Source organism: Schistocerca nitens, chromosome 2 (assembly GCF_023898315.1).
Source record: "Schistocerca nitens isolate TAMUIC-IGC-003100 chromosome 2, iqSchNite1.1, whole genome shotgun sequence".
NCBI classification, from domain to species: domain Eukaryota; kingdom Metazoa; phylum Arthropoda; class Insecta; order Orthoptera; family Acrididae; genus Schistocerca; species Schistocerca nitens.
This window is the reverse complement of record NC_064615.1, coordinates 1,131,934,244-1,132,006,332: the sequence shown is the minus strand read 5'-3', so window position 1 is coordinate 1,132,006,332 and position 72,089 is coordinate 1,131,934,244.

Sequence of the window (72,089 nt, the reverse complement as noted above, 5' to 3'; positions counted from 1 at the left end):
GTAGAAACGTATCTCGATTTAGAAGGACAATGCAGGGAATCCAGAGTATTTCATATGGACGCAAATTGTGTGTTAATTCGTCAATGTGAGGGAGCGAGGGATGCAGTAAAGGAGGAATAATGCATCGGAAAAGAGATACTCGGAACCCCAAAGAAAATCCTATCGTTTCCGTAGAAACGTATCTCGATTTAGAAGGACAATGCAGGGAATCCAGAGTATTTCATATGGACGCAAATTGTGTGTTAATTCGTCAATGTGAGGGAGCGAGGGATGCAGTAAAGGAGGAATAATTAATCGGAAAAGAGATACTCGGAACCCCAAAGAAAATCCTATCGTTTCCATAGAAACGTATCTCGATTTAGAAGGACAATGCAGGGAATCCAGAGTATTTCATATGGACGCAAATTGTGTGTTAATTCGTCAATGTGAGGGAGCGAGGGATGCAGTAAAGGAGGAATAATGCATCGGAAAAGAGATACTCGGAACCCCAAAGAAAATCCTATCGTTTCCGTAGAAACGTATCTCGATTTAGAAGGACAATGCAGGGAATCCAGAGTATTCCATATGGACGCAAATTGTGTGTTAATTCGTCAATGTGAGGGAGCGAGGGATGCAGTAAAGGGGGAATAATGCATCGGAAAAGAGATATTTGGAACCCCAAAGAAAATCCTATCGTTTCCTTAGAAACGTATCTCGATTTACAAGGACAATGCAGGGAATCCAGAGTATTCCATATGGACGCAAATTGTGTGTTAATTCGTCAATGTGAGGGAGCGAGGGATGCAGTAAAGGAGGAATAATGCATCGGATAAGCGATACACGGAACCCCAAAGAAAATCCTATCGTTTCCGTAGAAACGTATCTCGATTTAGAAGGACAATGCAGGGAATCCAGAGTATTCCATATGGACGCAAATTGTGTGTTAATTCGTCAATGTGAGTGAGCGAGGGATGCAGTAAAGGGGGAATAATGCATCGGAAAAGAGATACTCGGAACCCAAAAGAAAATCCTATCGTTTCCGTAGAAACGTATCTCGATTTAGAAGGACAATGCAAGGAATCCAGAGTATTTCATATGGACGCCAATTGTGTGTTAATTCGTCAATGTGAGGGAGCGAGGGATGCAGTAAAGGAGGAATAATGCATCGGAAAAGAGATACTCGGAACCCCAAAGAAAATCCTATCGTTTCCGTAGAAACGTATCTCGATTTAGAAGGACAATGCACGGAATCCAGAGTATTTCATATGGACGCAAATTGTGTGTTAATTCGTCAATGTGAGGGAGCGAGGGATGCAGTAAAGGAGGAATAATGCATCGGAAAAGAGATACTCGGAACCCCAAAGAAAATCCTATCGTTTCCGTAGAAACGTATCTCGATTTAGAAGGACAATGCAGGGAATCCAGAGTATTTCATATGGACGCAAATTGTGTGTTAATTCGTCAATGTGAGGGAGCGAGGGATGCAGTAAAGGAGGAATAATGCATCGGAAAAGAGATACTCGGAACCCCAAAGAAAATCCTATCGTTTCCGTAGAAACGTATCTCGATTTAGAAGGACAATGCAGGGAATCCAGATTATTTCATATGGGCGCAAATTGTGTGTTAATTCGTCAATGTGAGGGAGCGAGGGATGCAGTAAAGGAGGAATAATGCATCGGAAAAGGGATACGCGGAACCCCAAAGAAAATCCTATCGTTTCCGTAAAAACGTATCTCGATTTAGAAGGACAATGCAGGGAATCCAGAGTATTTCATATGGGCGCAATTTGTGTGTTAATTCGGCAATGTGAGGGAGCGAGGGATGCAGTAAAGGAGGAATAATGCATCGGAAAAGAGATACTCGGAACCCCAAAGAAAATCCTATCGTTTCCGTAGAAACGTATCTCGATTTAGAAGGACAATGCGGGGAATCCAGAGTATTTCACATGGACGCAAATTGTGTGTTAATTCGTCAATGTGAGGGAGCGAGGGATGCAGTAAAGGAGGAATAATGCATCGGAAAAGAGATACTCGGAACCCCAAAGAAAATCCTATCGTTTCCGTAGAAACGTATCTCGATTTAGAAGGACAATGCAGGGAGTCCAGAGTATTTCATATGGACGCAAATTGTGTGTTAATTCGTCAATGTGAGGGAGCGAGGGATGCAGTAAAGGAGGAATAATGCATCGGAAAAGAGATACTCGGAACCCCAAAGAAAATCCTATCGTTTCCGTAGAAACGTATCTCGATTTAGAAGGACAATGCAGGGAATGCCGAGTATTTCATATGGACGCAAATTGTGTGTTAATTCGTCAATGTGAGGGAGCGAGGGATGGAGTAAAGGAGGAATAATGCATCGGAAAAGAGATACTCGGAACCCCAAAGAAAATCCTATCGTTTCCGTAGAAACGTATCTCGATTTAGAAGGACAATGCAGGGAATCCAGAGTATTCCATATGGACGCAAATTGTGTGTTAATTCGTCAATGTGAGGGAGCGAGGGATGCAGTAAAGGGGGAATAATGCATCGGAAAAGAGATACTCGGAACCCCAAAGAAAATCTTATCGTTTCCGTAGAAACGTATCTCGATTTAGAAGGACAATGCAGGGAATCCAGAGTATATCATATGGACGCTAATTGTGTGTTAATTCGTCAATGTGAGGGAGCGAGGGATGCAGTAAAGGAGGAATAATGCATCGGAAAAGAGATAGTCGACTCCCAAAAGAAAATCCTATCGTTTCCGTAGAAACGTATCTCGTTTTAGAAAGATAATGCAGGGAACCCAGAGTATTTCATATGGACGCAAAGTGTGTGTTAATTCGGCAATGTGAGGGTGCGAGGGATGCAGTAAAGGAGGAATAATGCATCGGAAAGGAGATACTCGGAACCCCAAAGAAAATCCTATCGTTTCCGTGGAAACGTATCTCGATTTAGAAGGACAATGCAAGGAATCCAGAGTATTTCATATGGACGCAAATTGTGTTTTAATTCGTCAATGTGAGGGAGCGAGGGATGCAGTAAAGGAGGAATAATGCATCGGAAAAGAGATACTCGAAACCCCAAAGAAAATCCTATCGTTTCCGTAGAAACGTATCTCGATTTAGAAGGACAATGTAGGGAATCCAGAATATTCCATATGGACGCAAATTGTGTGTTAATTCGTCAATGTTAGGGAGCGAGGGTTGCAGTAAAGGGGGCATAATGCATCGGAAAAGAGATACTCGGAACCCCAAAGAAAATCCTATCGTTTCCGTAGAAACGTATCTCGATTTAGAAGGACAATGCAGGGAATCCAGAGTATTTCATATGGACGCAAATTGTGTGTTAATTCGTCAATGTGAGGGAGCGAGGGATGCAGTAAAGGAGGAATAATGCATCGGAAAAGAGATACTCGGAACCCCAAAGAAAATCCTATCGTTTCCGTAGAAACGTATCTCGATTTAGAAGGACAATGCAGGGAATCCAGAGTATTTCATATGGACGCAAATTGTGTGTTAATTCGTCAATGTGAGGGAGCGAGGGATGCAGTAAAGGAGGAATAATTAATCGGAAAAGAGATACTCGGAACCCCAAAGAAAATCCTATCGTTTCCATAGAAACGTATCTCGATTTAGAAGGACAATGCAGGGAATCCAGAGTATTTCATATGGACGCAAATTGTGTGTTAATTCGTCAATGTGAGGGAGCGAGGGATGCAGTAAAGGAGGAATAATGCATCGGAAAAGAGATACTCGGAACCCCAAAGAAAATCCTATCGTTTCCGTAGAAACGTATCTCGATTTAGAAGGACAATGCAGGGAATCCAGAGTATTCCATATGGACGCAAATTGTGTGTCAATTCGTCAATGTGAGGGAGCGAGGGATGCAGTAAAGGGGGAATAATGCATCGGAAAAGAGATATTTGGAACCCCAAAGAAAATCCTATCGTTTCCTTAGAAACGTATCTCGATTTACAAGGACAATGCAGGGAATCCAGAGAATTCCATATGGACGCAAATTGTGTGTTAATTCGTCAATGTGAGGGAGCGAGGGATGCAGTAAAGGAGGAATAATGCATCGGATAAGCGATACACGGAACCCCAAAGAAAATCCTATCGTTTCCGTAGAAACGTATCTCGATTTAGAAGGACAATGCAGGGAATCCAGAGTATTCCATATGGACGCAAATTGTGTGTTAATTCGTCAATGTGAGTGAGCGAGGGATGCAGTAAAGGGGGAATAATGCATCGGAAAAGAGATACTCGGAACCCAAAAGAAAATCCTATCGTTTCCGTAGAAACGTATCTCGATTTAGAAGGACAATGCAAGGAATCCAGAGTATTTCATATGGACGCCAATTGTGTGTTAATTCGTCAATGTGAGGGAGCGAGGGATGCAGTAAAGGAGGAATAATGCATCGGAAAAGAGATACTCGGAACCCCAAAGAAAATCCTATCGTTTCCGTAGAAACGTATCTCGATTTATAAGGACAATGCACGGAATCCAGAGTATTTCATATGGACGCAAATTGTGTGTTAATTCGTCAATGTGAGGGAGCGAGGGATGCAGTAAAGGAGGAATAATGCATCGGAAAGAGATACTCGGAACCCCAAAGAAAATCCTATCGTTTCCGTAGAAACGTATCTCGATTTAGAAGGACAATGCAGGGAATCCAGAGTATTTCATATGGACGCAAATTGTGTGTTAATTCGTCAATGTGAGGGAGCGAGGGATGCAGTAAAGGAGGAATAATGCATCGGAAAAGAGATACTCGGAACCCCAAAGAAAATCCTATCGTTTCCGTAGAAACGTATCTCGATTTAGAAGGACAATGCAGGGAATCCAGAGTATTTCATATGGGCGCAAATTGTGTGTTAATTCGTCAATGTGAGGGAGCGAGGGATGCAGTAAAGGAGGAATAATGCATCGGAAAAGGGATACGCGGAACCCCAAAGAAAATCCTATCGTTTCCGTAAAAACGTATCTCGATTTAGAAGGACAATGCAGGGAATCCAGAGTATTTCATATGGGCGCAATTTGTGTGTTAATTCGGCAATGTGAGGGAGCGAGGGATGCAGTAAAGGAGGAATAATGCATCGGAAAAGAGATACTCGGAACCCCAAAGAAAATCCTATCGTTTCCGTAGAAACGAATCCCGATTTAGAAGGACAATGCAGGGAATCCAGAGTATTTCATATGGACGCAAATTGTGTGTTAATTCGTCAATGTGAGGGAACGAGGGATGCAGTAAAGGAGGAATAATGCATCGGAAAAGAGATACTCGGAACCCCAAAGAAAATCCTATCGTTTCCGTAGAAACATATCTCGATTTAGAAGGACAATGCAGGGAATCCAGAGTATTTCACATGGACGCAAATTGTGTGGTAATTCGTCAATGTGAGTTAGCGAGGAATACAGTAAAGGAGGAATAATGCATCGGAAAAGAGATACACGGAATCCCAAAGAAAATCCAGGCGTTTCCGTAGAAACGTATCTCGATTTAGAACGACAATGCAGGGAATCCAGAGTATTTCATATGGACGCAAATTGTGTGCTAATTCGTCAATGTGAGGGAGCGAGGGATGCAGTAAAGGAGGAATAATGCATCGGAAAAGAGATACTCCGAACCCCAATGAAAATCCTATCGTTTCCGTAGAAACGTATCTCGATTTAGAAGGACAATGCAGGGAATGCAGAGTATTTCATATGGACGTAAATTGTGTGTTAATTCGTCAATGTGAGGGAGCGAGGGATGCAGTAAAGGAGGAATAATGCATCGGAAAAGAGATACTCGGAACCCCAAAGAAAATCCTATCGTTTCCGTAGAAACGTATCTCGATTTAGAAGGACAATGCAGGGAATCCAGAGTATTTCATATGGACGCAAATTGTGTGTTAATTCGTCAATGTGAGGGAGCGAGGGATGCACTAAAGGAGGAATAATGCATCGGAAAAGAGATACTCGGAACCCCAAAGAAAATCCTATCGTTTCCGTAGAAACGTATCTCGATTTAGAAGGACTATGCAGGGAATCCAGAGTATATCATATGGACGCAAATTGTGTGTTAATTCGTCAATGTGAGGGAGCGAGGGATGCAGTAAAGGAGGAATAATGCATCGGAAAACAGATACTCGACTCCCAAAAGAAAATCCTATCGTTTCCGTAGAAACGTATCTCGTTTTAGAAAGATAATGTAGGGAACCCAGAGTATTTCATATGGACGAAAATTGTGTGTTAATTCGGCAATGTGAGGGAGCGAGGGATGCAGTAAAGGAGGAATAATGCATCGGAAAAGAGATACTCGGAACCCCAAAGAAAAATCCTATCGTTTCCGTAGAAACGTATCTCGATTTAGAAGGACAATGCATGGAATCCAGAGTATTTCATATGGACGCAAATTGTGTGTTAATTCGTCAATGTGAGGGAGCGAGGGATGCAGTATAGGAGGCATAATGCATCGGAAAAGAGATACTCGGAACCCCAAAGAAAATCCTATCGTTTCCGTAGAAACGTATCTCGATTTAGAAGGACAATGCAGGGAATCCAGAGTATTTCATATGGACGCAAATTGTGTGTTAATTCGTCAATGTGAGGGAGCGAGGGATGCAGTAAAGGGGGAATAATGCATCGGAAAAGAGATACTCGGAACCCCAAAGAAAATCCTATCGTTTCCGTAGAAACGTATCTCGATCTAGAAGGACAATGCAGGGAATCCAGAGTATTTCATATGGACGCAAATTGTGTGTTAATTCGTCAATGTGAGGGAGCGAGGGATGCAGTAAAGGAGGAATAATGCATCGGAAAAGAGATACTCGGAACCCCAAAGAAAATCCTATCGTTTCCGTAGAAACGTATCTCGATTTAGAAGGACAATGCAGGGAATACAGAGTATTTCATATGGACGCCAATTGTGTGTTAATTCGTCAATGTGAGGGAGCGAGGGATGCAGTAAAGGAGGAATAATGCATCGGAAAAGGGATACGCGGAACCCCAAAGAAAATCCTATCGTTTCCGTAGAAACGTATCTCGATTTAGAAGGACATTGCAGGGAATCCAGAGTATTTCATATGGTCGAAAATTGTGTGTTAATTCGCCAATGTGAGGGAACGAGGGATGCAGTAAAGGAGGAATAATGCATCGGAAAAGAGATACTCGGAACCGCAAAGAAAATCCTATCGTTTCCGTAGAAACGTATCTCGATTTAGAAGGACAATGCAGGGAATCCAGAGTATTTCATATGGTCGCAAATTGTGTGTTAATTCGTCAATGTGAGGGAACGAGGGATGCAGTAAAGGAGGAATAATGCATCGGAAAAGAGATACTCGGAACCCCAAAAAAATTCCTATCGTTTCCGTAGAAACGTATCTCGATCTAGAAGGACAATGCAAGGAATCCAGAGTATTTCATATGGACGCAAATTGTGTGTTAATTCGTCAATGTGAGGGAGCGAGGTATGCAGTAAAGGAGGAATAATGCATCGGAAAAGAGATACTCGGAACCCCAAAGAAAATCCTATCGTTTCCGTAGGAACGTATCTCGATTTAGAAGGACAATGCAGGGAATCCAGAGTATTTCATATGGACGCAAATTGTGTGTTAGTTCGTCAATGTGAGGGAGCGAGGGATGCAGTAAAGGAGGAATAATGCATCGGAAAAGAGATACGCGGAAACCCAAAGAAAATCCTATCGTTTCCGTAGAAACGTATCTCGATTTAGAATGACAATGCAGGGAATCCAGAGTATTTCATATGGACGCAAATTGTGTGTTAATTCGTCAATGTGAGGGAGCGAGGGATGCAGTTAAGGAGGAATAGATGCAGTAAAGGAGGAATAATGCATCGGAAAAGAGATACTCGACTCCCAAAAGAAAATCCTATCTATTCCGTAGAAACATATCTCGTTTTAGAAAGATAATGCAGGGAACCCAGAGTATTTCATATGGACGCAAATTGTGTGTTAATTCGGCAACGTGAGGGAGCGAGAGATGCAGTAAAGGAGGAATAATGCATCGGAAAAGAGATACTCGGAACCCCAAAGAAAATCCTATCGTTTCCGTAGAAACTTATCTCGATCTAGAAGGACAATGCAAGGAATCCAGAGTATTTCATATGGACGCAAATTGTGTGTTAATTCGTCAATGTGCGGGAGCGAGGTATGCAGTAAAGGAGGAATAATGCATCGGAAAAGAGATACTCGGAACCCCAAAGAAAATCCTATAGTTTCCGTAGGAACGTATCTCGATTTAGATGGACAATGCAGGGAATCCAGAGTATTTCATATGGACGCAAATTGTGTGTTAATTCGTCAATGTGAGGGAGCGAGGGATGCAGTAATGGAGGAATAATGCATCGGAAAAGAGATACGCGGAAACCCAAAGAAAATCCCATCGTTTCCGTAGAAACGTATCTCGATTTAGAATGACAATGCAGGGAATCCAGAGTATTTCATATGGACGCAAATTGTGTGTTAATTCGTCAATGTGAGGGAGCGAGTGATGCAGTAAAGGAGGAATAATGCATCGGAAAAGAGATACTCGGATCCCCAAAGAAAATCCTATCGTTTCCGTAGAAACGTATCTTGATTTAGAAGGACAATGCAGGGAATCCAGAGTATTTCATATGGACGCAAATTGTGTGTTAATTCGTCAATGTGAGGGAGCGAGAGATGCAGTAAAGGAGGAATAATGCATCGGAAAGTGATACTCGGAACCCCAAAGAAAATCCTATCGTTTCTGTAGAAACGTATCTCGATTTAGAAGGACAATGCAGGGAATCCAGAGTATTTCACATGGACGCAAATTGTGTGTTAATTCGTCAATGTGAGTTATCGAGGGATGCAATAAAGGAGGAATAATGCAGCGGAAAGGAGATACTCGGAATCCCAAAGAAAATCCAGGCGTTTCCGTAGAAACGTAATTCGATTTAGAACGACAATGCAGGGAATCCAGAGTATTTCATATGGACGCAAAATGTGTGTTAATTCGTCAATGTGAGGGAGCGAGGGATGCAGTAAAGGAGGAATAATGCATCGGAAAAGAGATACTCGGAACCCCAAAGAAAATCCTATCGTTTCCTTAGAAACGTATCTCGATTTAGAAGGACAATGCAGGGAATCCAGAGTATTTCATATGGACGCAAATTGTGTGTTAATTCGTCAATGTGAGGGAGCGAGGGATGCAGTAAAGGGGGAATAATGCATCGGAAAAGAGATACTCGGAACCCCAAAGAAAATCCTATCGTTTCCGTAGAAACGTATCTCGATCTAGAAGGACAATGCAGGGAATCCAGAGTATTTCATATGGACGCAAATTGTGTGTTAATTCGTCAATGTGAGGGAGCAAGGGATGCAGTAAAGGAGGAATAATGCATCGGAAAAGAGATACTCGGAACCCCAAAGAAAATCCTATCGTTTCCGTAGAAACGTATCTCGATTTAGAAGGACAATGCAGGGAATACAGAGTATTTCATATGGACGCCAATTGTGTGTTAATTCGTCAATGTGAGGGAGCGAGGGATGCAGTAAAGGAGGAATAATGCATCAGAAAAGGGATACGCGGAACCCCAAAGAAAATCCTATCGTTTCCGTAGAAACGTATCTCGATTTAGAAGGACATTGCAGGGAATCCAGAGTATTTCATATGGTCGAAAATTGTGTGTTAATTCGCCAATGTGAGGGAACGAGGGATGCAGTAAAGGAGGAATAATGCATCGGAAAAGAGATACACGGAACCGCAAAGAAAATCCTATCGTTTCCGTAGAAACGTATCTCGATTTAGAAGGACAATGCAGGGAATCCAGAGTATTTCATATGGTCGCAAATTGTGTGTTAATTCGTCAATGTGAGGGAACGAGGGATGCAGTAAAGGAGGAATAATGCATCGGAAAAGAGATACTCGGAACCCCAAAGAAAATCCTATCGTTTCCGTAGGAACGTATCTCGATTTAGAAGGACAATGCAGGGAATCCAGAGTATTTCACAAGGACGCAAATTGTGTGTTAATTCGTCAATGTGAGGGAGCGAGGGATGCAGAAAAGGAGGAAAAATGCATCGGAAAAGAGATACTCGGAATCCCAAAGAAAATCCAGTCGTTTCCGTAGAAACGTATCTCGATTTAGAAGGACAATGCAGGGAATCCAGAGTATTTCATATGGACGCAAATTGTGTGTTAATTCGTCAATGTGAGGGAGCGAGGGATGCCGTAAAGGAGGAATAATGCATCGGAAAAGAGATACTCGGAACCCCAAACAAAATCCTATCGTTTCCGTAGAAACGTATCTCGATTTAGAAGGACAATGCAGGGAATCCAGTGTATTTCATAAGTGCGCAAATTGTGTGTTAATTCGTCAATGTGAGGGAGCGAGGGATGCAGTAAAGGAGGAATAGATGCCGTAAAGGAGGAATAATGCATCGGAAAAGAGATACTCGACTCCCAAAAGAAAATCCTATCTATTCCGTAGAAACATATCTCGTTTTAGAAAGTTAATGCAGGGAACCCAGAGTATTTCATATGGACGCAAATTGTGTGTTAATTCGGCAACGTGAGGGAGCGACGGATGCAGTAAAGGAGGAATAATGCATCGGAAAAGAGATACTCGGAACCCCAAAGAAAATCCTATCGTTTCCGTAGAAACGTATCTCGATCTAGAAGGACAATGCAAGGAATCCAGAGTATTTCGTATGGACGCAAATTGTGTGTTAATTCGTCAATGTGAGGGAGCGAGGTATGCAGTAAAGGAGGAATAATGCATCGGAAAAGAGATACTCGGAACCCCAAAGAAAATCCTATCGTTTCCGTAGGAACGTATCTCGATTTAGAAGGACAATGCAGGGAATCCAGAGTATTTCATATGGACGCAAATTGTGTGTTAATTCGTCAATGTGAGGGAGCGAGGGATGCAGTAAAGGAGGAATAATGCATCGGAAAAGAGATACGCGGAAACCCAAAGAAAATCCTATCGTTTCCGTAGAAACGTATCTCGATTTAGAATGACAATGCAGGGAATCCAGAGTATTTCATATGGACGCAAATTGAGTGTTAATTTGTCAATGTGAGGGAGCGAGGGATGCAGTAAAGGAGGAATAATGCATCGGAAAAGAGATACTCGGATCCCCAAAGAAAATCCTATCGTTTCCGTAGAAACGTATCTTGATTTTGAAGGACAATGCAGGGAACCCAGAGTATTTCATATGGACGCAAATTGTGTGTTAATTCGGCAACGTGAGGGAGCGAGGGATGCAGTAAAGGAGGAATAATGCATCGGAAAAGAGATACCCGGAACCCCAAAGAAAATCCTATCGTTTCCGTAGAAACGTATCTCGATTTAGAAGGACAATGCAGGGAATCCAGAGTATTTCACATGGACGCAAATTGTGTGTTAATTCGTCAATGTGAGTTAGCGAGGGATGCAGTAAAGGAGGAATAATGCAGCGGAAAAGAGATACTCGGAATCCCAAAGAAAATCCAGGCGTTTCCGTAGAAACGTATCTCGATTTAGATCGACAATGCAGGGAATCCAGAGTATTTCATATGGACGCAAATTGTGTGTTAATTCGTCAATGTGAGGGAGCGAGGGATGCAGTAAAGGAGGAATAATGCATCGGAAAAGAGATACTCGGAACGCCAAAGAAAATCCTATCGTTTCCGTAGAAACGTATCTCGATTTAGAAGGACAATGCAGGGAATCCAGAGTATTTCATATGGACGCAAATTGTGTGTTAATTCGTCAATGTGAGGGAGCGAGGGATGCAGTAAAGGTGGAATAATGCATCGGAAAAGAGATACTCGGAACCCCAAAGAAAATCCTATCGTTTCCGTAGAAACGTATCTCGATTTAGAAGGACAATGCAGGGAATCCAGAGTATTCCATATGGACGCAAATAGTGTGTTAATTCGTCAATGTGCGGCAGCGAGGGATGCAGTAAAGGAGGAATAATGCATCGGATAAGCGATACACGGGACCCCAAAGAAAATCCTATCGTTTCCGTAGAAACGTAGCTCGATTTAGAAGGACAATGCAGGGAATCCAGAGTATTTCATATGGACGCAAATTGTGTGTTAATTCGTCAATGTGATGGAGCGAGAATTGCAGTAAAGGAGGAATAATGCATTGGAAAAGTGATACTCGGAACCCCAAAGAAAATCCTATCGTTTCCGTAGAAACGTATCTCGATTTAGAAGGACTATGCAGGGAATCCAGAGTATATCATATGGACGCAAATTGTGTGTTAATTCGTCAATGTGAGGGAGCGAGGGATGCAGTAAAGGAGGAATAATGCATCGGAGAAGAGATACTCGACTCCCAAAAGAAAATCCTATCGTTTTCGTAGAAACGTATCTCGTTTTAGAAAGATAATGCAGGGAACCCAGAGTATTTCATAAGGACGCAAATTGTGTGTTAATTCGGCAATGTGAGGGAGCGAGGGATGCAGTAAAGGAGGAATAATGCATCGGAAAAGAGATACTCGGAACCCCAAAGAAAATCCTATCGTTTCCGTAGAAACGTATCTCGATTTAGAAGGACAATGCAAGGAATCCAGAGTATTTCATATGGACGCAAATTGTGTGTTAATTCGTCAATGTGAGGGAGCGAGGGATGCAGTAAAGGAGGAATAATGTATCGGAAAAGAGATACTCGGAACCCCAAAGAAAATCCTATCGTTTCCGTAGAAACGTATCTCGATTTAGAAGGACAATGCAGGGAATACAGGGTATTTCATATGGACGCCAATTGTGTGTTAATTCGTCAATGTGAGGGAGCGAGGGATGCAGTAAAGGAGGAATAATGCATCGGAAAAGAGATACGCGGAACCCCAAAGAAAATCCTATCGTTTCCGTAGAAACGTATCTCGATTTAGAAGGACATTGCAGGGAATCCAGAGTATTTCATATGGTCGAAATTTGTGTGTTAATTCGTCAATGTGAGGGAACGAGGGATGCAGTAAAGGAGGAATAATGCATCGGAAAAGAGATACTCGGAACCCCAAAGAAAATCCTATCGTTTCCGTAGAAACGTATCTCGATTTGGAAGGACAATGCAGGGAATCCAGAGTATTTCATATGGTCGCAAATTGTGTGTTAATTCGTCAATGTGAGGGAGCGAGGGATGCAGTAAAGGAGGAATAATGCATCGGAAAATAGATACTCGGAATCCCAAAGAAATTCCAGTCGTTTCCGTAGAAACGTATCTCGATTTAGAAGGACAATGCAGGGAATCCAGAGTATTTCATATGGACGCAAATTGTGTGTTAATTCGTCAATGTGAGGGAGCGAGGGATGCCGTAAAGGAGGAATAATGCATCGGAAAAGAGATACTCGGAACCCCAAAGAAAATCCTATCGTTTCCGTAGAAACGTATCTCGATATAGAAGGACAATGCAGGGAATCCGGAGTATATCATATGGACGCAAATTGTGTGTTAATTCGTCAATGTGAGGGAGCGAGGGATGCAGTAAAGGAGGAATAGATGCAGTAAAGGAGGAATAATGCATCGGAAAAGAGATACTCGGAATCCCAAAGAAATTCCAGTCGTTTCCGTAGAAACGTATCTCGATTTAGAAGGACAATGCAGGGAATCCAGAGTATTTCATATGGACGCAAATTGTTTGTTAGTTCGTCAATGTGAGGGAGCGAGGGATGCAGTAAAGGAGGAATAATGCATCGGAAAAGAGATACGCGGAAACCCAAAGAAAATCCTATCGTTTCCGTAGAAACGTATCTCGATTTAGAATGACAATGCAGGGAATCCAGAGTATTTCATATGGACGCAAATTGTGTGTTAATTCGTCAATGTGAGGGAGCGAGGGATGCAGTAAGGGAGGAATAATGCAGCGGAAAAGAGATACTCGGATCCCCAAAGGAAATCCTATCGTTTCCGTAGAAAGGTATCTTGATTTAGAAGGACAATGCAGGGAATCCAGAGTATTTCATATGGACGCAAATTGTGTGTTAATTCGTCAATGTGAGTTAGCGAGGGATGCAGTAAAGGAGGAATAATGCAGCGGAAAAGAGATACTCGGAATCCCAAAGAAAATCCAGGCGTTTCCGTAGAAACGTATCTCGATTTAGATCGACAATGCAGGGAATCCAGAGTATTTCATATGGACGCAAATTGTGTGTTAATTCGTCAATGTGAGGGAGCGAGGGATGCAGTAAAGGAGGAATAATGCATCGGAAAAGAGATACTCGGAACGCCAAAGAAAATCCTATCGTTTCCGTAGAAACGTATCTCGATTTAGAAGGACAATGCAGGGAATCCAGAGTATTTCATATGGACGCAAATTGTGTGTTAATTCGTCAATGTGAGGGAGCGAGGGATGCAGTAAAGGTGGAATAATGCATCGGAAAAGAGATACTCGGAACCCCAAAGAAAATCCTATCGTTTCCGTAGAAACGTATCTCGATTTAGAAGGACAATGCAGGGAATCCAGAGTATTCCATATGGACGCAAATAGTGTGTTAATTCGTCAATGTGCGGCAGCGAGGGATGCAGTAAAGGAGGAATAATGCATCGGATAAGCGATACACGGGACCCCAAAGAAAATCCTATCGTTTCCGTAGAAACGTAGCTCGATTTAGAAGGACAATGCAGGGAATCCAGAGTATTTCATATGGACGCAAATTGTGTGTTAATTCGTCAATGTGATGGAGCGAGAATTGCAGTAAAGGAGGAATAATGCATTGGAAAAGTGATACTCGGAACCCCAAAGAAAATCCAATCGTTTCCGTAGAAACGTATCTCGATTTAGAAGGACTATGCAGGGAATCCAGAGTATATCATATGGACGCAAATTGTGTGTTAATTCGTCAATGTGAGGGAGCGAGGGATGCAGTAAAGGAGGAATAATGCATCGGAGAAGAGATACTCGACTCCCAAAAGAAAATCCTATCGTTTTCGTAGAAACGTATCTCGTTTTAGAAAGATAATGCAGGGAACCCAGAGTATTTCATAAGGACGCAAATTGTGTGTTAATTCGGCAATGTGAGGGAGCGAGGGATGCAGTAAAGGAGGAATAATGCATCGGAAAAGAGATACTCGGAACCCCAAAGAAAATCCTATCGTTTCCGTAGAAACGTATCTCGATTTAGAAGGACAATGCAAGGAATCCAGAGTATTTCATATGGACGCAAATTGTGTGTTAATTCGTCAATGTGAGGGAGCGAGGGATGCAGTAAAGGAGGAATAATGTATCGGAAAAGAGATACTCGGAACCCCAAAGAAAATCCTATCGTTTCCGTAGAAACGTATCTCGATTTAGAAGGACAATGCAGGGAATACAGAGTATTTCATATGGACGCCAATTGTGTGTTAATTCGTCAATGTGAGGGAGCGAGGGATGCAGTAAAGGAGGAATAATGCATCGGAAAAGAGATACGCGGAACCCCAAAGAAAATCCTATCGTTTCCGTAGAAACGTATCTCGATTTAGAAGGACATTGCAGGGAATCCAGAGTATTTCATATGGTCGAAATTTGTGTGTTAATTCGTCAATGTGAGGGAACGAGGGATGCAGTAAAGGAGGAATAATGCATCGGAAAAGAGATACTCGGAACCCCAAAGAAAATCCTATCGTTTCCGTAGAAACGTATCTCGATTTGGAAGGACAATGCAGGGAATCCAGAGTATTTCATATGGTCGCAAATTGTGTGTTAATTCGTCAATGTGAGGGAGCGAGGGATGCAGTAAAGGAGGAATAATGCATCGGAAAATAGATACTCGGAATCCCAAAGAAATTCCAGTCGTTTCCGTAGAAACGTATCTCGATTTAGAAGGACAATGCAGGGAATCCAGAGTATTTCATATGGACGCAAATTGTGTGTTAATTCGTCAATGTGAGGGAGCGAGGGATGCCGTAAAGGAGGAATAATGCATCGGAAAAGAGATACTCGGAACCCCAAAGAAAATCCTATCGTTTCCGTAGAAACGTATCTCGATATAGAAGGACAATGCAGGGAATCCGGAGTATATCATATGGACGCAAATTGTGTGTTAATTCGTCAATGTGAGGGAGCGAGGGATGCAGTAAAGGAGGAATAGATGCAGTAAAGGAGGAATAATGCATCGGAAAAGAGATACTCGGAATCCCAAAGAAATTCCAGTCGTTTCCGTAGAAACGTATCTCGATTTAGAAGGACAATGCAGGGAATCCAGAGTATTTCATATGGACGCAAATTGTGTGTTAGTTCGTCAATGTGAGGGAGCGAGGGATGCAGTAAAGGAGGAATAATGCATCGGAAAAGAGATACGCGGAAACCCAAAGAAAATCCTATCGTTTCCGTAGAAACGTATCTCGATTTAGAATGACAATGCAGGGAATCCAGAGTATTTCATATGGACGCAAATTGTGTGTTAATTCGTCAATGTGAGGGAGCGAGGGATGCAGTAAGGGAGGAATAATGCAGCGGAAAAGAGATACTCGGATCCCCAAAGGAAATCCTATCGTTTCCGTAGAAAGGTATCTTGATTTAGAAGGACAATGCAGGGAATCCAGAGTATTTCATATGGACGCAAATTGTGTGTTAATTCGTCAATGTGATGGAGCGAGGGATGCAGTAAAGGAGGAATAATGCATCGGAAGGAGACACTCGGAACCCCAAAGAAAATCCTATCGTTTCCGTAGAAACGTATCTCGATTTAGAAGGACAATGCAGGGAATCCAGAGTATTTCACATGGACGCAAATTGTGTGTTAATTCGTCAATGTGAGTTAGCGAGGGATGCAGTAAGGAGGAATAATGCAGCGGAATAGAGATACTCGGAATCCCAAAGAAAATCCAGGCGTTTCCGTAGAAACGTATCTCGATTTAGATCGACAATGCAGGGAATCCAGAGTATTTCATATGGACGCAAATTGTGTGTTAATTCGTCAATGTGAGGGAGCGAGGGATGCAGTAAAGGAGGAATAATGCATCGGAAAAGAGATACTCGGAACGCCAAAGAAAATCCTATCGTTTCCGTAGAAACGTATCTCGATTTAGAAGGACAATGCAGGGAATCCAGAGTATTTCATATGGACGCAAATTGTGTGTTAATTCGTCAATATGAGGGAGCGAGGGATGCAGTAAAGGGGGAATAATGCATCGGAAAAGAGATACTCGGAACCCCAAAGAAAATCCTATCGTTTCCGTAGAAACGTATCTCGATTTAGAAGGACAATGCAGGGAATCCAGAGTATTCCATATGGACGCAAATAGTGTGTTAATTCGTCAATGTGAGGCAGCGAGGGATGCAGTAAAGGAGGAATAATGCATCGGATAAGCGATACACGGGACCCCAAAGAAAATCCTATCGTTTCCGTAGAAACGTAGCTCGATTTAGAAGGACAATGCAGGGAATCCAGAGTATTTCATATGGACGCAAATTGTGTGTTAATTCGTCAAAGTGATGGAGCGAGAATTGCAGTAAAGGAGGAATAATGCATCGGAAAAGTGATACTCGGAACCCCAAAGAAAATCCTATCGTTTCCGTAGAAACGTATCTCGATTTAGAAGGACTATGCAGGGAATCCAGAGTATATCATATGGACGCAAATTGTGTGTTCATTCGTCAATGTGAGGGAGCGAGGGATGCAGTAAAGGAGGAATAATGCATCAGAGAAGAGATACTCGACTCCCAAAAGAAAATCCTATCGTTTCCGTGGAAACGTATCTCGTTTTAGAAAGATAATGCAGGGAACCAAGAGTATTTCATATGGACGCAAATTGTGTGTTAATTCGGCAATGTGAGGGAGCGAGGGATGCAGTAAAGGAGGAATAATGCATCGGAAAAGAGATACTCGGAACCCCAAAGAAAATCCTATCGTTTCCGTAGAAACGTATCTCGATTTAGAAGGACAATGCAAGGAATCCAGAGTATTTCTTATGGACGCAAATTGTGTGTTAATTCGTCAATGTGAGGGAGCGAGGGATGCAGTAAAGGAGGCATAATGCATCGGAAAAGAGATACTCGGAACCCCAAAGAAAATCCTATCGTTTCCGTAGTAACGTATCTCGATTTAGAAGGACAATGCAGGGAATCCAGACTATTTCATATGGACGCAAAATGTGTGTTAATTCGTCAATGTGAGGGAGCGAGGGATGCAGTAAAGGAGGAATAATGTATCGGAAAAGAGATACTCGGAACCCCAAAGAAAATCCTATCGTTTCCGTAGAAACGTATCTCGATTTAGAAGGACAATGCAGGGAATACAGAGTATTTCATATGGACGCCAATTGTGTGTTAATTCGTCAATGTGAGGGAGCGAGGGATGCAGTAAAGGAGTAATAATGCATCGGAAAAGAGATACGCGGAACCCCAAAGAAAATCCTATCGTTTCCGTAGAAACGTATCTCGATTTAGAAGGACCTTGCAGGGAATCCAGAGTATTTCATATGGTCGAAAATTATGTGTTAATTCGTCAATGTGAGGGAACGAGGGATGCAGTAAAGGAGGAATAATGCATCGGAAAAGAGATACTCGGAACCCCAAAGAAAATCCTATCGTTTCCGTAGAAACGTATCTCGATTTAGAAGGACAATGCAGGGAATCCAGAGTATTTCATATGGTCGCAAATTGTGTGTTAATTCGTCAATGTGAGGGAGCGAGGGATGCAGTAAAGGAGGAATAATGCATCGGAAAAGAGATACTCGGAATCCCAAAGAAATTCCAGTCGTTTCCGTAGAAACGTATCTCGATTTAGAAGGACAATGCAGGGAATCCAGAGTATTTCATATGGACGCAAATTGTGTGTTAATTCGTGAATGTGAGGGAGCGAGGGATGCCGTAAAGGAGGAATAATGCATCGGAAAAGAGATACTCGGAACCCCAAAGAAAATCCTATCGTTTCCGTAGAAACGTATCTCGATATAGAAGGACAATGCAGGGAATCCGGAGTATATCATATGGACGCAAATTGTGTGTTAATTCGTCAATGTGAGGGAGCGAGGTATGCAGAAAAGGAGGAATAGATGCAGTAAAGGAGGAATAATGCATCGGAAAAGAGATACTCGACTCCCAAAAGAAAATCCTATCGTTTCTGTAGAAACGTATCTCGTTTTAGAAAGATAATGCAGGGAACCCAGAGTATTTCATATGGACGCAAATTGTGTGTTAATTCGGCAACGTGAGGGAGCGAGGGATGCAGTAAAGGAGGAATAATGCATCGGAAAAGAGATACTCGGAACCCCAAAGAAAATCCTATCGTTTCCGTAGAAACGTATCTCGATCTAGAAGGACAATGCAAGGAATCCAGAGTATTTCATATGGACGCAAATTGTGTGTTAATTCGTCAATGTGAGGGAGCGAGGTATGCATTAAAGGAGGAATAATGCATCGGAAAAGAGATACTCGGAACCCCAATGAAAATCCTGTCGTTTCCGTAGGAACGTATCTCGATTTAGAAGGACAATGCAGGGAATCCAGAGTATTTCATATGGACGCAAATTGTGTGTTAATTCGTCAATGTGAGGGAGCGAGGGATGCAGTAAAGGAGGAATAATGCATCGGAAAAGAGATACGCGGAAACCCAAAGAAAATCCTCTCGTTTCCGTAGAAACGTATCTCGATTTAGAATGACAATGCAGGGAATCCAGAGTATTTCATATGGACGCAAATTGTGTGTTAATTCGTCAATGTGAGGGAGCGAGGGATGCAGTAAAGGAGGAATAATGCATCGGAAAAGAGATACTCGGATCCCCAAAGAAAATCCTATTGTTTCCGTAGAAACTTATCTTGATTTAGAAGGACAATGCAGGGAATCCAGAGTATTTCATATGGACGCAAATTGTGTGTTAATTCGTCAATGTAAGGGAGCGAGGGATGCAGTAACGGAGGAATAATGCATCGGAAAGAGATACTCGGAACCCCAAAGAAAATCCTATCGTTTCCGTAGAAACGTATCTCGATTTAGAAGGACAATGCAGGGAATCCAGAGTATTTCACATGGACGCAAATTGTGTGTTAATTCGTCAATGTGAGTTAGCGAGGGATGCAGTAAAGGAGGAATAATGCAGCGGAAAAGAGATACTCGGAATCCCAAAGAAAATCCAGGCGTTTCCGTAGAAACGTATCTCGATTTAGAACGACAATGCAGGGAATCCAGAGTATTTCATATGGACGCCAATTGTGTGTTAATTCGTCAATGTGAGGGAGCGAGGGATGCAGTAAAGGAGGAATAATGCATCGGAAAAGAGATACTCGGAACCCCAAAGAAAATCCTATCGTTTCCGTAGAAACGTATCTCGATTTAGAAGGACCATGCAGGGAATCCAGAGTATTTCATATGGACGCAAATTGTGTGTTAATTCGTCAATGTGAGGGAGCGAGGGATGCAGTAAAGGAGGAATAATGCATCGGAAAATAGATACTCGGAACCCCAAAGAAAATCCTATCGTTTCCGTAGAAACGTATCTCGATTTAGAAGGACAATGCAGGGAATCCAGAGTATTTCATATGGACGCAAATTGTGTGTTAATTCGTCAATGTGAGGGAGCGAGGGATGCAGTAAAGGAGGAATAATACATCGGAAAAGAGATACTTGGAACCCCAAAGAAAATCCTATCGTTTCCGTAGGAACGTATCTCGATTTAGAAGGACAATGCAGGGAATCCAGAGTATTCCATATGGACGCAAATAGTGTGTTAATTCGTCAATGTGAGGGAGCGAGGGATGCAGTAAAGGAGGAATAATGCATCGGATAAGCGATACACGGGACCCCAAAGAATATCCTATCGTTTCCGTAGAAACGTAGCTCGATTTAGAAGGACAATGCAGGGAATCCAGAGTATTTCATATGGACGCAAATTGTGTGTTAATTCGTCAATGTGATGGAGCGAGAAATGCAGTAAAGGAGGAATACTGCATTGGAAAAGTGATACTCGAAACCCCAAAGAAAATCCTATCGTTTCCATAGAAACGTATCTCGATTTAGAAGGACAATGCAGGGAATCCAGAGTATTTCATATGGACGCAAATTGAGTGTTAATTCGTCAATGTGAGGGAGCGAGGGATGCAGTAAAGGAGGAATAATGCGTCGGAAAAGAGATACTCGGAACCCCAAAGAAAATCCTATCGTTTCCGTAGAAACGTATCTCGATTTAGAAGGACAGTGCAAGGAATCCAGAGTATTTCATATGGACGCAAATTGTGTGTTAATTCGTCAATGTGAGGGAGCGAGGGATGCAGTAAAGGAGGCATAATGCAACGGAAAAGAGATACTCGGAACCCCAAAGAAAATCCTATCGTTTCCGTAGAAACGTATCTCGATTTAGAAGAACAATGCAGGGAATCCAGAGTATTTCATATGGACGCAAATTGTGTGTTAATTCGTCAATGTGAGGGAGCGAGGGATGCAGTAAAGGGGGAATAATGCATCGGAAAAGAGATACTCGGAACCCCAAAGAAAATCCTATCGTTTCCGTAGAAACGTATCTCGATTTAGAAGGACAATGCAGGGAATCCAGAGTATTCCATATGGACGCAAATAGTGTGTTAATTCGTCAATGTGAGGCAGCGAGGGATGCAGTAAAGGAGGAATAATGCATCGGATAAGCGATACACGTGACCCCAAAAAAATCCTATCGTTTCCGTAGAAACGTAGCTCGATTTAGAAGGACAATGCAGGGAATCCAGAGTATTTCATATGGACGCAAATTGTGTGTTAATTCGTCAATGTGATGGAGCGAGAATTGCAGTAAAGGAGGAATAATGCATCGGCAAAGTGATACTCGGAACCCCAAAGAAAATCCTATCGTTTCCGTAGAAACGTATCTCGATTTAGAAGGACTATGCAGGGAATCCAGAGTATATCATATGGACGCAAATTGTGTGTTCATTCGTCAATGTGAGGGAGCGAGGGATGCAGTAAAGGAGGAATAATGCATCGGAGAAGAGATACTCGACTCCCAAAAGAAAATCCTATCGTTTCCGTGGAAACGTATCTCGTTTTAGAAAGATAATGCAGGGAACCAAGAGTATTTCATATGGACGCAAATTGTGTGTTAATTCGGCAATGTGAGGGAGCGAGGGATGCAGTAAAGGAGGAATAATGCATCGGAAAAGAGATACTCGGAACCCCAAAGAAAATCCTATCGTTTCCGTAGAAACGTATCTCGATTTAGAAGGACAATGCAAGGAATCCAGAGTATTTCATATGGACGCAAATTGTGTGATAATTCGTCAATGTGAGGGAGCGAGGGATGCAGTAAAGGAGGCATAATGCATCGGAAAAGAGATACTCGGAACCCCAAAGAAAATCCTATCGTTTCCGTAGTAACGTATCTCGATTTAGAAGGCCAATGCAGGGAATCCAGAGTATTTCATATGGACGCAAATTGTGTGTTAATTCGTCAATGTGAGGGAGCGAGGGATGCAGTAAAGGAGGAATAATGTATCGGAAAAGAGATACTCGGAACCCCAAAGAAAATCCTATCGTTTCCGTAGAAACGTATCTCGATTTAGAAGGACAATGCAGGGAATACAGAGTATTTCAAATGGACGCCAATTGTGTGTTAATTCGTCAATGTGAGGGAGCGAGGGATGCAGTAAAGGAGGAATAATGCATCGGAAAAGAGATACGCGGAACCCCAAAGAAAATCCTATCGTTTCCGTAGAAACGTATCTCGATTTAGAAGGACCTTGCAGGGAATCCAGAGTATTTCAATATGGTCGAAAATTGTGTGTTAATTCGTCAATGTGAGGGAACGAGGGATGCAGTAAAGGAGGAATAATGCATCGGAAAAGAGATACTCGGAACCCCAAAGAAAATCCTATCGTTTCCGTAGAAACGTATCTCGATTTAGAAGGACAATGCAGGGAATCCAGAGTATTTCATATGGTCGCAAATTGTGTGTTAATTCGTCAATGTGAGGGAGCGAGGGATGCAGTAAAGGAGGAATAATGCATCGGAAAAGAGATACTCGGAATCCCAAAGAAATTCCAGTCGTTTCCGTAGAAACGTATCTCGATTTAGAAGGACAATGCAGGGAATCCAGAGTATTTCATATGGACGCAAATTGTGTGTTAATTCGTGAATGTGAGGGAGCGAGGGATGCCGTAAAGGAGGAATAATGCATCGGAAAAGAGATACTCGGAACCCCAAAGAAAATCCTATCGTTTCCGTAGAAACGTATCTCGATATAGAAGGACAATGCAGGGAATCCGGAGTATATCATATGGACGCAAATTGTGTGTTAATTCGTCAATGTGAGGGAGCGAGGGATGCAGAAAAGGAGGAATAGATGCAGTAAAGGAGGAATAATGCATCGGAAAAGAGATACTCGACTCCCAAAAGAAAATCCTATCGTTTCTGTAGAAACGTATCTCGTTTTAGAAAGATAATGCAGGGAACCCAGAGTATTTCATATGGACGCAAATTGTGTGTTAATTCGGCAACGTGAGGGAGCGAGGGATGCAGTAAAGGAGGAATAATGCATCGGAAAAGAGATACTCGGAACCCCAAAGAAAATCCTATCGTTTCCGTAGAAACGTATCTCGATCTAGAAGGACAATGCAAGGAATCCAGAGTATTTCATATGGACGCAAATTGTGTGTTAATTCGTCAATGTGAGGGAGCGAGGTATGCATTAAAGGAGGAATAATGCATCGGAAAAGAGATACTCGGAACCCCAAAGAAAATCCTATCGTTTCCGTAGGAACGTATCTCGATTTAGAAGGACAATGCAGGGAATCCAGAGTATTTCATATGGACGCAAATTGTGTGTTAATTAGTCAATGTGAGGGAGCGAGGGATGCAGTAAAGGAGGAATAATGCATCGGAAAAGAGATACGCGGAAACCCAAAGAAACTCCTCTCGTTTCCGTAGAAACGTATCTCGATTTAGAATGACAATGCAGGGAATCCAGAGTATTTCATATGGACGCAAATTGTGTGTTAATTCGTCAATGTGAGGGAGCGAGGGATGCAGTAAAGGAGGAATAATGCATCGGAAAAGAGATACTCAGATCCCCAAAGAAAATCCTATTGTTTCCGTAGAAACGTATCTTGATTTAGAAGGACAATGCAGGGAATCCAGAGTATTTCATATGGACGCAAATTGTGTGTTAATTCGTCAATGTGAGGGAGCGAGGGATGCAGTAAAGGAGGAATAATGCATCGGAAAGAGATACTCGGAACCCCAAAGAAAATCCTATCGTTTCCGTAGAAACGTATCTCGATTTAGAAGGACAATGCAGGGAATCCAGAGTATTTCACATGGACGCAAATTGTGTGTTAATTCGTCAATGTGAGTTAGCGAGGGATGCAGTAAAGGAGGAATAATGCAGCGGAAAAGAGATACTCGGAATCCCAAAGAAAATCCAGGCGTTTCCGTAGAACCGTATCTCGATTTAGAACGACAATGCAGGGAATCCAGAGTATTTCATATGGACGCAAATTGTGTGTTAATTCGTCAATGTGAGGGAGCGAGGGATGCAGTAAAGGAGGAATAATGCATCGGAAAAGAGATACTCGGAACCCCAAAGAAAATCCTATCGTTTCCGTAGAAACGTATCTCGATTTAGAAGGACCATGCAGGGAATCCAGAGTATTTCATATGGACGCAAATTGTGTGTTAATTCGTCAATGTGAGGGAGCGAGGGATGCAGTAAAGGAGGAATAATGCATCGGAAAATAGATACTCGGAACCCCAAAGAAAATCCTATCGTTTCCGTAGAAACGTATCTCGATTTAGAAGGACAATGCAGGGAATCCAGAGTATTTCATATGGACGCAAATTGTGTGTTAATTCGTCAATGTGAGGGAGCGAGGGATGCAGTAAAGGAGGAATAATACATCGGAAAAGTGATACTTGGAACCCCAAAGAAAATCCTATCGTTTCCGTAGGAACGTATCTCGATTTAGAAGGACAATGCAGGGAATCCAGAGTATTCCATATGGACGCAAATAGTGTGTTAATTCGTCAATGTGAGGGAGCGAGGGATGCAGTAAAGGAGGAATAATGCATCGGATAAGCGATACACGGGACCCCAAAGAATATCCTATCGTTTCCGTAGAAACGTAGCTCGATTTAGAAGGACAATGCAGGGAATCCAGAGTATTTCATATGGACGCAAATTGTGTGTTAATTCGTCAATGTGATGGAGCGAGAAATGCAGTAAAGGAGGAATACTGCATTGGAAAAGTGATACTCGAAACCCCAAAGAAAATCCTATCGTTTCCATAGAAACGTATCTCGATTTAGAAGGACAATGCAGGGAATCCAGAGTATTTCATATGGACGCAAATTGTGTGTTAATTCGTCAATGTGAGGGAGCGAGGGATGCAGTAAAGGAGGAATAATGCATCGGAAAAGAGATACTCGACTCCCAAAAGAAAATCCTATCGATTCCGTAGAAACGTATCTCGTTTTAGAAAGATAATGCAGGGAACCCAGAGTATTCCATATGGACGCAAATTGTGTGTTAATTCGTCAATGTGATGGAGCGAGAAATGCAGTAAAGGAGGAATAATGCATCGGAAAAGAGATACTCGGAACCCCAAAGAAAATCCTATCGTTTCCGTAGAAACGTATCTCGATTTAGAAGGACAGTGCAAGGAATCCAGAGTATTTCATATGGACGCAAATTGTGTGTTAATTCGTCAATGTGAGGGAGCGAGGGATGCAGTAAAGGAGGCATAATGCAACGGAAAAGAGATACTCGGAACCCCAAAGAAAATCCTATCGTTTCCGTAGAAACGTATCTCGATTTAGAAGGACAATGCAGGGAATCCAGAGTATTTCACATGGACGCAAATTGTGTGTTAATTCGTCAATGTGAGTTAGCGAGGGATGCAGTAAAGGAGGAATAATGCAGCGGAAAAGAGATACTCGGAATCCCAAAGGAAATCCTATCGTTTCCGTAGAAACGTATCTCGATTTAGGACAATGCAGGGAATCCAGTGTATTTCATATGGGATCAAATTGTGTGTTAATTCGTCAATGTGAGGGAGCGAGGGATGCAGTAAAGGATTAATAATGCATCGGAAAAGAGATACTCGGAACCCCAAAGAAAATCCTATCGTTTCCGTAGAAACGTATCTCGATATAGAAGGACAATGCAGGGAATCCGGAGTATATCATATGGACGCAAATTTTGTGTTAATTTGGCAATGTGAGGGAGCGAGGGATGCAGTAAAGGAGGAATAGATGCAGTAAAGGAGGAATAATGCATCGGAAAAGAGATACTCGGCTCCCAAAAGAAAATCTTATCTTTTCCGTAGAAACGTATCTCGTTTCAGAAAGATAATGCAGGGAACCCAGAGTATTTCATATGGACGCAAATTGTGTGTTAATTCGGCAACGTGAGGGAGCGAGGGATGCAGTAAAGGACGAATAATGCATCGGAAAAGAGATACTCGGAACCCCAAAGAAAATCCTATCGTTTCCGTAGAAACGTATCTCGATCTAGAAGGACAATGCAAGGAATCCAGAGTATTTCATATGGACGCAAATTGTGTGTTAATTCGTCAATGTGAGGGAGCGAGGTATGCAGTAAAGGAGGAATAATGCATCGGAAAAGAGATACTCGGAACCCCAAAGAAAATCCTTTCGTTTCCGTAGGAACGTATCTCGATTTAGAAGGACAATGCAGGGAATCCAGAGTATTTCATATGGACGCAAATTGTGTGTTAATTCGTCAATGTGAGGGAGCGAGGGATGCAGTAAAGGAGGAATAATGCATCGGAAAAGAGATACGCGGAAACCCAAAGAAAATCCTCTCGTTTCCGTAGAAACGTATCTCGATTTAGAATGACAATGCAGGGAATCCAGAGTATTTCATATGGACGCAAATTGTGTGTTAATTCGTCAATGTGAGGGAGCGAGGGATGCAGTAAAGGAGGAATAATGCATCGGAAAAGAGATACTCGGATCCCCAAAGAAAATCCTATTGTTTCCGTAGAAACGTATCTTGATTTAGAAGGACAATGCAGGGAATCCAGAGTATTTCATATGGACGCAAATTGTGTGTTAATTCGTCAATGTGAGGGAGCGAGGGATGCAGTAAAGGAGGAATAATGCATCGGAAAGAGATACTCGGAACCCCAAAGAAAATCCTATCGTTTCCGTAGAAACGTATCTCGATTTAGAAGGACAATGCAGGGAATCCAGAGTATTTCACATGGACGCAAATTGTGTGTTAATTCGTCAATGTGAGTTAGCGAGGGATGCAGTAAAGGAGGAATAATGCAGCGGAAAAGAGATACTCGGAATCCCAAAGAAAATCCAGGCGTTTCCGTAGAAACGTATCTCGATTTAGAACGACAATGCAGGGAATCCAGAGTATTTCATATGGACGCAAATTGTGTGTTAATTCGTCAATGTGAGGGAGCGAGGGATGCAGTAAAGGAGGAATAATGCATCGGAAAAGAGATACTCGGAACCCCAAAGAAAATCCTATCGTTTCCGTAGAAACGTATCTCGATTTAGAAGGACCATGCAGGGAATCCAGAGTATTTCATATGGACGCAAATTGTGTGTTAATTCGTCAATGTGAGGGAGCGAGGGATGCAGTAAAGGAGGAATAATGCATCGGAAAATAGATACTCGGAACCCCAAAGAAAATCCTATCGTTTCCGTAGAAACGTATCTCGATTTAGAAGGACAATGCAGGGAATCCAGAGTATTTCATATGGACGCAAATTGTGTGTTAATTCGTCAATGTGAGGGAGCGAGGGATGCAGTAAAGGAGGAATAATACATCGGAAAAGAGATACTTGGAACCCCAAAGAAAATCCTATCGTTTCCGTAGGAACGTATCTCGATTTAGAAGGACAATGCAGGGAATCCAGAGTATTCCATATGGACGCAAATAGTGTGTTAATTCGTCAATGTGAGGGAGCGAGGGATGCAGTAAAGGAGGAATAATGCATCGGATAAGCGATACACGGGACCCCAAAGAATATCCTATCGTTTCCGTAGAAACGTAACTCGATTTAGAAGGACAATGCAGGGAATCCAGAGTATTTCATATGGACGCAAATTGTGTGTTAATTCGTCAATGTGATGGAGCGAGAAATGCAGTAAAGGAGGAATACTGCATTGGAAAAGTTATACTCGGAACCCCAAAGAAAATCCTATCGTTTCCATAGAAACGTATCTCGATTTAGAAGGACAATGCAGGGAATCCAGAGTATTTCATATGGACGCAAATTGTGTGTTAATTCGTCAATGTGAGGGAGCGAGGGATGCAGTAAAGGAGGAATAATGCATCGGAAAAGAGATACTCGACTCCCAAAAGAAAATCCTATCGTTTCCGTAGAAACGTATCTCGTTTTAGAAAGATAATGCAGGGAACCCAGAGTATTCCATATGGACGCAAATTGTGTGTTAATTCGTCAATGTGATGGAGCGAGAAATGCAGTAAAGGAGGAATAATGCATCGGAAAAGAGATACTCGGAACCCCAAAGAAAATCCTATCGTTTCCGTAGAAACGTATCTCGATTTAGAAGGACAGTGCAAGGAATCCAGAGTATTTCATATGGACGCAAATTGTGTGTTAATTCGTCAATGTGAGGGAGCGAGGGATGCAGTAAAGGAGGCATAATGCAACGGAAAAGAGATAGTCGGAACCCCAAAGAAAATCCTATCGTTTCCGTAGAAACGTATCTCGATTTAGAAGGACAATGCAGGGAATCCAGAGTATTTCACATGGACGCAAATTGTGTGTTAATTCGTCAATGTGAGTTAGCGAGGGATGCAGTAAAGGAGGAATAATGCATCGGAAAAGAGATACTCGGAATCCCAAAGGAAATCCTATCGTTTCCGTAGAAACGTATCTCGATTTAGGACAATGCAGGGAATCCAGTGTATTTCATATGGGATCAAATTGTGTGTTAATTCGTCAATGTGAGGGAGCGAGGGATGCAGTAAAGGATTAATAATGCATCGGAAAAGAGATACTCGGAACCCCAAAGAAAATCCTATCGTCTCCGTAGAAACGTATCTCGATATAGAAGGACAATGCAGGGAATCCGGAGTATATCATATGGACGCAAATTTTGTGTTAATTTGGCAATGTGAGGGAGCGAGGGATGCAGTAAAGGAGGAATAGATGCAGTAAAGGAGGAATAATGCATCGGAAAAGAGATACTCGACTCCCAAAAGAAAATCCTATCTTTTCCGTAGAAACGTATCTCGTTTCAGAAAGATAATGCAGGGAACCCAGAGTATTTCATATGGACGCAAATTGTGTGTTAATTCGGCAACGTGAGGGAGCGAGGGATGCAGTAAAGGACGAATAATGCATCGGAAAAGAGATACTCGGAACCCCAAAGAAAATCCTATCGTTTCCGTAGAAACGTATCTCGATCTAGAAGGACAATGCAAGGAATCCAGAGTATTTCATATGGACGCAAATTGTGTGTTAATTCGTCAATGTGAGGGAGCGAGGTATGCAGTAAAGGAGGAATAATGCATCGGAAAAGAGATACTCGGAACCCCAAAGAAAATCCTATCGTTTCCGTAGGAACGTATCTCTATTTAGAAGGACAATGCAGGGAATTCAGAGTATTTCATATGGACGCAAATTGTGTGTTAATTCGTCAATGTGAGGGAGCGAGGGATGCAGTGAAGGAGGAATAATGCATCGGAAAAGAGATACTCGGAAACCCAAAGAAAATCCTATCGTTTCCGTAGAAACGTATCTCGATTTAGAAGGACAATGCAGGGAATCCAGAGTATTTCATATGGACGCAAATTGTGTGTTAATTCGTCAATGTGAGGGAGCGAGGGATGCAGTAAAGGAGCAATAATGCATCGGAAAAGAGATACGCGGAACCCCAAAGAAAATCCTATCGTTTCCGTAGAAACGTATCTCGATTTAGAATGACAATGCAGGGAATCCAGAGTATTTCATATGGACGCAAATTGTGTGTTAATTCGTCAATGTGAGGGAGCGAGGGATGCAGTAAAGGAGGAATAATGCATCCGAAAAGAGATACTCGGAACCCCAAAGAAAATCCTGTCGTTTCCGTAGAAACGTATCTTGATTTAGAAGGATAATGCAGGGAATCCAGAGTATTTCATATGGACGCAAATTGTGTGCTAATTCGTCATTGTGAGGGAGCGAGGGATGCAGTAAAGGAGGAATAATGCATCGGAAAGAGATACTCGGAACCCCAAAGAAAATCCTATCGTTTCCGTAGAAACGTATCTCGATTTAGAAGTTCAATGCAGGGAATCCAGAGTATTTCATATGGACGCAAATTGTGTGTTATTTCGTCAATGTGAGGGAGCGAGGTATGAAGTAAAGGAGGAATAATGCATCGGAAAAGAGATACTCGACTCATAAAAGAAAATCCTATCGTTTCCGTAGAATCGTATCTCGATTTAGAAAGATAATGCAGGGAACCCAGAGTATTTCATATGGACGCAATTTGTGTGTTAACTCGTCAATGTGAGGGAGCGAGGGATGTAGTATAGGAGGAATAATGCATCGGAAAAGAGATACTCGGAATCCTAAAGAAAATCCTGTCGTTTCCGTCGAAACGAATCCCGATTTATAAGGACAATGCTGGGAACACAGAGTATTTCATATGGACGCAAATTGTGTGTTAATTCGTCAATGTGAGGGAGCGAGGGCTGCAGTAAAGGAGGAATAATGCATCGGAAAAGAGATACTCGGAACCCCAAAGAAAATCCTATCGTTTCCGTAGAAACGTATCTCGATTTAGAAGGACAATGCAGGGAATCCAGAGTATTTCATATGGACGCAAATTGTGTGTTAATTCGTCAATGTGAGTTAGCGAGGGATGCAGTAAAGGAGGAGTAATGCATCGGAAAAGAGATACTCGGAACCCCAAAGAAAATCCTATCGTTTCCGTAGAAACGTATCTCGATTTAGAAGGACAATGCAGGGAATCCTGAGTATTTCATATGGACGCAAATTGTGTGTTAATTCGTCAATGTGAGGGAGCGAGGGATGCAGTAAAGGAGGAATAATGCATCGGAAAATAATTACTCGGAACCCCAATGAAAATCCTATCGTTTCCGTAGAAACGTATCTCGATTTAGAAGGACAATGCAGGGAATCCACAGTATATCATATGGACGCAAATTGTGTGTTAATTCGTCAATTTGAGGGAGCGAGGGATGCAGTAAAGGAGGAATAATGCATCGGAAAAGAGATACTCGGAACCCCAAACAAAATCCTATCGTTTCCGTAGAAACGTATCTCGATTTACAAGGACAATGCAATGAATCCAGAGTATTTCATATGGACGCAAATTGTGTGTTAATTCGTCAATGTCAGGGAGCGAGGGAATCAGTAATGGAGGAATAATGCATCGGAAAAGAGATACTCGGAACCCCAAAGAAAATCCTATCGTTTCCGTAGAAACGTATCTCGATTTAGAAGGACAATGCAGGGAATCCAGAGTATTTCATATGGACGAAAATTGTGTGTTAATTCGTCAATGTGAGGAAGCGGGGGATGCAGTAAAGGAGGAATAATGCATCGGAAAAGAGATACGCGGAACCCCAAAGAAAATCCTATCGTTTCCGTAGAAACGTATCTCGATTTAGAAGGACAATGCAGGGAATCCAGAGTATTTCATACGGCCGCAAATTGTGTGTTAATTCGTCAATGTGAGGGCGCGAGGGATGCAGTAAAGGAGGAATAATGCATCGGAAAAGAGATACTCGGAACCCCAAAGAAAATCCTATCGTTTCCGTAGAAAAGTACCTCGATTTAGAAGGACAATGGAGGGAATCCAGAGTATTTCATATGGGCGCAAATTGTGTGTTAATTCGTCAATGTGAGGGAGCGAGGGATGCAGTAAAGGAGGAATAATGCATCGGAAAAGAGATACTCGACTCCCAAAAGAAAATCCTATCGTTTCTGTAGAAACGTATCTCGATTTAGAAAGATAATGCAGGGAATCCAGAGTATTTCATATGGACGCAAATTGTGTGTTAATTCGTCAATGTGAGGGAGCAAGGGATGCAGTAAAGGAGGAATAATGCATCGGAAAAGAGATACTCGGAACCGCAATGAAAATCCTATCGTTTCCGTAGAAACGTATCTCGTTTTAGAAAGATAATGCAGGGAACCCAGAGTATTTCATATGGACGCAAATTGTGTGTTAATTCGGCAACGTGAGGGAGCGAGGGATGCAGTAAAGGAGGAATAATGCATCGGAAAAGAGATACTCGGAACCCCAAAGAAAATCCTATCGTTTCCGTAGAAACGTATCTCGATCTAGAAGGACAATGCAAGGAATCCAGAGTATTTCATATGGACGCAAATTGTGTGTTAAATCGTCAATGTGAGGGAGCGAGGTATGCAGTAAAGGAGGAATAATGCATCGGAAAAGAGATACTCGGAACCCCAAAGAAAATCCTATCGTTTCCGTAGGAACGTATCTCGATTTAATAGGACATTGCAGGGAATGCAGAGTATTTCATATGGACGCAAATTGTGTGTTAATTTGTCAATGTGAGGGAGCGAGGGATGCAGTGAAGGAGGAATAATGCATCGGAAAAGAGATACTCGGAACCCCAAAGAATATCCTATCGTTTCCGTAGAAACGTATCTCGATTTAGAAGGACAATGCAGGGAATCCCGAGTATTTCATATGGACGCAAATTGTGTGTTAATTCGTCAATGTGAGGGAGCGTGGGATGCAGTAAAGGAGGAATAATGCATCGGAAAAGAGATACTCGGAACCCCAAAGAAAATCCTGTCGTTTCCGTAGAAACGAATCCTGATTTAGAAGGACAATGCAGGGAATCCAGAGTATTTCATATGGACGCAAATTGTGTGTTAATTCGTCAATGTGAGGGAGCGAGGGATGCAGTAAAGGAGGAATAATGCATCGGAAAAGAGATACTCGACTCCCAAAAGAAAATCCTATCGTCTCTGTAGAAACGTATCTCGATTTAGAAAGATAATGCAGGGATCCCAGAGTATTTCATATGGACGCAATTTGTGTGTTAATTCGTCAATGTGAGGGAGCGATGGATGCAGTAAAGGAGGAATAATGCATCGGAAAAGAGATACTCGGAACCCCAAAGAAAATCTTATCGATTCCGTAGAAACGAATCCCGATTTAGAAGGACAATGCAGGGAATCCAGAGTATTTCATATGGACGCAAATTGTGTGTTAATTCGTCAATGTGAGGGAGCGAGGGATGCAGTAAAGGAGGAATAATGCATCGGAAAAGAGATACTCGGAACCGCATTGAAAATCCTATCGTTTCCGTAGAAACGTATCTCGTTTTAGAAAGATAATGCAGGGAACCCAGAGTATTTCATATGGACGCAAATTTTGTGTTAATTCGGCAACGTGAGGGAGCGGGGGATGCAGTAAAGGACGAATAATGCATTGGAAAAGAGATACTCGGAACCCCAAAGAAAATCCTATCGTTTCCGTAGAAACGTATCTCGATCTAGAAGGACAATGCAAGGAATCCAGAGTATTTCATATGGACGCAAATTGTGTGTTAATTCGTCAATGTGAGGGAGCGAGGTATGCAGTAAAGGAGGAATAATGCATCGGAAAAGAGATACTCGGAACCCCAAAGAAAATCCTATCGTTTCCGTAGGAACGTATCTCGATTTAGAAGGACAATGCAGGGAATGCAGAGTATTTCATATGGACGCAAATTGTGTGTTAATTCGTCAATGCGAGGGAGCGGGGGATGCAGTGAAGGAGGAATAATGCATCGGAAAAGAGATACTCGGAACCCCAAAGAAAATCCTATCGTTTCCGTAGAAACGTATCTTGATTTAGAAGGACAATGCAGGGAATCCAGAGTATTTCATATGGACGCAAATTGTGTGTTAATTCGTCAATGTGAGGGAGCGAGGAATGCAGTAAAGGAAGAATTATGCATCAGAAAAAGAGATACTCGGAACCCCAAAGAAAATCCTATCGTTTCCGTAGAAAAGTATCTCGATTTAGAAGGACAATGCAGGGAATCCAGAGTATTTCATATGGACGCAAATTGTGTGTTAATTCGTCAATGTGAGGGAGCGAGGGATGCAGTAAAGGAGGAATAATGCATCGGAAAAGAGATACTCGACTCCCAAAAGAATATTCTATCGTTTCTGTAGAAACGTATCTCGATTTAAAAAGATAATGCAGGGATCCCAGAGTATTTCATATGGACGCAATTTGTGTGTTAATTCGGCAACGTGAGGGAGCGATGGATGCAGTAAAGGAGGAATAATGCATCGGAAAAGAGATACTCTGAACCCCAAAGAAAATCCTATCGTTTCCGTAGAAACGAATCCCGATTTAGAAGGACAATGCAGGGAATCCAGAGTATTTCATATGGACGCAAATTGTGTGTTAATTCGACAATGTGAGGGAGCGAGGGATGCAGTAAAGGAGGAATAATGCATCGGAAAAGAGATACTCGGAACCGCAATGAAAATCCTATCGTTTCCGTAGAAACGTATCTCGTTTTAGAAAGATAATGCAGGGAACACAGAGTATTTCATATGGACGCAAATTGTGTGTTAATTCGGCAACGTGAGGGAGCGAGGGATGCAGTAAAGGAGGAATAATGCATCGGAAAAGAGATACTCGGAACCCCAAAGAAAATCCTATCGTTTCCGTAGAAACGTATCTCGATCTAGAAGGACAATGCAAGGAATCCAGAGTATTTCATATGGACGCAAATTGTGTGTTAATTCGTCAATGTGAGGGAGCGAGGTATGCAGTAAAGGAGGAATAATGCATCGGAAAAGAGATACTCGGAACCCCAAAGAAAATCCTATCGTTTCCGTAGGAACGTATCTCGATTTAATAGGAAAATGCAGGGAATGCAGAGTATTTCATATGGACGCAAATTGTGTGTTAATTTGTCAATGTGAGGGAGCGAGGGATGCAGTGAAGGAGGAATAATGCATCGGAAAAGAGATACTCGGAACCCCAAAGAAAATCCTATCGTTTCCGTAGAAACGTATCTCGATTTAGAAGGACAATGCAGGGAATCCCGAGTATTTCATATGGACGCAAATTGTGTGTTAATTCGTCAATGTGAGGGAGCGAGGGATGCAGTAAAGGAGGAATAATGCATCGGAAAAGAGATACTCGGAACCCCAAAGAAAATCCTGTCGTTTCCGTAGAAACGAATCCTGATTTAGAAGGACAATGCAGGGAATCCAGAGTATTTCATATGGACGCAAATTGTGTGTTAATTCGTCAATGTGAGGGAGCGAGGGATGCAGTAAAGGAGGAATAATGCATCGGAAAAGAGATACTCGACTCCCAAAAGAAAATCCTATCGTTTCTGTAGAAACGTATCTCGATTTAGAAAGATAATGCAGGGATCCCAGAGTATTTCATATGGACGCAATTTGTGTGTTAATTCGGCAATGTGAGGGAGCGATGGATGCAGTAAAGGAGGAATAATGCATCGGAAAAGAGATACTCGGAACCCCAAAGAAAATCCTATCGTTTCCGTAGAAACGAATCCCGATTTAGAAGGACAATGCAGGGAATCCAGAGTATTTCATATGGACGCAAATTGTGTGTTAATTCGTCAATGTGAGGGAGCGAGGGATGCAGTAAAGGAGGAATAATGCATCGGAAAAGAGATACTCGGAACCCCAAAGAAAATCCTATCGTTTCCGTAGAAACGTATCTCGATCTAGAAGGACAATGCAAGGAATCCAGAGTATTTCATATGGACGCAAATTGTGTGTTAATTCGTCAATGTGAGGGAGCGAGGTATGCAGTAAAGGAGGAATAATGCATCGGAAAAGAGATACTCGGAACCCCAAAGAAAATCCTATCGTTTCTGTAGGAACGTATCTCGATTTAGAAGGACAATGCAGGGAATGCAGAGTATTTCATATGGACGCAAATTGTGTGTTAATTCGTCAATGCAAGGGAGCGGGGGATGCAGTGAAGGAGGAATAATGCATCGGAAAAGAGATACTCGGAACCCCAAAGAAAATCCTATCGTTTCCGTAGAAACGTATCTCGATTTAGAAGGACAATGCAGGGAATCCCGAGTATTTCATATGGACGCAAATTGTGTGCTAATTCGTCAATGTGAGGGAGCGAGGGATGCAGTAAAGGAGGAATAATGCATCGGAAAAGAGATACTCGGAACCCCAAAGAAAATCCTGTCGTTTCCGTAGAAACGAATCCTGATTTAGAAGGACAATGCAGGGAATCCAGAGTATTTCATATGGACGCAAATTGTGTGTTAATTCGTCAATGTGAGGGAGCGAGGGATGCAGTAAAGGAGGAATAATGCATCGGAAAAGAGATACTCGACTCCCAAAAGAAAATCCTATCGTTTCTGTAGAAACGTATCTCGATTTAGAAAGATAATGCAGGGATCCCAGAGTATTTCATATGGACGCAATTTGTGTGTTAATTCGGCAATGTGAGGGAGCGATGGATGCAGTAAAGGAGGAATAATGCATCGGAAAAGAGATACTCGGAACCCCAAAGAAAATCCTATCGTTTCCGTAGAAACGAATCCCGATTTAGAAGGACAATGCAGGGAATCCAGAGTATTTCATATGGACGCAAATTGTGTGTTAATTCGTCAATGTGAGGGAGCGAGGGATGCAGTAAAGGAGGAATAATGCATCGGAAAAGAGATACTCGGAACCCCAAAGAAAATCCTATCGTTTCCGTAGAAACGTATCTCGATCTAGAAGGACAATGCAAGGAATCCAGAGTATTTCATATGGACGCAAATTGTGTGTTAATTCGTCAATGTGAGGGAGCGAGGTATGCAGTAAAGGAGGAATAATGCATCGGAAAAGAGATACTCGGAACCCCAAAGAAAATCCTATCGTTTCTGTAGGAACGTATCTCGATTTAGAAGGACAATGCAGGGAATGCAGAGTATTTCATATGGACGCAAATTGTGTGTTAATTCGTCAATGCAAGGGAGCGGGGGATGCAGTGAAGGAGGAATAATGCATCGGAAAAGAGATACTCGGAACCCCAAAGAAAATCCTATCGTTTCCGTAGAAACGTATCTCGATTTAGAAGGACAATGCAGGGAATCCAGAGTATTTCATATGGACGCAAATTGTGTGTTAATTCGTCAATGTGAGGGAGCGAGGGATGCAGTAAAGGAGTAATAATGCATCGGAAAAGAGATACGCGGAACCCCAAAGAAAATCCTATCGTTTCCAAAGAAACGTATCTCGATTTTAAATGACAATGCAGGGAATACAGAGTATTTCATATGGACGCAAATTGTGTGTCAATTCGTCAATGTGAGGGAGCGAGGGATGCAGTGAAGGAGGAATAATGCATCGGAAAAGAGATACTCGGAACCCCAAAGAAAATCCTATCGTTACCGTAGAAACGTATCTTGATTTAGAAGGACAATGCAGGGAATCCAGAGTATTTCATATGGACGCAAATTGTGTGTTAATTCGTCAATGTGAGGGAGCGAGGAATGCAGTAAAGGAAGAATTATGCATCAGAAAAAGAGATACTCGGAACCGCAAAGAAAATCCTATCGTTTCCGTAGAAAAGTATCTCGATTTAGAAGGACAATGCAGGGAATCCAGAGTATATCATATGGACGCAAATTGTGTGTTAGTTCGTCAATGTGAGGGAGCGAGGGATGCAGTAAAGGAGGAATAATGCATCGGAAAAGAGATACTCGACTCCCAAAAGAATATCCTATCGTTTCTGTAGAAACGTATCTCGATTTAGAAAGATAATGCAGGGATCCCAGAGTATTTCATATGGACGCAATTTGTGTGTTAATTCGGCAATGTGAGGGAGCGAGGGATGCAGTAAAGGAGGAATAATGCATCGGAAAAGAGATACTCTGAACCCCAAAGAAAATCCTGTCGTTTCCGTGGAAACGAGTCCCGATATAGAAGGACAATGCAGGGAATCCAGAGTATTTCATATGGACGCAAATTGTGTGTTAATTCGTCAATGTGAGGGAGCGAGGGATGCAGTAAAGGAGGAATAATGCATCGGAAAAGAGATACTCGACTCCCAAAAGAAAATCCTATCGTTTCTGTAGAAACGTATCTCGATTCTGAAAAATAATGCAGGGATCACAGAGTATTTCATATGGACGCAATTTGTGTGTTAATTCTGCAATGTGAGGGAGCGATGGATGCAGTAAAGGAGGAATAATGCATCGGAAAAGAGATACTCGGAACCCCAAAGAAAATCCTATCGTTTCCGTAGAAACGAATCCCGATTTAGAAGGACAATGCAGGGAATCCAGAGTATTTCATATGGACGCAAATTGTGTGTTAATTCGTCAATGTGAGGGAGCGAGGGATGCAGTAGAGGAGGAATAATGCATCGGAAAAGAGATACTCGGAACCGCAATGAAATTCCTATCGTTTCCGTAGAAACGTATCTCGTTTTAGAAAGATAATGCAGGGAACCCAGAGTATTTCATATGGACGCAAATTGTGTGTTAATTCGGCAACGTGAGGGAGCGAGGGATGCAGTAAAGGAGGAATAATGCATCGGAAAAGAGATACTCGGAACCCCAAAGAAAATCCTATCGTTTCCGTAGAAACGTATCTTGATTTAGAAGGACAATGCAGGGAATCCAGAGTATCTCATATGGACGCAAATTGTGTGTTAATTCGTCAATGTGAGGGAGCGTGGGATGCAGTAAAGGAGGAATAATGCATCAGAAAGAGATACTCGGAACCCCAAAGAAAATCCTATCGTTTCCGTAGAAACGTATCTCGATTTAGTAGGACAATGCAAGGAATCCAGAGTATTTCATATGGAGGCAAATTGTGTGTTATTTCGTCAATGTGAGGGAGCGAGGGATGCAGTAAAGGAGGAATAATGCATCGGAAAAGAGATACTCGACTCCCAAAAGAAAATCCTATCGTTTCCGTAGAATCGTATCTCGATTTAGAAAGATAATGCAGGGAACCCAGAGTATTTCATATGGACGCAATTTGTGTGTTAATTCGTCAATGTGAGGGAGCGAGGGATGCAGTATAGGAGGAATAATGCATCGGAAAAGAGATACTCGGAACCCCAAAGAAAATCCTATCGTTTCTGTAGAAACGAATCCCCATTTAGAAATACAATGCAGGGAATCCAGAGTATTTCATATGGACGCAAATTGTGTGTTAATTCGTCAATGTGAGGGAGCGAGGGATGCAGTAAAGGAGGAATAATGCATCGGAAAAGAGATACTCGGAACCGCAATGAAAATCCTATCGTTTCCGTAGAAACGTATCTCGTTTTAGAAAGATAATGCAGGGAACCCAGAGTATTTCATATGGACGCAAATTGTGTGTTAATTCGGCAACGTGAGGGAGCGAGGGATGCAGTAAAGGAGGAATAATGCATCGGAAAAGAGATACTCGGAACCCCAAAGAAAATCCTATCGTTTCCGTAGAAACGTATCTTGATTTAGAAGGACAATGCAAGGAATCCAGTGTATTTCATATGGACGCAAATTGTGTGTTAATTCGTCAATGTGAGGGAGCGAGGGATGCAGTAAAGGAGGAATAATGCATCGGAAAAGAGATACTCGGAACCCCAAAGAAAATCCTGTCGTTTCCGTAGAAACGAATCCCGATTTACAAGGACAAGGCAGGGAATACAGAGTATTTCATATGGACGCAAATTGTGTGTTAATTCGTCAATGTGAGGGAGCGAGGGATGCAGTAAAGGAGGAATATTGCATCGGAAAGAGATACTCGGAACCCCAAAGAAAATACTATCGTTTCCGTAGAAACGTATCTCGATTTAGAAGGACAATGCAGGGAATCCAGAGTATTTCATATGGACGCAAATTGTGTGTTATTTCGTCAATGTGAGGGAGCGAGGGATGCAGTAAAGGAGGAATAATGCATCGGAAAAGAGATACTCGACTCCCAAAAGAAAATCCTATCGTTTCCGTAGAATCGTATCTCGATTTAGAAAGATAATGCAGGGAACCCAGAGTATTTCATATGGACGCAACTTGTGTGTTAATTCGTCAATGTGAGGGAGCGAGGGATGCAGTATAGGAGGAATAATGCATCGGAAAAGAGATACTCGGAACCCCAAAGAAAATCCTATCGTTTCCGTAGAAACAAATCCCGATTTAGAAGGACAATGCAGGGAATCCAGAGTATTTCATATGGACGCAAATTGTGTGTTAATTCGTCAATGTGAGGGAGCGAGGGATGCAGTAAAGGAGGAATAATGCATCGGAAAAGAGATACTCGGAACCGCGATGAAAATCCTATCGTTTCCGTAGAAACGTATCTCGTTTTAGAAAGATAATGCAGGGAACCCAGAGTATTTCATATGGACGCAAATTGTGTGTTAATTCGGCAACGTGAGGGAGCGAGGGATGCAGTAAAGAAGGAATAATGCATCGGAAAAGAGATACTCGGAACCCCAAAGGAAATCCTATCGTTTCCGTAGAAACGTATCTCGATCTAGAAGGACAATGCAAGGAATCCAGAGTATTTCATATGGACGCAAATTGTGTGTTAATTCGTCAATGTGAGGGAGCGAGGGATGCAGTAAAGGAGAAATAATGCATCGGAAAAGAGATACTCGGAACCCCAAAGAAAATCCTGTCGTTTCCGTAGAAACGAATCCCGATTTAGAAGGACAATGCAGGGAATACAGAGTATTTCATATGGACGCAAATTGTGTGTTAATTCGTCAATGTGAGGGAGCGAGGGGTGCAGTAAAGGAGGAATAATGCATCGGAAAAGAGATACTCGACTCCCAAAAGAAAATCGTATCGTTTCTGTATAAACGTATCTCGATTTAGAAAGATAATGCAGGGATGCCAGAGTATTTCATATGGACGTAATTTGTGTGTTAATTCGGCAATGTGAGGGAGCGAGGGATGCAGTAAAGGAGGAATAATGCATCGGAAAAGAGATACTCGGAACCCCAAAGAATATCCTATCGTTTCCGTAGAAACGAATCCCGATTTAGAAGGACAATGCAGGGAATCCAGAGTATTTCATATGGACGCAAATTGTGTGTTAATCCGTCAATGTGAGGGAGCGAGGGATGCAGTAAAGGAGGAATAATGCATCGGAAAAGAGATACTCGGAACCGCAATGAAATTCCTATCGTTTCCGTAGAAACGTATCTCGTTTTAGAAAGATAATGCAGGGAACCCAGAGTATTTCATATGGACGCAAATTGTGTGTTAATTCGGCAACGTGAGGGAGCGAGGGATGCAGTAAAGGAGGAATAAATCATCGGAAAAGAGATACTCGGAACCCCAAAGAAAATCCTATCGTTTCCGTAGAAACGTATCTTGATTTATAAGGACAATGCAGGGAATCCAGAGTATTTCATATGGACGCAAATTGTGTGTTAATTCATCAATGTGAGGGAGCGAGGGATGCAGTAAAGGAGGAATAATGCATCGGAAAGAGATACTCGGAACCCCAAAGAAAATCCTATCGTTTCCGTAGAAACGTATCTCGATTTAGAAGGACAATGCAGGGAATCCAGAGTATTTCATATGGACGCAAATTGTGTGTTATTTCGTCAATGTGAGGGAGCGAGGGATGCAGTAAAGGAGGAATAATGCATCGGAAAAGAGATACTCGGCTCCCAAAGAAAATCCTATCGTTTCCGTAGAATCGTATCTCGACTTAGAAAGATAATGCAAGGAACCCAGAGTATTTCATATGGACGCAATTTGTGTGTTAATTCGTCAATGTGAGGGAGCGAGGGATGCAGTATAGGAGGAATAATGCATCGGAAAAGAGATACTCGGAACCCCAAAGAAAATCCTATCGTTTCCGTAGAAACGAATCCCGATTTAGAAGGACAATGCAGGGGATCCAGAGTATTTCATATGGACGCAAATTGTGTGTTAATTCGTCAATGTGAGGGAGCGAGGGATGCAGTAAAGGAGGAATAATGCATCGGAAAAGAGATACTCGGAACCGCAATGAAAATCCTATCGTTTCCGTAAAAACGTATCTCGTTTTAGAAAGATAATGCAGGGAACCCAGAGTATTTCATATGGACGCAAATTGTGTGTTAATTCGGCAACGTGAGGGAGCGAGGGATGCAGTAAAGGAGGAATAATGCATCGGAAAAGAGATACTCGGAACCCCAAAGAAAATCCTATCGTTTCCGTAGGAACGTATCTCGATTTAGAAGGACAATGCAGGGTATCCAGAGTATTTCATATAGACGCAAATTGTGTGTTAATTCGTCAATGCGAGGGAGCGAGGGATGCAGTGAAGGAGGAATAATGCATCGGAAAGAGATACTCGGAACCCCAAAGAAAATCCTATCGTTTCCGTAGAAACGAATCCCGATTTAGAAGGACAATGCAGGGAAACCAGAGTATTTCATATGGACGCAAATTGTGTGTTAATTCGTCAATGTGAGGGAGCGAGGGATGCAGTAAAGGAGGAATAATGCATCGGAAAAGAGATACTCGGAACCGCTATGAAATTCCTGTCGTTTCCGTAGAAACGTATGTCGTTTTAGAAAAATAATGCAGGGAACCCAGAGTATTTCATATGGACGCAAATTGTGTGTTAATTCGGCAACGTGAGGGAGCGAGGGATGCAGTAAAGGAGGAATAATGCATCGGAAAAGAGATACTCGGAACCCCAAAGAAAATCCTATCGTTTCCGTAGAAACGAATCCCGATTTAGAAGGACAATGCAGGGAATCCAGAGTATTTCATATGGACGCAAATTGTGTGTTAATTCGTCAATGTGAGGGAGCGAGGGATGCAGTAAAGGAGGAATAATGCATCGGAAAAGAGATACTCGGAACCGCAATGAAATTCCTATCGTTTCCGTAGAAACGTATCTCGTTTTAGAAAGATAATGCAGGGAACCCAGAGTATTTCATATGGACGCAAATTGTGTGTTAATTCGGCAACGTGAGGGAGCGAGGGATGCAGTAAAGGAGGAATAAATCATCGGGAAAGAGATACTCGGAACCCCAAAGAAAATCCTATCGTTTCCGTAGAAACGTATCTTGATTTATAAGGACAATGCAGGGAATCCAGAGTATTTCATATGGACGCAAATTGTGTGTTAATTCATCAATGTGAGGGAGCGAGGGATGCAGTAAAGGAGGAATAATGCATCGGAAAGAGATACTCGGAACCCCAAAGAAAATCCTATCGTTTCCGTAGAAACGTATCTCGATTTAGAAGGACAATGCAGGGAATCCAGAGTATTTCATATGGACGCAAATTGTGTGTTATTTCGTCAATGTGAGGGAGCGAGGGATGCAGTAAAGGAGGAATAATGCATCGGAAAAGAGATACTCGGCTCCCAAAAGAAAATCCTATCGTTTCCGTAGAATCGTATCTCGACTTAGAAAGATAATGCAAGGAACCCAGAGTATTTCATATGGACGCAATTTGTGTGTTAATTCGTCAATGTGAGGGAGCGAGGGATGCAGTATAGGAGGAATAATGCATCGGAAAAGAGATACTCGGAACCCCAAAGAAAATCCTATCGTTTCCGTAGAAACGAATCCCGATTTAGAAGGACAATGCAGGGGATCCAGAGTATTTCATATGGACGCAAATTGTGTGTTAATTCGTCAATGTGAGGGAGCGAGGGATGCAGTAAAGGAGGAATAATGCATCGGAAAAGAGATACTCGGAACCGCAATGAAAATCCTATCGTTTCCGTAAAAACGTATCTCGTTTTAGAAAGATAATGCAGGGAACCCAGAGTATTTCATATGGACGCAAATTGTGTGTTAATTCGGCAACGTGAGGGAGCGAGGGATGCAGTAAAGGAGGAATAATGCATCGGAAAAGAGATACTCGGAACCCCAAAGAAAATCCTATCGTTTCCGTAGGAACGTATCTCGATTTAGAAGGACAATGCAGGGTATCCAGAGTATTTCATATGGACGCAAATTGTGTGTTAATTCGTCAATGCGAGGGAGCGAGGGATGCAGTGAAGGAGGAATAATGCATCGGAAAAGAGATACTCGGAACCCCAAAGAAAATCCTATCGTTTCCGTAGAAACGTATCTCGATTTAGAAGGACAATGCAGGGAATCCAGAGTATTTCATGTGGACGCAAATTGTGTGTTAATTCGTCAATGTGAGGGTGCGAGGGATGCAGTAAAGGAGGAATAATGCATCGGTAAGAGATACTCGGAACCCCAAAGAAAATCCTATCGTTTCCGTAGAAACGAATCCCGATTTAGAAGGACAATGCAGGGAATCCAGAGTATTTCATATGGACGCAAATTGTGTGTTAATTCGTCAATGTGAGGGAGCGAGGGATGCAGTAAAGGAGGAATAATGCATCGGAAAAGAGATACTCGGAACCGCTATGAAATTCCTGTCGTTTCCGTAGAAACGTATGTCGTTTTAGAAAAATAATGCAGGGAACCCAGAGTATTTCATATGGACGCAAATTGTGTGTTAATTCGGCAACGTGAGGGAGCGAGGGATGCAGTAAAGGAGGAATAATGCATCGGAAAAGAGATACTCGGAACCCCAAAGAAAATCCTATCGTTTCCGTAGAAACGAATCCCGATTTAGAAGGACAATGCAGGGAATCCAGAGTATTTCATATGGACGCAAATTGTGTGTTAATTCGTCAATGTGAGGGAGCGAGGGATGCAGTAAAGGAGGAATAATGCATCGGAAAAGAGATACTCGGAACCGCAATGAAATTCCTATCGTTTCCGTAGAAACGTATCTCGTTTTAGAAAGATAATGCAGGGAACCCAGAGTATTTCATATGGACGCAAATTGTGTGTTAATTCGGCAACGTGAGGGAGCGAGGGATGCAGTAAAGGAGGAATAATGCATCGGAAAAGAGATACTCGGAACCCCAAAGAAAATCCTATCGTTTCCGTAGAAACGTATCTTGATTTAGAAGGACAATGCAGGGAATCCAGAGTATTTCATATGGACGCAAATTGTGTGTTAATTCGTCAATGTGAGGGAGCGAGGGATGCAGTAAAGGAGGAATAATGCATCGGAAAGAGATACTCGGAACCCCAAAGAAAATCCTATCGTTTCCGTAGAAACGTATCTCGATTTAGAAGGACAATGCAGGGAATCCAGAATATTTCATATGGACGCAAATTGTGTGTTATTTCGTCAATGTGAGGGAGCGAGGGATGCTGTAAAGGAGGAATAATGCATCGGAAAAGAGATACTCGGAACCCCAAAGAAAATCCTGTCGTTTCCGTAGAAACGAATCCCGATTTAGAAGGACAATGCAGGGAATACAGAGTATTTCATATGGACGCAAATTGTGTGTTAATTCGTCAATGTGAGGGAGCGAGGGGTGCAGTAAAGGAGGAATAATGCATCGGAAAAGAGATACTCGACTCCCAAAAGAAAATCGTATCGTTTCTGTATAAACGTATCTCGATTTAGAAAGATAATGCAGGGATGCCAGAGTATTTCATATGGACGCAATTTGTGTGTTAATTCGGCAATGTGAGGGAGCGAGGGATGCAGTAAAGGAGGAATAATGCATCGGAAAAGAGATACTCGGAACCCCAAAGAATATCCTATCGTTTCCGTAGAAACGAATCCCGATTTAGAAGGACAATGCAGGGAATCCAGAGTATTTCATATGGACGCAAATTGTGTGTTAATTCGTCAATGTGAGGGAGCGAGGGATGCAGTAAAGGAGGAATAATGCATCGGAAAAGAGATACTCGGAACCGCAATGAAATTCCTATCGTTTCCGTAGAAACGTATCTCGTTTTAGAAAGATAATGCAGGGAACCCAGAGTATTTCATATGGACGCAAATTGTGTGTTAATTCGGCAACGTGAGGGAGCGAGGGATGCAGTAAAGGAGGAATAAATCATCGGAAAAGAGATAGTCGGAACCCCAAAGAAAATCCTATCGTTTCCGTAGAAACGTATCTTGATTTATAAGGACAATGCAGGGAATCCAGAGTATTTCATATGGACGCAAATTGTGTGTTAATTCATCAATGTGAGGGAGCGAGGGATGCAGTAAAGGAGGAATAATGCATCGGAAAGAGATACTCGGAACCCCAAAGAAAATCCTATCGTTTCCGTAGAAACGTATCTCGATTTAGAAGGACAATGCAGGGAATCCAGAGTATTTCATATGGACGCAAATTGTGTGTTATTTCGTCAATGTGAGGGAGCGAGGGATGCAGTAAAGGAGGAATAATGATCGGAAAAGAGATACTCGGCTCCCAAAGAAAATCCTATCGTTTCCGTAGAATCGTATCTCGACTTAGAAAGATAATGCAAGGAACCCAGAGTATTTCATATGGACGCAATTTGTGTGTTAATTCGTCAATGTGAGGGAGCGAGGGATGCAGTATAGGAGGAATAATGCATCGGAAAAGAGATACTCGGAACCCCAAAGAAAATCCTATCGTTTCCGTAGAAACGAATCCCGATTTAGAAGGACAATGCAGGGGATCCAGAGTATTTCATATGGACGCAAATTGTGTGTTAATTCGTCAATGTGAGGGAGCGAGGGATGCAGTAAAGGAGGAATAATGCATCGGAAAAGAGATACTCGGAACCGCAATGAAAATCCTATCGTTTCCGTAAAAACGTATCTCGTTTTAGAAAGATAATGCAGGGAACCCAGAGTATTTCATATGGACGCAAATTGTGTGTTAATTCGGCAACGTGAGGGAGCGAGGGATGCAGTAAAGGAGGAATAATGCATCGGAAAAGAGATACTCGGAACCCCAAAGAAAATCCTATCGTTTCCGTAGGAACGTATCTCGATTTAGAAGGACAATGCAGGGTATCCAGAGTATTTCATATGGACGCAAATTGTGTGTTAATTCGTCAATGCGAGGGAGCGAGGGATGCAGTGAAGGAGGAATAATGCATCGGAAAAGAGATACTCGGAACCCCAAAGAATATCCTATCGTTTCCGTAGAAACGAATCCCGATTTAGAAGGACAATGCAGGGAATCCAGAGTATTTCATATGGACGCAAATTGTGTGTTAATTCGTCAATGTGAGGGAGCGAGGGATGCAGTAAAGGAGGAATAATGCATCGGAAAAGAGATACTCGGAACCGCAATGAAATTCCTATCGTTTCCGTAGAAACGTATCTCGTTTTAGAAAGATAATGCAGGGAACCCAGAGTATTTCATATGGACGCAAATTGTGTGTTAATTCGGCAACGTGAGGGAGCGAGGGATGCAGTAAAGGAGGAATAAATCATCGGAAAAGAGATACTCGGAACCCCAAAGAAAATCCTATCGTTTCCGTAGAAACGTATCTTGATTTATAAGGACAATGCAGGGAATCCAGAGTATTTCATATGGACGCAAATTGTGTGTTAATTCATCAATGTGAGGGAGCGAGGGATGCAGTAAAGGAGGAATAATGCATCGGAAAGAGATACTCGGAACCCCAAAGAAAATCCTATCGTTTCCGTAGAAACGTATCTCGATTTAGAAGGACAATGCAGGGAATCCAGAGTATTTCATATGGACGCAAATTGTGTGTTATTTCGTCAATGTGAGGGAGCGAGGGATGCAGTAAAGGAGGAATAATGCATCGGAAAAGAGATACTCGGCTCCCAAAGAAAATCCTATCGTTTCCGTAGAATCGTATCTCGACTTAGAAAGATAATGCAAGGAACCCAGAGTATTTCATATGGACGCAATTTGTGTGTTAATTCGTCAATGTGAGGGAGCGAGGGATGCAGTATAGGAGGAATAATGCATCGGAAAAGAGATACTCGGAACCCCAAAGAAAATCCTATCGTTTCCGTAGAAACGAATCCCGATTTGGAAGGACAATGCAGGGGATCCAGAGTATTTCATATGGACGCAAATTGTGTGTTAATTCGTCAATGTGAGGGAGCGAGGGATGCAGTAAAGGAGGAATAATGCATCGGAAAAGAGATACTCGGAACCGCAATGAAAATCCTATCGTTTCCGTAAAAACGTATCTCGTTTTAGAAAGATAATGCAGGGAACCCAGAGTATTTCATATGGACGCAAATTGTGTGTTAATTCGGCAACGTGAGGGAGCGAGGGATGCAGTAAAGGAGGAATAATGCATCGGAAAAGAGATACTCGGAACCCCAAAGAAAATCCTATCGTTTCCGTAGGAACGTATCTCGATTTAGAAGGACAATGCAGGGTATCCAGAGTATTTCATATGGACGCAAATTGTGTGTTAATTCGTCAATGCGAGGGAGCGAGGGATGCAGTGAAGGAGGAATAATGCATCGGAAAAGAGATACTCGGAACCCCAAAGAAAATCCTATCGTTTCCGTAGAAACGTATCTCGATTTAGAAGGACAATGCAGGGAATCCAGAGTATTTCATATGGACGCAAATTGTGTGTTAATTCGTCAATGTGAGGGTGCGAGGGATGCAGTAAAGGAGGAATAATGCATCGGAAAGAGATACTCGGAACCCCAAAGAAAATCCTATCGTTTCCGTAGAAACGAATCCCGATTTAGAAGGACAATGCAGGGAATCCAGAGTATTTCATATGGACGCAAATTGTGTGTTAATTCGTCAATGTGAGGGAGCGAGGGATGCAGTAAAGGAGGAATAATGCATCGGAAAAGAGAGACTCGGAACCGCTATGAAATTCCTGTCGTTTCCGTAGAAACGTATGTCGTTTTAGAAAAATAATGCAGGGAACCCAGAGTATTTCATATGGACGCAAATTGTGTGTTAATTCGGCAACGTGAGGGAGCGAGGGATGCAGTAAAGGAGGAATAATGCATCGGAAAAGAGATACTCGGAACCCCAAAGAAAATCCTATCGTTTCCGTAGAAACGAATCCCGATTTAGAAGGACAATGCAGGGAATCCAGAGTATTTCATATGGACGCAAATTGTGTGTTAATTCGTCAATGTGAGGGAGCGAGGGATGCAGGAAAGGAGGAATAATGCATCGGAAAAGAGATACTCGGAACCGCAATGAAATTCCTATCGTTTCCGTAGAAACGTATCTCGTTTTAGAAAGATAATGCAGGGAACCCAGAGTATTTCATATGGACGCAAATTGTGTGTTAATTCGGCAACGTGAGGGAGCGAGGGATACAGTAAAGGAGGAATAAATCATCGGAAAAGAGATACTCGGAACCCCAAAGAAAATCCTATCGTTTCCGTAGAAACGTATCTTGATTTATAAGGACAATGCAGGGAATCCAGAGTATTTCATATGGACGCAAATTGTGTGTTAATTCATCAATGTGAGGGAGCGAGGGATGCAGTAAAGGAGGAATAATGCATCGGAAAGAGATACTCGGAACCCCAAAGAAAATCCTATCGTTTCCGTAGAAACGTATCTCGATTTAGAAGGACAATGCAGGGAATCCAGAGTATTTCATATGGACGCAAATTGTGTGTTATTTCGTCAATGTGAGGGAGCGAGGGATGCAGTAAAGGAGGAATAATGCATCGGAAAAGAGATACTCGGCTCCCAAAAGAAAATCCTATCGTTTCCGTAGAATCGTATCTCGACTTAGAAAGATAATGCAAGGAACCCAGAGTATTTCATATGGACGCAATTTGTGTGTTAATTCGTCAATGTGAGGGAGCGAGGGATGCAGTATAGGAGGAATAATGCATCGGAAAAGAGATACTCGGAACCCCAAAGAAAATCCTATCGTTTCCGTAGAAACGAATCCCGATTTAGAAGGACAATGCAGGGGATCCAGAGTATTTCATATGGACGCAAATTGTGTGTTAATTCGTCAATGTGAGGGAGCGAGGGATGCAGTAAAGGAGGAATAATGCATCGGAAAAGAGATACTCGGAACCGCAATGAAAATCCTATCGTTTCCGTAAAAACGTATCTCGTTTTAGAAAGATAATGCAGGGAACCCAGAGTATTTCATATGGACGCAAATTGTGTGCTAATTCGGCAACGTGAGGGAGCGAGGGATGCAGTAAAGGAGGAATAATGCATCGGAAAAGAGATACTCGGAACCCCAAAGAAAATCCTATCGTTTCCGTAGGAACGTATCTCGATTTAGAAGGACAATGCAGGGTATCCAGAGTATTTCATATGGACGCAAATTGTGTGTTAATTCGTCAATGCGAGGGAGCGAGGGATGCAGTGAAGGAGGAATAATGCATCGGAAAAGAGATACTCGGAACCCCAAAGAAAATCCTATCGTTTCCGTAGAAACGTATCTCGATTTAGAAGGACAATGCAGGGAATCCAGAGTATTTCATATGGACGCAAATTGTGTGTTAATTCGTCAATGTGAGGGTGCGAGGGATCCAGTAAAGGAGGAATAATGCATCGGTAAGAGATACTCGGAACCCCAAAGAAAATCCTATCGTTTCCGTAGAAACGAATCCCGATTTAGAAGGACAATGCAGGGAATCCAGAGTATTTCATATGGACGCAAATTGTGTGTTAATTCGTCAATGTGAGGGAGCGAGGGATGCAGTAAAGGAGGAATAATGCATCGGAAAAGAGATACTCGGAACCGCTATGAAATTCCTGTCGTTTCCGTAGAAACGTATGTCGTTTTAGAAAAATAATGCAGGGAACCCAGAGTATTTCATATGGACGCAAATTGTGTGTTAATTCGGCAACGTGAGGGAGCGAGGGATGCAGTAAAGGAGGAATAATGCATCGGAAAAGAGATACTCGGAACCCCAAAGAAAATCCTATCGTTTCCGTAGAAACGAATCCCGATTTAGAAGGACAATGCAGGGAATCCAGAGTATTTCATATGGACGCAAATTGTGTGTTAATTCGTCAATGTGAGGGAGCGAGGGATGCAGTAAAGGAGGAATAATGCATCGGAAAAGAGATACTCGGAACCGCAATGAAATTCCTATCGTTTCCGTAGAAACGTATCTCGTTTTAGAAAGATAATGCAGGGAACCCAGAGTATTTCATATGGACGCAAATTGTGTGTTAATTCGGCAACGTGAGGGAGCGAGGGATGCAGTAAAGGAGGAATAATGCATCGGAAAAGAGATACTCGGAACCCCAAAGAAAATCCTATCGTTTCCGTAGAAACGTATCTTGATTTAGAAGGACAATGCAGGGAATCCAGAGTATTTCATATGGACGCAAATTGTGTGTTAATTCGTCAATGTGAGGGAGCGAGGGATGCAGTAAAGGAGGAATAATGCATCGGAAAGAGATACTCGGAACCCCAAAGAAAATCCTATCGTTTCCGTAGAAACGTATCTCGATTTAGAAGGACAATGCAGGGAATCCAGAATATTTCATATGGACGCAAATTGTGTGTTATTTCGTCAATGTGAGGGAGCGAGGGATGCTGTAAAGGAGGAATAATGCATCGGAAAAGAGATACTCGGAACCCCAAAGAAAATCCTGTCGTTTCCGTAGAAACGAATCCCGATTTAGAAGGACAATGCAGGGAATACAGAGTATTTCATATGGACGCAAATTGTGTGTTAATTCGTCAATGTGAGGGAGCGAGGGATGCAGTAAAGGAGGAATAATGCATCGGAAAAGAGATACTCGACTCCCAAAAGAAAATCCTATCGTTTCTGTATAAACGTATCTCGATTTAGAAAGATAATGCAGGGATCCCAGAGTATTTCATATGGACGCAATTTGGGTGTTAATTCGGCAATGTGAGGGGGCGATGGATGCAGTAAAGGAGGAATAATGCATCGGAAAAGAGATACTCGGAACCCCAAAGAAAATCCTATCGTTTCCGTAGAAACGAATCCCGATTTAGAAGGACAATGCAGGGAATCCAGACTATTTCATATGGACGCAAATTGTGTGTTAATTCGTCAATGTGAGGGAGCGAGGGATGCAGTAAAGGAGGAATAATGCATCGGAAAAGAGATACTCGGAACCGCAATGAAATTCCTATCGTTTCCGTAGAAACGTATCTCGTTTTAGAAAGATAATGCAGGGAACCCAGAGTATTTCATATGGACGCAAATTGTGTGTTAATTCGGCAACGTGAGGGAGCGAGGGATGCAGTAAAGGAGGAATAATGCATCGGAAAAGAGACACTCAGAACCCCAAAGAAAATCCTATCGTTTCCGTAGAAACGTATCTTGATTTATAAGGACAATGCAGGGAATCCAGAGTATTTCATATGGACGCAAATTGTGTGTTAATTCGTCAATGTGAGGGAGCGAGGGATGCAGTAAAGGAGGAATAATGCATCGGAAAGAGATACTCGGAACCCCAAAGAAAATCCTATCGTTTCCGTAGAAACGTATCTCGATTTAGAAGGACAATGCAGGGAATCCAGAGTATTTCATATGGGCGCAAATTGTGTGTTATTTCGTCAATGTGAGGGAGCGAGGGATGCAGTAAAGGAGGAATAATGCATCGGAAAAGAGATACTCGACTCCCAAAAGAAAATCCTATCGTTTCCGTAGAATCGTATCTCGATTTAGAAAGATAATGCAGGGAACCCAGAGTATTTCATATGGACGCAATTTGTGTGTTAATTCGTCAATATGAGGGAGCGAGGGTTGCAGTATAGGAGGAATAATGCATCGGAAAAGAGATACTCGGAACCCCAAAGAAAATCCTATCGTTTCCGTAGAAACGAATCCCGATTTAGAAGGACAATGCAGGGAATCCAGAGTATTTCATATGGACGCAAATTGTGTGTTAATTCGTCAATGTGAGGGAGCGAATGATGCAGTAAAGGAGGAATAATGCATCGGAAAAGAGATACTCGGAACCGCAATGAATATCCTATCGTTTCCGTAAAAACGTATCTCGTTTTAGAAAGATAATGCAGGGAACCCAGAGTATTTCATATGGACGCAAATTGTGTGTTAATTCGGCAACGTGAGGGAGCGAGGGATGCAGTAAAGGAGGAATAATGCATCGGAAAAGAGATACTCGGAACCCCAAAGAAAATCCTATCGTTTCCGTAGGAACGTATCTCGATATAGAAGGACAATGCAGGGAATCCAGAGTATTTCATATGGACGCAAATTGTGTGTTAATTCGTCAATGCGAGGGAGCGAGGGATGCAGTGAAGGAGGAATAATGCATCGGAAAAGAGATACTCGGAACCCCAAAGAAAATCCTATCGTTTCCGTAGAAACGTATCTCGATTTAGAAGGACAATGCAGGGAATCCAGAGTATTTCATATGGACGCAAATTGTGTGTTAATTCGTCAATGTGAGGGAGCGAGGGATGCAGTAAAGGAGGAATAATGCATCGGAAAAGAGATACTCGGAACCCCAAAGAAAATCCTATCGTTTCCGTAGAAACGTACCTTGATTTAGAAGGACAATGCAGGGAATCCAGAGTATTTCATATGGACGCAAATTGTGTGTTATTTCGTCAATGTGAGGAAGCGAGGAATGCAGTAAAGGAAGAATTATGCATCAGAAAAAGAGATACTCGGAACCCCAAAGAAAATCCTATCGTTTCCGTAGAAAAGTATCTCGATTTAGAAGGACAATGCAGGGAATCCAGAGTATTTCATATGGACGCAAATTGTGTGTTAATTCGTCAATGTGTGGGAGCGAGGGATGCAGTAAAGGAGGAATAATGCATCGGAAAAGAGATACTCGACTCCCAAAAGAAAATCCTATCGTTTCTGTAGAAACGTATCTCGATTTAGAAAGATAATGCAGGGATCCCAGAGTATTTCATATGGACGCAAATTGTGTGTAAATTCGTCAATGTGAGGGAGCGAGGGATGCAGTAAAGGAGGAATAATGCATCGGAAAAGAGATACTCGGAACCCCAAAGAAAATCCTATCGTTTCCGTAGAAACGTATCTCGATTTAGAAGGACAATGCTGGGAATCCAGAGTATTTCATATGGACGCAAATTGTGTGTTAATTCGTCAATGTGAGGGAGCGAGGGATGCAGTAAAGGAGGAATAATGCATCGGAAAAGAGATACGCGGAACCCCAAAGAAAATCCTATCGTTTCCGTAGAAACGTATCTCGATTTAGAATGACAATGCAGGGAATCCAGTGTATTTCATATGGACGCAAATTGTGTGTAAATTCGTCAATGTGATGGAGCGAGGGATGCAGTAAAGGAGGAATAATGCATCGGAAAAGAGATACTCGGAAGCGCAATGAAATTCCTATCGTTTCCGTAGAAACGTATCTCGTTTTAGAAAGATAGTGCAGGGAACTCAGAGTATTTCATATGGACGCAAATTGTGTGTTAATTCGGCAACGTGAGGGAGCGAGAGATGCAGTAAAGGAGGAATAATGCATCGGAAAAGAGATACTCAGAACCCCAAAGAAAATCCTATCGTTTCCGTAGAAACGTATCTTGATTTGGAAGGACAATGCAGGGAATCCAGAGTATTTCATATGGACGCAAATTGTGTGTTAATTCGTCAATGTGAGGGAGCGAGGGATGCAGTAAAGGAGGAATAATGCATCGGAAAGAGATACTCGGAACCCCAAAGAAAATCCTATCGTTTCCGTAGAAACGTATCTCGATTTAGAAGGACAATGCACGGAATCCAGAGTATTTCATATGGACGCAAATTGTGTGTTATTTCGTCAATGTGAGGGAGCGAGGGATGCAGTAAAGGAGGAATAATGCATGGGAAAAGAGATACTCGACTCCCAAAAGAAAATCCTGTCGTTTCCGTAGAAACGAATCCCGATTTAGAAGGACAATGCAGGGAATCCAGAGTATTTCATATGGACGCAAATTGTGAGTTAATTCGTCAATGTGAGGGAGCGAGGGATGCAGTAAAGGAGGAATAATGCATCGGAAAAGAGATACTCGGAACCGCAATGAAAATCCTATCGTTTCCGTAGAAACGTATCTCATTTTAGAAAGATAATGCAGGGAACCCAGAGTATTTCATATGGACGCAAATTGTGTGTTAATTCGGCAACGTGAGGGAGCGAGGGATGCAGTAAAGGAGGAGTAATGCATCGGAAAAGAGATACTCGGAACCTCAAAGAAAATCCTATCGTTTCCGTAGAATCGTATCTCGATTTAGAAAGATAATGCAGGGAACCCAGAGTATTTCATATGGACGCAATTTGTGTGTTAATTCGTCAATGTGAGGGAGCGAGGGATGCAGTAAAGGAGGAATAATGCATCGGAAAGAGATACTCGACTCCCAAAAGAAAATCCTATCGTTTCCGTAGAAACGAATCCCGATTTAGAAGGACAATGCAGGGAATCCAGAGTATTTCATATGGACGCAAATTGTGTGTTAATTCGTCAATGTGAGGGAGCGAGGGATGCAGTAAAGGAGGAATAATGCATCGGAAAAGAGATACTCGGAACCGCAATGTAATTCCTATCGTTTCCGTAGAAACGTATCTCGTTTTAGAAAGATAATGCAGGGAACCCAGAGTATTTCATATGGACGCAAATTGTGTGTTAATTCGGCAACGTGAGGGAGCGAGGGATGCAGTAAAGGAGGAATAATGCATCGGAAAAGAGATACTCGGAACCCCATAGAAAATCCAATCGTTTCCGTAGAAACGTATCTTGATTTAGAAGGACAATGCAGGGAATCCAGAGTATTTCATATGGACGCAAATTGTGTGTTATTTCGTCAATGTGAGGGAGCGAGGGATGCAGTAAAGGAGGAATAATGCATCGGAAAAGAGATACTCGGAACCCCAAAGAAAATCCTATCGTTTCCGTAGAAACGTATCTTGATTTAGAAGGACAATGCAGGGAACCCAGAGTATTTCATATGGACGCAATTTGTGTGTTAATTCGTCAATGTGAGGGAGCGAGGGATGCAGTATAGGAGGAATAATGCATCGGAAAAGAGATACTCGGAACACCAAAGAAAATCCTATCGTTTCCGTAGAAACGAATCCCGATTTAGAAGGACAATGCAGGGAATCCAGAGTATTTCATATGGACGCAAATTGTGTGTCAATTCGTCAATGTGAGGGAGCGAGGGATGCAGTAAAGGAGGAATAATGCATCGGAAAAGAGATACTCGGAACCCCAAAGAAAATCCTATCGTTTCCGTAGAAACGAATCCCGATTTAGAAGGACAATGCAGGGAATCCAGAGTATTTCATATGGACGCAAATTGTGTGTTATTTCGTCAATGTGAGGAAGCGAGGGATGCAGTAAAGGAGGAATAATGCATCGGAAAAGAGATACTCGGAACCCCAAAGAAAATCCTATCGTTTCCGTAGAAACGTATCTTGATTTAGAAGGACAATGCAGGGAACCCAGAGTATTTCATATGGACGCAATTTGTGTGTTAATTCGTCAATGTGAGGGAGCGAGGGATGCAGTATAGGAGGAATAATGCATCGGAAAAGAGATACTCGGAACACCAAAGAAAATCCTATCGTTTCCGTAGAAACGAATCCCGATTTAGAAGGACAATGCAGGGAATCCAGAGTATTTCATATGGACGCAAATTGTGTGTTAATTCGTCAATGTGAGGGAGCGAGGGATGCAGTAAAGGAGGAATAATGCATCGGAAAAGAGATACTCGGAACCCCAAAGAAAATCCTTTCGTTTCCGTAGAAACGAATCCCGATTTAGAAGGACAATGCAGGGAATCCAGAGTATTTCATATGGACGCAAATTGTGTGTTATTTCGTCAATGTGAGGGAGCGAGGGATGCAGTAAAGGAGGAATAATGCATCGGAAAAGAGATACTCGGAACCCCAAAGAAAATCCTATCGTTTCCGTAGAAACGTATCTTGATTTAGAAGGACAATGCAGGGAACCCAGAGTATTTCATATGGACGCAATTTGTGTGTTAATTCGTCAATGTGAGGGAGCGAGGGATGCAGTATAGGAGGAATAATGCATCGGAAAAGAGATACTCGGAACACCAAAGACAATCCTATCGTTTCCGTAGAAACGAATCCCGATTTAGAAGGACAATGCAGGGAATCCAGAGTATTTCATATGGACGCAAATTGTGTGTTAATTCGTCAATGTGAGGGAGCGAGGGATGCAGTAAAGGAGGAATAATGCATCGGAAAAGAGATACTCGGAACCCCAAAGAAAATCCTATCGTTTCCGTAGAAACGAATCCCGATTTAGAAGGACAATGCAGGGAATCCAGAGTATTTCATATGGACGCAAATTGTGTGTTAATTCGTCAATGTGAGGGAGCGAGGGATGCAGTAAAGGAGGAATAATGCATCGGAAAAGAGATACTCGGAACCGCAATGAAATTCCTATCGTTTCAGTAGAAACGTATCTCGTTTTAGAAAGATAATGCAGGGAACCCAGAGTATTTCATATGGACGCAAATTGTGTGTTAATTCGGCAACGTGAGGGAGCGAGGGATGCAGTAAAGGAGGAATAATGCATCGGAAAAGAGATACTCGGAACCCCAAAGAAAATCCTATCGTTTCCGTAGAAACGTATCTTGATTTATAAGAACAATGCAGGGAATCCACAGTATTTCATATGGACGCAAATTGTGTGTTAATTCGTCAATGTGAGGGAGCGAGGGATGCAGTAAAGGAGGAATAATGCATCGGAAAGAGATACTCGGAACCCCAAAGAAAATCCTATCGTTTCCGTAGAAACGTATCTCGATTTAGAAGGACAATGCAGGGAATCCAGAGTATTTCATATGGACGCAAATTGTGTGCTATTTCGTCAATGTGAGGGAGCGAGGGATGCAGTAAAGGAGGAATAATGCATCGGAAAAGAGATACTCGACTCCCAAAAGAAAATCCTATCGTTTCCGTAGAATCGTATCTCGATTTAGAAAGATAATGCAGGGAACCCAGAGTATTTCATATGGACGCAAATTGTGTGTTAATTCGTCAATGTGAGGGAGCGAGGGATGCAGTAAAGGAGGAATAATGCATCGGAAAAGAGATACTCGGAACCCCAAAGAAAATCCTATCGTTTCCGTAGAAAAGTATCTCGATTTAGAAGGACAATGCAGGGAATCCAGAGTATTTCATATGGACGCAAATTGTGTGTTATTTCGTCAATGTGTGGGAGCGAGGGATGCAGTAAAGGAGGAATAATGCATCGGAAAAGAGATACTCGACTCCCAAAAGAAAATCCTATCGTTTCTGTAGAAACGTATCTCGATTTAGAAAGATAATGCAGGGATCCCAGAGTATTTCATATGGACGCAAATTGTGTGTTAATTCGTCAATGTTAGGGAGCGAGGGATGCAGTAAAGGAGGAATAATGCATCGGAAAAGAGATACTCGGAACCGCAATGAAAATCCTATCGTTTCCGTAAAAACGTATCTCGTTTTAGAAAGATAATGCAGGGAACCCAGAGTATTTCATATGGACGCAAATTGTGTGTTAATTCGTCAATGTGAGGGAGCGAGGGATGCAGTAAAGGAGGAATAATGCATCGGAAAAGAGATACTCGGAACCCCAAAGAAAATCCTATCGTTTCCGTAGAAACGTACCTTGATTTAGAAGGACAATGCAGGGAATCCAGAGTATTTCATATGGACGCAAATTGTGTGTTAATTCGTCAATGTGAGGAAGCGAGGAATGCAGCAAAGGAAGAATTATGCATCAGAAAAAGAGATACTCGGAACCCCAAAGAAAATCCTATCGTTTCCGTAGAAAAGTATCTCGATTTAGAAGGACAATGCAGGGAATCCAGAGTATTTCATATGGACGCAAATTGTGTGTTATTTCGTCAATGTGTGGGAGCGAGGGATGCAGTAAAGGAGGAATAATGCATCGGAAAAGAGATACTCGACTCCCAAAAGAAAATCCTATCGTTTCTGTAGAAACGTATCTCGATTTAGAAAGATAATGCAGGGATCCCAGAGTATTTCATATGGACGCAAATTGTGTGTAAATTCGTCAATGTGAGGGAGCGAGGGATGCAGTAAAGGAGGAATAATGCATCGGAAAAGAGATACTCGGAACCCCAAAGAAAATCCTATCGTTTCCGTAGAAACGTATCTCGATTTAGAAGGACAATGCAGGGAATCCAGAGTATTTCATATGGACGCAAATTGTGTGTTAATTCGTCAATGTGAGGGAGCGAGGGATGCAGTAAAGGAGGAATAATGCATCGGAAAAGAGATACGCGGAACCCCAAAGAAAATCCTATCGTTTCCGTAGAAACGTATCTCGATTTAGAATGACAATGCAGGGAATCCAGTGTATTTCATATGGACGCAAATTGTGTGTAAATTCGTCAATGTGAGGGAGCGAGGGATGCAGTAAAGGAGGAATAATGCATCGGAAAAGAGATACTCGGAACCCCAAAGAAAATCCTATCGTTTCCGTAGAAACGTATCTTGATTTAGAAGGACAATGCAGGGATTCCAGAGTATTTCATATGGACGCAAATTGTGTGTTAATTCGTCAATGTGAGGAAGCGAGGAATGCAGTAAAGGAAGAATTATGCATCGAAAAAGAGATACTCGGAACCCCAAAGAAAATCCTATCGTTTCCGTAGAAAAGTATCTCGATTTAGAAGGACAATGCAGGGAATCCAGAGTATTTCATATGGACGCAAATTGTGTGTTAATTCGTCAATGTGAGGGAGCGAGGGATGCAGTAAAGGAGGAATAATGCATCGGAAAAGAGATACTCGACTCCCAAAAGAAAATCCTATCGTTTCTGTAGAAACGTATCTCGATTTAGAAAGATAATGCAGGGATCCCAGAGTATTTCATATGGACGCAATTTGTGTGTTAATTCGGCAATGTGAGGGAGCGAGGGATGCAGTAAAGGAGGAATAATGCATCGGAAAAGAGATACTCGGAACCCCAAAGAAAATCCTGTCGTTTCCGTAGAAACGAATTCCGATTTAGAAGGACAATGCAGGGAATACAGAGTATTTCATATGGACGCAAATTGTGTGTTAATTCGTCAATGTGAGGGAGCGAGGGATGCAGTAAAGGAGGAATAATGCATCGGAAAAGAGATACTCGACTCCCAAAAGAAAATCCTATCGTTTCTGTAGAAACGTATCTCGATTTAGAAAGATAATGCAGGGATCCCAGAGTATTTCATATGGACGCAATTTGTGTGTTAATTCGGCAATGTGAGGGAGCGATGGATGCAGTAAAGGAGGAATAATGCATCGGAAAAGAGATACTCGGAACCCCAAAGAAAATCCTATCGTTTCCGTAGAAACGAATCCCGATTTAGAAGGACAATGCAGGGAATCCAGAGTATTTCATATGGACGCAAATTGTGTGTTACTTCGTCAATGTGAGAGAGCGAGGGATGCAGTAAAGGAGGAATAATGCATCGGAAAAGAGATACACGGAACCGCAATGAAATTCCTATCGTTTCCGTAGAAACGTATCTCGTTTTAGAAAGATAGTGCAGGGAACCCAGAGTATTTCATATGGACGCAAATTGTGTGTTGATTCGGCAACGTGAGGGAGCGAGAGATGCAGTAAAGGAGGAATAATGCATCGGAAAAGAGATACTCGGAACCCCAAAGAAAATCCTATCGTTTCCGTAGAAACGTATCTTGATTTGGAAGGACAATGCAGGTAATCCAGAGTATTTCATATGGACGCAAATTGTGTGTTAATTCGTCAATGTGAGGGAGCGATGGATGCAGTAAAGGAGGAATAATGCATCGGAAAGAGATACTTGGAACCCCAAAGAAAATCCTATCGTTTCCGTAGAAACGTATCTCGATTTAGAAGGACAATGCAGGGAATCCAGAGTATTTCATATGGACGCAAATTGTGTGTAATTTCGTCAATGTGAGGGAGCGAGGGATGCAGTAAAGGAGGAATAATGCATGGGAAAAGAGATACTCGACTCCCAAAAGAAAATCCTGTCGTTTCCGTAGAAACGAATCCCGATTTAGAAGGACAATGCAGGGAATCCAGAGTATTTCATATGGACGCAAATTGTGTGTTAATTCGTCAATGCGAGGGAGCGAGGGATGCAGTAAACGAGGAATAATGCATCGGAAAAGAGATACTCGGAACCGCAATGAAAATCCTATCGTTTCCGTAGAAACGTATCTCGTTTTAGAAAGATAATGCAGGGAACCCAGAGTATTTCATATGGACGCAAATTGTGTGTTAATTCGGCAACGTGAGGGAGCGAGGGATGCAGTAAAGGAGGAATAATGCATCGGAAAAGAGATACTCGGAACCCCAAAGAAAATCCTATCGTTTCTGTAGAATCGTATCTCGATTTAGAAAGATAATGCAGGGATCCCAGAGTATTTCATATGGACGCAATTTGTGTGTTAATTCGTCAATGTGAGGGAGCGAGGGATGCAGTAAAGGAGGAATAATGCATCGGAAAGAGATACTCGACTCCCAAAAGAAAATCCTATCGTTTCCGTAGAAACGAATGCCGATTTAGAAGGACAATGCAGGGAATCCAGAGTATTTCATATGGACGCAAATTGTGTGTTAATTCGTCAATGTGAGGGAGCGAGGGATGCAGTAAAGGAGGAATAATGCATCGGAAAAGAGATACTCGGAACCGCAATGTAATTCCTATCGTTTCCGTAGAAACGTATCTCGTTTTAGAAAGATAATGCAGGGAACCCAGAGTATTTCATATGGACGCAAATTGTGTGTTAATTCGGCAACGTGAGGGAGCGAGGGATGCAGTAAAGGAAGAATAATGCATCGGAAAAGAGATACTCGGAACCCCAAAGAAAATCCTATCGTTTCCGTAGAAACGTATCTTGATTTAGAAGGACAATGCAGGGAATCCAGAGTATTTCATATGGACGCAAATTGTGTGTTAATTCGTCAATGTGAGGGAGCGAGGGATGCAGTAAAGGAGGAATAATGCATCGGAAAGAGATACTCGGAACCCCAAAGAAAATCCTATCGTTTCCGTAGAAACGAATCCCGATTTAGAAAGACAATGCAGGGAATCCAGAGTATTTCATATGGACGCAAATTGTGTGTTATTTCGTCAATGTGAGGGAGCGAGGGATGCAGTAAAGGAGGAATAATGCATCGGAAAAGAGATACTCGGAACCCCAAAGAAAATCCTATCGTTTCCGTAGAAACGTATCTTGATTTAGAAGGACAATGCAGGGAACCCAGAGTATTTCATATGGACGCAATTTGTGTGTTAATTCGTCAATGTGAGGGAGCGAGGGATGCAGTATAGGAGGAATAATGCATCGGAAAAGAGATACTCGGAACACCAAAGAAAATCCTATCGTTTCCGTAGAAACGAATCCCGATTTAGAAGGACAATGCAGGGAATCCAGAGTATTTCATATGGACGCAAATTGTGTGTTAATTCGTCAATGTGAGGGAGCGAGGGATGCAGTAAAGGAGGAATAATGCATCGGAAAAGAGATACTCGGAACCGCAATGAAAATCCTATCGTTTCCGTAAAAACGTACCTCGTTTTAGAAAGATAATGCAGGGAACCCAGAGTATTTCATATGGACGCAAATTGTGTGTTAATTCGGCAACGTGAGGGAGCGAGGGATGCAGTAAAGGAGGAATAATGCATCGGAAAAGAGATACTCGGAACCCCAAAGAAAATCCTATCGTTTCCGTGGAAACGTATCTCGATCTAGAAGGACAATGCAAGGAATCCAGAGTATTTCATATGGACGCAAATTGTGTGTTAATTCGTCAATGTGAGGGAGCGAGGTATGCAGTAATGGAGGAATAATGCATCGGAAAAGAGATACTCGGAACCCCAAAGAAAATCCTATCGTTTCCGTAGGAACGTATCTCGATTTAGAAGGACAATGCAGGGAATGCAGAGTATTTCATATGGACGCAAATTGTGTGTTAATTCGTCAATGCGAGGGAGCGAGGGATGCAGTGAAGGAGGAATAATGCATCGGAAAAGAGATACTCGGAACCCCAAAGAAAATCCTATCGTTTCCGTAGAAACGTATCTCGATTTAGAAGGACAATGCAGGGAATCCAGAGTATTTCATATGGACGCAAATTGTGTGTTAATTCGTCAATGTGAGGGAGCGAGGGATGCAGTAAAGGAGGAATAATGCATCGGAAAAGAGATACGCGAAACCCCAAAGAAAATCCTATCGTTTCCGTAGAAACGTATATCGATTTAGAATGACAATGCAGGGAATCCAGAGTATTTCATATGGACGCAAATTGTGTGTAAATTCGTCAATGTGAGGGAGCGAGGGATGCAGTAAAGGAGGAATAATGCATCGGAAAAGAGATACTCGGAACCCCAAAGAAAATCCTATCGTTTCCGTAGAAACGTATCGTGATTTAGAAGGACAATGCAGGGAATCCAGAGTATTTCATATGGACGCAAATTGTGTGTTAATTCGTCAATGTGAGGGAGCGAGGAATGCAGTAAAGGAAGAATTATGCATCAGAAAAAGAGATACTCGGAACCCCAAAGAAAATCCTATCGTTTCCGTAGAAAAGTATCTCGATTTAGAAGGATAATGCAGGGAATCACGAGTATTTCATATGGACGCAAATTGTGTGTTAATTCGTCAATGTGAGGGAGCGAGGGATGCAGTAAAGGAGGAATAATGCATCGGAAAAGAGATACTCGACTCCCAAAAGAAAATCCTATCGTTTCCGTAGAAACGTATCTCGATTTAGAAAGATAATGCAGGGATCCCAGAGTATTTCATATGGACGCAATTTGTGTGTTAATTCGGCAATGTGAGGGAGCGAGGGATGCAGTAAAGGACGAATAATGCATCGGAAAAGAGATACTCGGAACCCCAAAGAAAATCCTGTCGTTTCCGTAGAAACGAATCCCGATTTAGAAGGACAATGCAGGGAATACAGAGTATTTCATATGGACGCAAATTGTGTGTTAATTCGTCAATGTGAGGGAGCGAGGGATGCAGTAAAGGAGGAATAATGCATCGGAAAAGAGATACTCGACTCCCAAAAGAAAATCCTATCGTTTCTGTAGAAACGTATCTCGATTTAGAAAGATAATGCAGGGATCCCAGAGTATTTCATATGGACGCAATTTGTGTGTTAATTCGGCAATGTGAGGGAGCGATGGATGCAGTAAAGGAGGAATAATGCATCGGAAAAGAGATACTCGGAACCCCAAAGAAAATCCTATCGTTTCCGTAGAAACGAATCCCGATTTAGAAGGACAATGCAGGGAATCCAGAGTATTTCATATGGACGCAAAATGTGTGTTAATTCGTCAATGTGAGGGAGCGAGGGATGCAGTAAAGGAGGAATAATGCATCGGAAAAGAGATACTCGGAACCGCAATGAAAATCCTATCGTTTCCGTAGAAACGTATCTCGTTTTAGAAAGATAATGCAGGGAACCCAGAGTATTTCATATGGACGCAAATTGTGTGTTAATTCGTCAATGTGAGGGAGCGAGGGATGCAGTAAAGGAGGAATAATGCATCGGAAAAGAGATACTCGGCACCTTAAAGAAAATCCTATCGTTTCCGTAGAAACGTATCTTGATTTAGAAGGACAATGCAGGGAATCCAGAGTATTTCATATGGACGCAAATTGTGTGTTAATTCGTCAATGTGAGGGAGCGAGCGATGCAGTAAAGGAGGAATAATGCATCGGAAAAGAGATACTCGGAACCCCAAAAAAAATCCTATCGTTTCCGTAGGAAAGTATCTCGATTTAGAAGGACAATGCAGGGAATCCAGAGTATTTCATATGGACGCAAATTGTGTGTTAATTCGTCAATGTGAGGGAGCGAGGGATGCAGTAAAGGAGGAATATTGCATCAGAAAAGAGATACTCGACTCCCAAAAGAAAATCTTATCGTTTCTGTAGAAACGTATCTCAATTTAGAAAGATAATGCAGGGATCCCAGAGTATTTCATATGGACGCAATTTGTGTGTTACTTCGGCAATGTGAGGGAGCGAGGGATGCAGTAAAGGAGGAATAATGCATCGGAAAAGAGATACTCGGAACCCCAAAGAAAATCCTGTCGTGTCCGTAGAAACGAATCCCGATTTAGAAGGACAATGCAGGGAATACAGAGTATTTCATATGGACGCAAATTGTGTGTTAATTCGTCAATGTGAGGGAGCGAGGGATGCAGTAAAGGAGGAATAATGCATCGGAAAAGAGATACTCGACTCCCAAAAGAAAATCCTATCGTTTCTGTAGAAACGTATCTCGATTTAGAAAGATAATGCAGGGATCCCAGAGTATTTCATATGGACGCAATTTGTGTGTTAATTCGGCAATGTGAGGGAGCGATGGATGCAGTAAAGGAGGAATAATGCTCGGAAAAGAGATACTCGGAACCCCAAAGAAAATCCTATCGTTTCCGTAGAAACGAATCCCGATTTAGAAGGACAATGCAGGGAATCCAGAGTATTTCATATGGACGCAAATTGTGTGTTAATTCGTCAATGTGAGGGAGCGAGGGATGCAGTAAAGGAGGAATAATGCATCGGAAAAGAGATACTCGGAACCGCAATGAAATTCCTATCGTTTCCGTAGAAACGTATCTCGTTTTAGAAAGATAATGCAGGGAACCCAGAGTATTTCATATGGACGCAAATTGTGTGTTAATTCGGCAACGTGAGGGAGCGAGGGATGCAGTAAAGGAGGAATAATGCATCGGAAAAGAGATACTCGGAACCCCAAAGAAAATCCTATCGTTTCCGTAGAAACGTATCTTGATTTAGAAGGACAATGCAGGGAATCCAGAGTATTTCATATGGACGCAAATTGTGTGTTAATTCGTCAATGTGAGGGAGCGAGGGATGCAGTAAAGGAGGAATAATGCATCGGAAAGAGATACTCGGAACCCCAAAGAAAATCCTATCGTTTCCGTAGAAACGTATCTCGATTTAGAAGGACAATGCAGGGAATCCAGAGTATTTCATATGGACGCAAATTGTGTGTTATTTCATCAATGTGAGGGAGCGAGGGATGCAGTAAAGGAGGAATAATGCATCGGAAAAGAGATGCTCGACTCCCAAAAGAAAATCCTATCGTTTCCGTAGAATCGTATCTCGATTTAGAAAGATAATGCAGGGAACCCAGAGTATTTCATATGGACGCAATTTGTGTGTTAATTCGTCAATGAGAGGGAGCGAGGGATGCAGTATAGGAGGAATAATGCATCGGAAAAGAGATACTCGGAACCCCAAAGAAAATCCTATCGTTTCCGTAGAAACGAATCCCGATTTAGAAGGACAATGCAGGGAATCCAGAGTATTTCATATGGACGCAAATTGTGTGTTAATTCGTCAATGTGAGGGAGCGAGGGATGCAGTAAAGGAGGAATAATTCATCGGAAAAGAGATACTCGGAACCGCAATGAAAATCCTATCATTTCCGTAGAAACGTATCTCGTTTTAGAAAGATAATGCAGGGAACCCAGAGTATTTCATATGGACGCAAATTGTGTGTTAATTCGGCAACGTGAGGGAGCGAGGGATGCAGTAAAGGAGGAATAATGCATCGGAAAAGAGATACTCGGAACCCCAAAGAAAATCCTATCGTTTCCGTAGAAACGTATCTCGAGCTAGAAAGACAATGCAAGGAATCCAGAGTATTTCATATGGACGCAAATTGTGTGTTAATTCGTCAATGTGAGGGAGCGAGGGATGCAGCAAAGGAGGAATAATGCATCGGAAAAGAGATACTCGGAACCCCAAAGAAAATCCTGTCGTTTCCGAAGAAATGAATCCCGATTTAGAAGGACAATGCAGGGAATACAGAGTATTTCATATGGACGCAATTGTGTGTTAATTCGTCAATGTGAGGGAGCGAGGGATGCAGTAAAGGAGGAATAATGCATCGGAAAAGAGATACTTGACTCCCAAAAGAAAATCCTATCGTTTCTGTAGAAACGTATCTCGATTTAGAAAGATAATGCAGGGAATGCAGAGTATTTCATATGGACGCAATTTGTGTGTTAATTCGGCAATGTGAGGGAGCGATGGATGCAGTAAAGGAGGAATAATGCATCGGAAAAGAGATACTCGGAACCCCAAAGAAAATCCTATCGTTTCCGTAGAAACGATTCCCGATTTAGAAGGACAATGCAGGGAATCCAGAGTATTTCTTATGGACGCAAATTGTGTGTTAATTCGTCAATGTGAGGGAGCGAGGGATGCAGTAAAGGAGGAATAATGCATCGGAAAAGAGATACTCGGAACCGCAATGAAATTCCTATCGTTTCCGTAGAAACGTATCTCGTTTTAGAAAGATAATGCAGGGAACCCAGAGTATTTCATATGGACGCAAATTGTGTGTTAATTCGGCAATGTGAGGGAGCGAGGGATGCAGTAAAGGAGGAATAATGCATCGGAAAAGAGATACTCGGAACCCCAAAGAAAATCCTGTCGTTTCCGTAGAAACGAATCCCGATTTAGAAGGACAATGCAGGGAATACAGAGTATTTCATATGGACGCAAATTGTGTGTTAATTCGTCAATGTGAGGGAGCGAGGGATGCAGTAAAGGAGGAATAATGCATCGGAAAAGAGATACTCGGAACCGCAATGAAATTCCTATCGTTTCCGTAGAAACGTATCTCGTTTTAGAAAGATAATGCAGGGAACCCAGAGTATTTCATATGGACGCAAATTGTGTGTTAATTCGGCAACGTGAGGGAGCGAGGGATGCAGTAAAGGAGGAATAATGCATCGGAAAAGAGATACTCGGAACCCCAAAGAAAATCCTATCGTTTCCGTAGAAACGTATCTTGATTTAGAAGGACAATGCAGGGAATCCAGAGTATTTCATATGGACGCAAATTGTGTGTTAATTCGTCAATGTGAGGGAGCGAGGGATGCAGTAAAGGAGGAATAATGCATCGGAAAGAGATACTCGGAACCCCAAAGAAAATCCTATCGTTTCCGTAGAAACGTATCTCGATTTAGAAGGACAATGCACGGAATCCAGAGTATTTCATATGGACGCAAATTGTGTGTTATTTCATCAATGTGAGGGAGCGAGGGATGCAGTAAAGGAGGAATAATGCATCGGAAAAGAGATGCTCGACTCCCAAAAGAAAATCCTATCGTTTCCGTAGAATCGTATCTCGATTTAGAAAGATAATGCAGGGAACCCAGAGTATTTCATATGGACGCAATTTGTGTGTTAATTCGTCAATGTGAGGGAGCGAGGGATGCAGTATAGGAGGAATAATGCATCGGAAAAGAGATACTCGGAACCCCAAAGAAAATCCTATCGTTTCCGTAGAAACGAATCCCGATTTAGAAGGACAATGCAGGGAATCCAGAGTATTTCATATGGACGCAAATTGTGTGTTAATTCGTCAATGTGAGGGAGCGAGGGATGCAGTAAAGGAGGAATAATTCATCGGAAAAGAGATACTCGGAACCGCAATGAAAATCCTATCATTTCCGTAGAAACGTATCTCGTTTTAGAAAGATAATGCAGGGAACCCAGAGTATTTCATATGGACGCAAATTGTGTGTTAATTCGGCAACGTGAGGGAGCGAGGGATGCAGTAAAGGAGGAATAATGCATCGGAAAAGAGATACTCGGAACCCCAAAGAAAATCCTATCGTTTCCGTAGAAACGTATCTCGAGCTAGAAAGACAATGCAAGGAATCCAGAGTATTTCATATGGACGCAAATTGTGTGTTAATTCGTCAATGTGAGGGAGCGAGGGATGCAGCAAAGGAGGAATAATGCATCGGAAAAGAGATACTCGGAACCCCAAAGAAAATCCTGTCGTTTCCGAAGAAATGAATCCCGATTTAGAAGGACAATGCAGGGAATACAGAGTATTTCATATGGACGCAATTGTGTGTTAATTCGTCAATGTGAGGGAGCGAGGGATGCAGTAAAGGAGGAATAATGCATCGGAAAAGAGATACTTGACTCCCAAAAGAAAATCCTATCGTTTCTGTAGAAACGTATCTCGATTTAGAAAGATAATGCAGGGAATGCAGAGTATTTCATATGGACGCAATTTGTGTGTTAATTCGGCAATGTGAGGGAGCGATGGATGCAGTAAAGGAGGAATAATGCATCGGAAAAGAGATACTCGGAACCCCAAAGAAAATCCTATCGTTTCCGTAGAAACGATTCCCGATTTAGAAGGACAATGCAGGGAATCCAGAGTATTTCTTATGGACGCAAATTGTGTGTTAATTCGTCAATGTGAGGGAGCGAGGGATGCGGTAAAGGAGGAATAATGCATCGGAAAAGAGATACTCGGAACCGCAATGAAATTCCTATCGTTTCCGTAGAAACGTATCTCGTTTTAGAAAGATAATGCAGGGAACCCAGAGTATTTCATATGGACGCAAATTGTGTGTTAATTCGTCAATGTGAGGGAGCGAGGGATGCAGTAAAGGAGGAATAATGCATCGGAAAGAGATACTCGGAACCCCAAAGAAAATCCTATCGTTTCCATAGAAACGTATCTCGATTTAGAAGGACAATGCAGGGAATCCAGAGTATTTCATATGGACGCAAATTGTGTGTTATTTCGTCAATGTGAGGGAGCGAGGGATGCAGTAAAGGAGGAATAATGCATCGGAAAAGAGATACTCGACTCCCAAAAGAAAATCCTATCGTTTCCGTAGAATCGTATCTCGATTTAGAAAGATAATGCAGGGAACCCAGAGTATTTCATATGGACGCAATTTGTGTGTTAATTCGTCAATGTGAGGGAGCGAGGGATGCAGTATAGGAGGAATAATGCATCGGAAAAGAGATACTCGGAACCGCAATGAAAATCCTATCGTTTCCGTAAAAACGTATCTCGTTTTAGAAAGATAATGCAGGGAACCCAGAGTATTTCATATGGACGCAAATTGTGTGTTAATTCGGCAACGTGAGGGAGCGAGGGATGCAGTAAAGGAGGAATAATGCATCGGAAAAGAGATACTCGGAACCCCAAAGAAAATCCTATCGTTTCCGTAGAAACGTATCTCGATCTAGAAGGACAATGCAAGGAATCCAGAGTACTTCATATGGACGCAAATTGTGTGTTAATTCGTCAATGTGAGGGAGCGAGGTATGCAGTAAAGGAGGAATAATGCATCGGAAAAGAGATACTCGGAACCCCAAAGAAAATCCTATCGTTTCCGTAGGAACGTATCTCGATTTAGAAGGACAATGCAGGGAATGCAGAGTATTTCATATGGACGCAAATTGTGTGTTAATTCGTCAATGCGAGGGAGCGAGGGATGCAGTGAAGGAGGAATAATGCATCGGAAAAGAGATACTCGGAACCCCAAAGAAAATCCAATCGTTTCCGTAGAAACGTATCTCGATTTAGAAGGACAATGCAGGGAATCCAGAGTATTTCATATGGACGCAAATTGTGTGTTAATTCGGCAACGTGAGGGAGCGAGGGATGCAGTAAAGGAGGAATAATGCATCGGAAAAGAGATACTCGGAACCCCAAAGAAAATCCTATCGTTTCCGTGGAAACGTATCTCGATCTAGAAGGACAATGCAAGGAATCCAGAGTATTTCATATGGACGCAAATTGTGTGTTAATTCGTCAATGTGAGGGAGCGAGGTATGCAGTAATGGAGGAATAATGCATCGGAAAAGAGATACTCGGAACCCCAAAGAAAATCCTATCGTTTCCGTAGGAACGTATCTCGATTTAGAAGGACAATGCAGGGAATGCAGAGTATTTCATATGGACGCAAATTGTGTGTTAAATAGTCAATGCGAGGGAGCGAGGGATGCAGTGAAGGAGGAATAATGCATCGGAAAAGAGATACTCGGAACCCCAAAGAAAATCCTATCCTTTCCGTAGAAACGTATCTCGATTTAGAAGGACAATGCAGGGAATCCAGAGTATTTCATATGGACGCAAATTGTGTGTTAATTCGTCAATGTGAGGGAGCGAGGGATGCAGTAAAGGAGGAATAATGCATCGGAAAAGAGATACGCGGAACCCCAAAGAAAATCCTATCGTTTCCGTAGAAACGTATCTCGATTTAGAATGACAATGCAGGGAATCCAGAGTATTTCATATGGACGCAAATTGTGTGTAAATTCGTCAATGTGAGGGAGCGAGGGATGCAGTAAAGGAGGAATAATGCATCGGAAAAGAGATACTCGGAACCCCAAAGAAAATCCTATCGTTTCCGTAGAAACGTATCGTGATTTAGAAGGACAATGCAGGGAATCCAGAGTATTTCATATGGACGCAAATTGTGTGTTAATTCGTCAATGTGAGGGAGCGAGGAATGCAGTAAAGGAAGAATTATGCATCAGAAAAAGAGATACTCGGAACCCCAAAGAAAATCCTATCGTTTCCGTAGAAAAGTATCTCGATTTAGAAGGATAATGCAGGGAATCACGAGTATTTCATATGGACGCAAATTGTGTGTTAATTCGTCAATGTGAGGGAGCGAGGGATGCAGTAAAGGAGGAATAATGCATCGGAAAAGAGATACTCGACTCCCAAAAGAAAATCCTATCGTTTCTGTAGAAACGTATCTCGATTTAGAAAGATAACGCAGGGATCCCAGAGTATTTCATATGGACGCAATTTGTGTGTTAATTCGGCAATGTGAGGGAGCGAGGGATGCAGTAAAGGACGAATAATGCATCGGAAAAGAGATACTCGGAACCCCAAAGAAATCCTGTCGTTTCCGTGGAAACGAATCCCGATTTAGAAGGACAATGCAGGGAATACAGAGTATTTCATATGGACGCAAATTGTGTGTTAATTCGTCAATGTGAGGGAGCGAGGGATGCAGTAAAGGAGGAATAATGCATCGGAAAAGAGATACTCGACTCCCAAAAGAAAATCCTATCGTTTCTGTAGAAACGTATCTCGATTTAGAAAGATAATGCAGGGATCCCAGAGTATTTCATATGGACGCAATTTGTGTGTTAATTCGGCAATGTGAGGGAGCGATGGATGCAGTAAAGGAGGAATAATGCATCGGAAAAGAGATACTTGGAACCCCAAAGAAAATCCTATCGTTTCCGTAGAAACGAATCCCGATTTAGAAGGACAATGCAGGGAATCCAGAGTATTTCATATGGACGCAAAATGTGTGTTAATTCGTCAATGTGAGGGAGCGAGGGATGCAGTAAAGGAGGAATAATGCATCGGAAAAGAGATACTCGGAACCGCAATGAAAATCCTATCGTTTCCGTAGAAACGTATCTCGTTTTAGAAAGATAATGCAGGGAACCCAGAGTATTTCATATGGACGCAAATTGTGTGTTAATTCGTCAATGTGAGGGAGCGAGGGATGCAGTAAAGGAGGAATAATGCATCGGAAAAGAGATACTCGGCACCCCAAAGAAAATCCTATCGTTTCCGTAGAAACGTATCTTGATTTAGAAGGACAATGCAGGGAATCCAGAGTATTTCATATGGACGCAAATTGTGTGTTAATTCGTCAATGTGAGGGAGCGAGCGATGCAGTAAAGGAGGAATAATGCATCGGAAAAGAGATACTCGGAACCCCAAAAAAAATCCTATCGTATCCGTAGAAAAGTATCTCGATTTAGAAGGACAATGCAGGGAATCCAGAGTATTTCATATG